The sequence below is a fragment of the Hemiscyllium ocellatum genome, chromosome 35 (assembly GCF_020745735.1).
Source record: "Hemiscyllium ocellatum isolate sHemOce1 chromosome 35, sHemOce1.pat.X.cur, whole genome shotgun sequence".
Lineage (NCBI taxonomy): Eukaryota > Metazoa > Chordata > Chondrichthyes > Orectolobiformes > Hemiscylliidae > Hemiscyllium > Hemiscyllium ocellatum.
The window spans coordinates 31,305,775-31,377,863 of NC_083435.1; the positions used below are offsets into that span (position 1 = coordinate 31,305,775).

General features: G+C 41.9%; 1 protein-coding gene across 4 annotated transcripts; it reads left to right on the forward strand.

The window, feature by feature from the left end:
• The first annotated feature begins 14,346 nt into the window (after nt 1–14,346).
• On the forward strand, nt 14,347–56,615 carry LOC132832754 (E3 ubiquitin-protein ligase RING2-B-like). Of its 4 annotated transcripts, none has more exons than XM_060850880.1 (7): nt 14,347–14,491; nt 22,264–22,451; nt 38,315–38,475; nt 41,392–41,607; nt 46,887–47,177; nt 52,850–53,021; nt 54,722–56,615. In XM_060850880.1, exons 2-7 carry the CDS (start codon nt 22,323–22,325, stop codon nt 54,821–54,823), a joined length of 1,071 nt encoding a protein of 356 aa, XP_060706863.1. In that variant the 5' UTR covers nt 14,347–14,491; nt 22,264–22,322; the 3' UTR covers nt 54,824–56,615. The 4 variants fall into 4 exon arrangements, with proteins under 4 accessions (XP_060706863.1, XP_060706865.1, XP_060706864.1 ...); XM_060850882.1 differs by having other exon boundaries at nt 22,264–22,400; XM_060850881.1 differs by having other exon boundaries at nt 14,347–14,458.
• The last annotated feature ends 15,474 nt before the right edge of the window (nt 56,616–72,089 follow it).

Sequence of the window (72,089 nt, forward strand, 5' to 3'; positions counted from 1 at the left end):
ATGAGATTTGTACAAAAAGCTTTGAAGTAGTGAAGTAACGAAAGCAGATAAGAATTTATTTTGTAAACAAAAAAGTGTTCTTTTTGGAAAGTGAATGCTGATAGCAAGGTCAGCATTTGTTGCCAGTTCCCAATTGTCCTTGAACTGAGTAGCTTGCTCAATCATTTCAGAGGGCGGGTGAGAGACAACCACATTATAATGCGTCTGAAATCACATGAAAGCCAGGCAAGGTAAACTTGGCAGATTTGCTTCCAAGAGGACATTCATAAACCAGATAGGTTTTAATGTCAATAGTTCCATAGTCACAATTACAGAGACTAGCTTTATATGTCAGATTTATCATTTGGATTTAAGTTTCAGCGTTTACTAACATGGGATTTGAATTAATATAGCCAGCATGTTAGCCTAGACTTCAGAGTTCCTAGTTCAGTGACTTACCACCATCATTGTTTATAGGAGCCTGCTGCAGCAGGATTGGAGAAGTCGACCAGTTTCAATAGATCAGATCCTAATGACGAGGATAGTTTCAGAAACAATATGTCTGTGCTCCTCTTGTCCACTCAGCATATCCTATTATTGGCTGCTCTGCCTTCTGACATCCAGGGTCTGGATTTCCCTCTCTGAACTTCTTCACCTCACTCTCTTTTCCTTTTTGACATTTCTGAAATGTTACTTGTTTCATCTAGTTACATTTCATAATCTGTCCTTCTTGACTAAATTTCTCTGGTTATGCTGCTTTCGATGCTTTACACTAGCATGTTCACCATGAAAATGTGCCGCCATTGCCGGGTTGAATGAGACAACCTGTTATAAACTGGAAAGCCCATTGGAGCCAATCTTTACTCAGTTTCATATTTAATGATGGAGTGAAAGCATGCACCTGCTAACTCAACCAGCAATAGTTTCATGAAACGTCTCTCTTTAATAACTCCCTCCACATACATATAATTAAACTCAATTGATATACAATTAATACAACTAGACTCACTGCTGCATGCCAGTGCCAAATATGGCCTTTCATAACTTGGTTTGTTTTGTTCATTCGTTGTATGAAACTGTCACTGGCTGGGTCAGCATTTATTGGCATGGGGAAAGTAGTGGTCAGCTGGGGCAACCATGGATGAGCAAAAGCTGCTCCAGGATGGTTATTGACTTAGTTGTTAATTTATTTGATATCGGTCACACCCAAAGTAACACTAGCATTCAAACTGTCAGAGGCTGCCATTTCCACAAATTGACGCGCCGACTGCTGACATTTGATATACAGGGTACAGAGTGATTACATATTAGAACATTATTATTGGATGTGAAGTGAAAACTCAAAATGCAGAGAAACAATGACAGAAGTAGATGCTTGAGAATAAATGCTGGCATAAACAATGGATTGAATAGCGTATTTCTGTGCTACATATTCCATGGAAATATAAACTACAACTTGAAATTAGCATATCAAATATCTCCAGACATTTCTCGTGGACTCGTGTGGATGGCCTCAGTGTGGACTCAACTCCTGGCTGAGGTGAAGGCTGGAAGGGAACTTTACTCACCAGAACGCAGAAGTTTGAGAGGTGACCTTATAGAGATTTATAAAATCATGAGGGGCACAGATAGGGTTATTGGGAAGTGTCTTTTTCCTAGGATGGTGGATTTCAAGAGTAGTGGGCACATTTTTAAAGGTGAGAGGAGAGAGATTTAAAAAAGACGTGACAGGCAAATGTTTTACACAGAGGGTGGTTCGCGTGTAAAATTACCTTCCTGAGGAAGTGGTGGATGAGGCTATAATTACAACATTTATAAAACATTTGGGTAAATACATAAATAAGAAAGATTTGGAGGATATGGACCAGGATCAGTTTAATTTAGGAATATGTTTGGCATGGACTGGTTGGATCGAAGTGTCTATTTCCATGCTGTGTGACACTATGACTCTAAATTCCTTTTTCTGTATTTTTCAAATTATTGCTGGACTTTTATTTCTTTATTTTTCTCATATTGTATCTAAGAATCTGTACCGTGGTACCTAAGCTGGCATCGTAATTGGCAATTTGAAAACTTTTCACTATACGCACATGCGTACATATGACATTAAAACTAATTCTAATGCGAGGGACCATAGTCAATTAAAAAAACACAAAACAGCAGCACAGGATTGTTTTATTGCCCCTTCCAATACCATTTTGATTGAGTACTTTCTCTCTCTCCCTGACTCTCTTTTACCTTTTGGTGGTCTGCTTTGCCATTAACAGGTTTTGCATGTAAATTAATCATACAAAAAACACCAGTAGTATAACAATGGTGGTTAATTGATGAAAAAAAAATGCCATGGTGAATTGGTGATGGAAAAAAGTTGTGTGTAAGAACACTTCTGAACATAAAAGTACAGAAGAAAAGCAAACTGCTTCATAAAAAAAGGTATTAGAAAAGATTACCAAAAGCTTGATCAAAGAGGTAAGCTTTAAGCAGTGACTGAAAGCTTACTTGATGTGGGGAGGGAATCACAGAGTTTACAGTGTAGAGAAGCCATGGAGGGATTTGAACACAGGGAAGAGAATTATAAATCAAGCATTGGAGAATAAGATAGAAATGTTTTCCCCTGCAGGGTTGATCGCAAAAGAAATGTCTTGCACGCACATCACTGAGTGGAGAAATATTATAACCAGAGAAGTAAAGGGAAATGGAACAGGAGAAGGATCAAATAGAGACACAAACAGATGGGGGAAAAGCCAGAAAGTGAACTCTGCCTCCAGTTTTCTGATGTGGTTTGAGTGAGAGGACCCTGTGAGATGCACAAGTGTAAAGCAGAAGGAGAGTCTTGAGTATCTGAAGAGAAAGCTGTAAGATCAGTGTGCATGGATGGGCACTAGGCCTTGTTCTCTTCCCCTCTGTGAACACTTTTACTTATGAAGGGGTATGCCCCTGAGCACACAATGGGAGTGAGGGACTCGGCACGGAGCCAGTAAATGTTTTGCTTTTGGTCAGTGACCTTTCCCTTTTGGACACTGAATACAGCAGCTGTTGCCTTTTCGGACTTTAGCCTGCATTCGTGGCCTCCTCGCTTTGCCAAAAAAAACCCATCCCGCCCCCCAATCTCTCACCCTCGCTGTCCCCTGGGTGATCAATCAAACTGATCGATCGCCAAGCTACCGCTGGGAGTCTCGTCGCTTCATTAACAAGTGAATAGCCCGAAAGGAGGGGCTTTGAGAGGGAGGCGGAGATGATGAGGAATCTATTCTGCCTGCAAAAAGAAAGAATTTGCTTTTCAGATTAGCTCGGGTCCATTAAACAGTAGGGGGGGTGGTGGCAGAATCAGAAACGGGACTGCGGCTATGGGAAAAGCAAAATAAAAGATTGGGACATTTGCAAACTGAGAAAGAACAGGTCAGAGCCAGGATTCCCATGCATGCCCTGGTTGAAAGTTGGCTGGCAGATATTAAAGGGATAGCGTCACCAAGCAGAACGGTTTCACCGCTGACATGGCTGCTGTGACAAAGGATGCTTTAACTCCTTATAAACAAGACAGAGAGAAAGAGATGCATCATTGAAGGGTGGCTGCTAAGAAATTCTTTGGATTTGATTTTTTTTTCCTTTGTTTGTTTTTGTACTTTTCCTCTTGTCAGACATTCTTCCCTGGACGTCAAGGACTGAGAGTTGGGCAAGTGCTTGACCTGCTCCCATGCTCTCAGGATAAAGGCCTTCAGGATAGGGTGTCGTTGAGCCATCATTGACTATTTGAATGGCAGGCCACAGACATAAGGGGCATAAGAAACAGCAGATAAAGTAGACCACTCAGCCCTTCCGTCCTGCTCTGACGTTCAGTACCACCATAGCTAAATTTTCTTACCTCATCCAAACCTATACTCGAATTGCTTGAAACCTTTTATGACCAAAAGTCTAATCACATCTGGTGTCTTGAATATTCTCAATGGCTGACTGTCCACAACTCTCTGGGGTAAAGAAGTCCAAAGTTTCACAAACTTAGAGAGAAAAAGTTTCTTCCAACTCAGTCATAGAGATGTACAGCATGGAAACAGACCCTTTGGTCCAACTTGTCCATGCCGACCAGATATCCTAAATTAATCTAGTCCTAAATAGTCAACATTTCTTTGGGGATTGTGACCCTGAGTTTTGACTTCCCAGGCTGAGTGGGGATGGGAAGCATCATCTGCCCCATCATGTCCCTTAAGATTTTTTAAATGTCTCAATCATTCTTTTAAACCTCCAGCAAATGCAGGTCTAGTCTACACAATGTTCACTTATCCCATGGAGCAGTCTTGTGAATCTTTGTTGCACTCCCTCTGAGGTAAGCATAGACCTCTTTCCTTTGGTAAGAGACCAAAACCTCACAGAGTACCCCACATGCAGTTTTACTGAGGCCCAGTATAATTGTAGTAAGAATTTTATTTTACCTTTTAATCCAATCCCTTTGAGATAAAAGCTAACATCCCATTTCTTTTCCTGATTGCTTGCAAACACATATACCAGGACATAACATCCCCAGCTCACATATAATGACATAGCCTCATTGATCACTTGAATACCATAACATATCCTCGCTGACATTTAAGACATATGACTTGGAGGTGCAGGTGTTGGACTAGGGTAGACAAAGTTAAAAATCACACAACACCAGGTTATCGTCCAACAGGTTTATTTGGAAGCACTAGCTTTCGGAGCGCTGCTCCTTCATCAGGTGGTTGTGGAGGCTAAGATCATGCAACACAGAATTTATAGCCAAAGGAGTCCAGTGTCATGGAGATGTGATACATTAAGCAATCTTAGATTAAAATTTTCATTTTTTTATTTGGCCTCCTTTGGGTGAACATCCTCCAAGGTGGACTTTGGGACAAGCAACAATGCAGAAGGGCTGAGCAGAAGCTGAAAGCAAAGTTTGGTATCCATGGCGCGCGCGCACACGCATGCACATACACACACCATGCAGACCCTCCCTTACAAATTCTCTCTCACATGCACACGCATGCACCCACTGAACTCACACCAACACGCACCCTCTCACACATATCCCATCACATTCACACACACTCTATCACATGCACTCACACCCACACACACACACATGCACACTCAATCTGCTGCTCCTACATGTGCAGACAGATAAGCTTATGGGGGGAATGTGTTTTTGCAGAACTACATTTTACTTTGCTCAAAAACTGCATGAATCAATGTAAAACTCTGTAAAACTATACTGAGGGTTTGTCAGTCTCACAGCATTGTGACACAGACAGACTTTACACCCATTGTTTAAAACGCTGAGCTATCTTGAGAATGTAATTTAAAATAAATTCAGGGATTTACATATCAAAGAACAGAAACCAGCATATCCCATTATAAAAGATGAAAGTTTTAATCTAAGATTGTTTACTGTATCACATCTCCATGACACTAGACTCCTTTGGCTATAAAACCTGTGAGCATGATCTTAGCCTCCACAACCACCTGATGAAGAAGCAGCGCTCTGAAAGCTAGTGCTTCCAAACAAACCTGTTGGACTATTACCTGGTGTTGTGTGATTTTTAAATTTAGAACATAGTTTGATCAGTGTGGAAATGTCCTGTATTAGTGTTTGCTGTAACTCTCTCAGACAGATATTTCAATCAATGTTCATATACCAGACCATGGCCATACTGGTCACTCATTTGGTATCACCAACTGCTCACATACAGGACTCACTCTCATTTAACCATTCATATACCAGGACATAGAGTCATAGAGATGTGCAGCATGGAAACAGACCCTTCGGTCCAACCTGTCCATGCCGACCAGATATTCCAACCCACTCAGTCCCACCTGCCAGCACCCGGCCCATATCCCTCCAAACCCTTCCTATTCACACTAACTGCTCAATTACCAAGGTAAACCTTGTATATGAGCAGGCAACCATTCATAAATCATGAGATAGCATTACCAGTGGGGCATATTCCAGTATATACCCTCAGCAATCAGTCATGTACCAGCATATGCCCTCACCGACTACTCATTTAGCAGCACATACTGCAACTGACTATTCATAAACTAGGACATAGCCATACCAAATACCCATTTACCAGGGTATACCTTGGCTGACCATTCATGAACTGGGATATGTTCTCACCAACCAGGGCATATCCTCATCAAACATTCATATCAGGGCAGATCTTCACTGATCATTGCTAAACAAGGGCACTGTCACACCAAACTCAAGCATTTCAAATTAAAATCACACTGACCGTTTGCATTTCCAGACAGATCCTCAAAAGCTGTTAATCTACCAAGGCATAATCATACAAAGGTATTCACGTACTGACCACTGATATACCAGGATATATCCTCATTTGCCACTTATATAGTAGGGCATTTCCTCACTGATTATTCATACATCGTGACATAGCCACACCTAACAGTAATAAATCAAAGTGTACCCTTTGCCACCAAAATTCATTATAACTTTACAAGGGATTCCAATTGGTCATTTTGGTTAATCAGACTTTGGAACTCCCTCATTGACTGTTCTGGTGGTTCATCTTCCTTTCCTAGGGCTAGGCTGTCCTGGGTTTGGAAAGTACTTTCCAACTCAGAAACACAACTTTAGCTTTTCACCAACAAAGAGCTTCACTAAGGCAGAACTGCCCCTGTTTCCTGGGCTCTAACCTGGCTTAGTTGCACAAAGAAAGTACTATTAGCAGGTTTCCTTCACCTTTACTTACAGTTGTACTGAATTATCCATGGATTAAGGTTTGTTTTTAGTCCTCATAGCTCTCAGGGCTTTTTCTGAGCTTTAGTACTCCAACACCTATCTGCACCCACTAATTCCAAGAACTTCGCTCTGCATCTGACTGCATAAGTCAATGTAGTTCATCCCTTTTTCAGGACTTCAGCTAACCAGTTATTTTCTGCATTTGTCTGTCACCTACTCCCACAAGCTTTGAACCCAAATCTGCTCCTCAGTGACACCTGAACTGTTTTGTGTGAACTGTGAAAAACCTTGCAACAAGCTGCACCCTTGTACCGAAGGGTGAAATACAGTGAACATCTTTCTTTGTTTTACATGTGACGTGATCATGGCTATCAAGACCAGCATTTGTTGCCCCTTTAAGCCCTGAAGAAGGGCTTATGCCTGAAACATCGATTCTCCTGCTCTTTGGATGCTGCCTGGCCTGCTGCGCTTTTCCGGCAACACATTTTCAGCTCTGAACTCAACCAGGGTCATCCAGGGGTTTCCAACATGAAGATATTGGCAAGACGTTATGTCTGCTGTTCAGGAATGGATGCAGACATAGCCACATTTTTGGGGCAGTGCTTAGAATGCCAGCCAGACAAAAATTGTTGCTAGCAGCTCTCCCACACTTGTGGGAATGGATGGGAGAACCTTGGAATCAGTTACACATTGGCAGTGCTGGTACTTTCATAGGCTCAATGTTCTTAGTCATTGTGGATGCCCACTCAAAGTGGCTGGATGTGCACAGAGTTCATTCACTAGAAATGGAGAGGATGATAGAAAAACCAAGAGCATCTTTTGCAATACACCAACTCCTGGAAATATTGGTCACAGATAACAGCCCATTGTTTATCAACAGGGAATTTGACATTTTCTAAAGTCAAATGACATTCAACATTGAAGAAAGGTTCCATACCAACCATCTTCCGGTGGTCTGCTAGAAGGAGCAGTCCAAACTTTGGAAGCAGGCTTAAAGAAGCCACCTACAGCTTCACTCTATACCAAATTGTCCTGGTTCCTGTTTAATTACAGGACCATACCTCATGCAACTGCAGGGCTCGCTCCAGCAGAATTGCAATTGGGGAGAAGACTCTGCACCAGGTTAAATCTGATCTTCCTGGATCTGGGAGGGGAGAGTGAAATAACATCAGGAACTATAATGCCGTACACAAGACTCTGCTGAGCGAGAGAGACAGCTTATTTCAGGAGACAAAGTTTGAGTTAGGGACTCCGGGAATGGTTCTGCATGGGTAAGAGATATGGATGATGCACAATCAGGTCCAGAGGCATATAAAGTTTGGGTAGGTGTGATGGTCCTGAACAAGCACGTGGACCATATGAAAGCTATAAACTCACAAATGGTGCGGGAGTGAAACATGCCCAGCTCCTTGACTGCCTTCCTGACTGTTTTGGAACCTGTGGGCTCTCCTTGTCCATCAAGCTTTGAAGATACCTCCAAATCTGAGATCGACACTGTGGACGTCAATGCCTCAACACCTTTCACACCTGAAGAAATGAACGAATTCTTTCTGAGATGATCCAGATGCAAGATGTGAGCTACACAGACCCCATATTGGAGGCTGCATTGGAGGAGCCTGACCCAGTGCTAAAACACCCAGGAGGAGCTACAAAGAAAAAGACTGGTCTATGTCCCCCAACTCGGGGAGGGGGTGAGATTTAATGATTGTAATCAGGTCAGCCATGGGAACCAGGCAGCATGAGTTCTGGGTCTTTTAACATGGTCAAATCAGGGAGTCCTGGTTGACAGATAAGAACAGGAGTGTGGGAAAAATAAGCATTACCGCTATCAGGCAATAGTGTGGGGAGGAAATAGAAAAGGGAAAAAAAACAGATTGTCAGACATTCTAAATAAAAAAAAGAAAAAGAACAAGAGTGACAGATATCGGGGGAGCTGGCTCTGAGGGAGTGGGATAACTGTCAATGACTCTCCACATGTCAATTAAGGGTGACTTGGTGATGAGATATCAGCCTCTGTGGAATTATTTCAGCCCAGCCTTATTGTTCTGAGGCAAACTGGTGAATTGTCTTCTTGAATCAGTAGATACCATGTAGGTGTATCTACATGGAGTTAGGGAAAGCAATTCCAGGGTTTTGATTCCGCAAGGGTGAAAGAATGGTGACATCACTTCAAATCAGAATACTGTTCATCCTGGAAGGGAAATTTTATACTCTGCAAAAACAAATTCACCCCATAAGCTTATATGTCTGTGCACGTAGGAGCGACACATTGAGTATGCATGTGAGTGTGAGTGCATGCTCCCATATACTTGCTGCCTTTGTCCTTCTAACTGGTAGAGACCATGCGTTTGGAAGATGTTTTTGGAAGAGACTAGATGAGTTAATGCTGTGTTTCTTGTGGAAGGTATACATTTCTGTCATTGTGTTTGGAGGGAGTGAAGGGTGAAAACAGGCCATTTGGCTCAATAGGTCATACTCCACATGTATTCACCCAACCTATCTGTACACACTACTATTCCTTTTTCCTTATCCAGTGTTCCCTTTAATGATATTTACTTCAGCTACTCTACATTGCACATTATAGACTCCCCCACAAATTGAACCACCTTCTGTACATTTAATTCCTTTCATAATTCTAAAGCTCTCAATCATCTTTGCACTTCAGCCTCCTTCCTGGTTCCCCCAGCCTCCTTTTATGTAAAGAGTCCCAGTCTGTCCATAATTTCCTGATAGGTGCACCCTCTAAGTTCTGGCATCGTGCTTGTAAATTCTTTTTGTGTACCTTCTCCCCCACTATATCCTTTCTGTACCATGTACAACGTGACTGCAAGTGAGGTCAAACCAAGGTTCAAAATACATTTAATATATCCATTCTGCTTTCTAAAATTCCTTTTTTCTGGTTGTAAAGCCCAGAGGTTTATTTGTTTCTTTATGTCTTTATTAATCTGCATCTCTTCTTTCAATGATTTACGTCGCTGCATCTCCAGATCACGCTCCTTCTCCACCCTGTTGATTTTCCAAAGGTTTACTAATCTCCTTTTTCTTTCTGGGCAAAGCTCTGTCACATTAGTCAATCCTTTATCCCCCTTCATGAATTGTAATGTGAAGCTCACACACCAGTGAACAGACAAAAAACTGGCTCCCATGGCACCCTCACCACTTGAGCTCACAAATATCTCCACCCACCCCTGTCGTGAGGTGTCATCCAAGACATCAGTGACCCTTTCAGGAAGCCAGCGAGCCTGCTGTCAATTGGCACAGTACAAAGTGTCTGTTCTTGCAAAAGCACTGGAACTCTGACTGACCCTTCCCCACCCCTCCTGTTCCCTCGAGCTGAGCAGTTCCTGGGAGTGGACTGGAGGTCAGTTTTACACACCCGCTGTCAGTGACCCATGTAAATGGCTGGGGTCTCTCCCCGACAACAGGCCCATCCTGTCTTCCTCTATTGTCCACCCCAGCCCCGACATGAGGGACCATTTAGCTGTCGGACGGCCAGATGACCGTGAAGGTGACCTGATCCCACGCCTCGACCGACGGCCCTTTCATTTGATTCCTCCGATGCCCTCTCGAACTTCAGCTTTTCTGAGTGTCTTCATCGCCCCTGAGACCACTCACTGGAGGTGTGTGTGTGTGTGTGGTTTCTTGGCCTGCAAGTACCTGCAGCATGTCACAGTTGAAACTGAGAACATATGGCATACATTCATATCACACTTTTGTGACTCCAAGATATCCCAAAGCACCTTATATTCAATAATTTTTAAAGCAAAGTCAATATTACAATGTTGGAAATGTAGCAGCTTAATTTGCACACTGCAAAATCCCAGGACAGTAATGCAACCCTGACCAGAATTAGTGATTACTGGCTCCGGAGTAAGTATTGACTCAAAACAGCAGGTAGAGCTTTCCCCTGAAATACCACGCTGGGACCCTTCACCTCCACCTATTGGAGACAGCAGTGCTTTCGTTTAACATTTTATCTGAAAGACAGCATCTGTAACAGTGCAGCACTGAATGTGTCAGCCTAGTTTATGTTCGCAAATCTTGGGAGAAAGATGTGGGCGGCACGGTGGCACAGTGGTTAGCACTGCTGCCTCACAGCGCCAGAGACCCGGGATCAATTCCTGCCTCAGGCGACTGACTGTGTGGAGTTTGCACATTCTCCACATGTCTGTGTGGGTTTCCTTCGGGTGCTCTGGTTTCCTTCCACAGTCCAAAAATGCGCAGGTTAGGTGAATTGGCCATGCTAGATTGCCCGTAGTGTTAGATGAAGGGGTAAATGTATGGGAATGGGTCTGGGTGGGTTGTGCTTCGGCAGGTTGGTATGGACTTGGGCAGAAGCGCCTGTTTCTGCACTGTAAGTAATGTAATCTATGTTCAGCAGTGGTGGGCAGGCCACCAGTCCCAGTTCTTAATCTAAGCTATGTTGACCATGGCTCATTATGACCTCTGCGTCACAAGGTTCCAGATTCAGGATCCACTCAGGTCTTCAGTACAAAATAAAAATGAAGTCATAGAGTTGTAAGGCACGGAAACAGACCCCTCACTCCAACTGAGATATCCTAAATTAATCTAGACCCATTTTCCAGCATTTCGCCCATATCTTTCTAAACCCTTTCTATTCATTTACTCTTTTTAAATGTTCTAATTGTACCAGCGTCCACCACTTCCTCTGGCAGCTTGTTCTATATACACACCACTCTCTGCGTGAAAAAGTTGTCCCTTAGGTCCCTTTAAAATCTTTCCTCTTTCATATTAAACCTATACCCTCTAGTTTTGGACTCCAAAGATCTTGTCTATTTATTCTATCCATGCCCCTCATGATTTTATAAGGTCATCCCTCAGCATCTGACGCTCCAGGGAAAATAGTCGCAGCCTATTCAGCTTCTCCAAATAGCTCAAAACCTCCGACTCAGGCAATATTCTTGTAAATTTTTTAATGAATTCTTTAAAGTTTAACAACATCTTTGATGCAGCAGGGTGATCAGAATTGAATGCAGCATCTGAAAAGTGGTTTAAACAATGTTCTGTACAGCCACAATGTGACATCTCAATTCTATAGTCAATGTACTGACCAATAAAGTCAAGTATGCCAAATGCATTTTTCACTACCCTGACTACATGTGACGTCACCTTCAAGGAACTATGAACCCCTACCCCAAGGTCTCTTTGTTCATCAACACAACCCCAGGATCTTACCATTAAGTGTATAAGTTCTGCCCTGATTTGCCTTACCAAAATGCAATAGCTCACATCTGCCAATCTCATGTGGTCCTGAGACAGTGCTGCCCTGTTGGAGGTGGTGTCTTTGGGATGAAATGTTAAATCAAGGCCCTGTCAGCTTGCAGCATGGTAGCAATAGTACTGTTTTGAACGTGATAGCATGGTACTATTTCGAAGAAGACCAGGAGTGTTATTCCCAATGACCTAGTCAACATTTAGAAAACCATTATACATAGGAGTGTAGCTAGGCTATTCAGCTCATTCATGGCTGATCTGACAATTCTGAACTTCATTTTCCTGCTCTTTCCCTATAGCCCATCATCCCCTTGCTGATTAAAATTCTCTCTATCTCAGTCACGAATATACTTAATGACCAGGCCACTTTTGGAATACTGTGTGCAATTCTGATCTCCCTGCTCAGGTTCAGAAAAGATTTACAAAGATGTTGCCAGTGACAGAGGGCTTGAGCTATAGGGAGAGGCTGTTTTCCACGTAGCGTCAGAGGCTGAGGTTTATAAAATCAGAAGGGGAATGGAATATGGTGATTAGCCAAGGTCTTTTCCCTCGGGTGGGGGAGTCCAGAACTAGAGGGCATAGATTTAAGGTGAGAGGGGAAGGATGTAAAAAGGACCTAAACGGGCAATTTTTCTCGCAGAATGTGGTGTGTGTATGGAATGAGCTGCCTGAGGAAGTGGTGGAGGCTGGTACAATTACAACATTTAAAAAGCATCTGGATGGATACATGAATAGGAAGGGTTTAGAGTGATTTGGGCAAAATACTGGCAAATGGAACTAGATTAATTAGGATATCTAGTTGGCATGGATAAATTGGATTGAATGGTCTGTTTTTCTGCTGCGCAGCTGGATGATTCTATTATGTCTATTGCCCTCAGCAGTAAATAATTTCAGAGATTCACTCACTCCCTTGGCCCTCAACTCTCCCACAAGGGGAAACAACTTCTCTGCATCCACCCTGTCAAGTTCCTAAGAATTTTACATGTTTTAATAAGATCTACTCTCATTCATGCTAAATTCCAATAAGTACCCAATCTGTAGCCCAAGCAATTCACCTCTTCTCATAAAAGTCCCTCCACAACCTGCATCTAGCAAACCTTCTCTGGACTGCTTCCAGTGTCAGTATATATTTCCTTAGATAAGGGGACCACAACTGTTCACAGTATGCCTGTTGTGTCTGACCAGGGGTTTCAGTAACATCTCTCTATTTGATCCTCCATTATCTTTGAAATAAAGAGCAACATCCCATTTGCACTCGTTATTACCTGCTAAACTTGGATGCCAGCTTTTTGTGACCCTTTTGCTAGGATCCCAAATCCCTTTGAGCTGCAGCTTTCTCCAGTCTTTCTCCATTTAAGTAATATTATTTTTTATTCTACCTGCCAGTCTTACGTTTTCCAATATTGAATTACATCTGCCAAGTTTTTTCCCATTCAATTAACTTTCTCTCTCAATCAACTCCACATAAATTAGTCATCTTGTCATTATTCTGTTGCTGTTCATAAGAGGTTGCTGTTTGCAAATTGGCGACCATGTTTTTCCTACATTCCAGCTTTGGCTATACTTCAGAGTTCATTGGCTGCAAAGCACTTTGAGTTGTCCACTGATGCTGAAAAGCATTATATAAATTCTGGTCTTGACAGTCAACAACACAGAGACAGAGAAAAGATGATCAATGTTACCCCAAATTGAGCCACAGTGAAATAACTTAATAGAACATGGTATCCTGTCATCAAGTCACTCTTTACTTATACGTGGAGAGTCCTTGAAACAGATCCAGGTTCCTCAGAGAAAGGTCCCACAGCAAACATAGCTGAAAATGTGTTGCTGGTTAAAGCACAGCAGGTCAGGCAGCATCCAAGGAACAGGAAATTCGACTTTTCGGGCATAAGCCCTTCCTGATGAAGGGCTTATGCCCGAAACGTCGAATTTCCTGTTCCTTGGATGCTGCCTGACCTGCTGTGCTTTAACCAGCAACACATTTTCAGCTGTGATCCCCAGCATCTGCAGACCTCATTTTATACCCACAGCAAACATATCCGACGTTCCTGTTTCTGCTTTTTTCCATCCCCTGCAATAACACTGCATAGAAGTAGTGTTGACTTTTCCCCCAAACATCACACGTGGATTTATGAGCAGTAACTCACCAAAGGAACTATTCTGCAAAAAAAAGACTTTATCTATCACCAGGAAAACACCTATGTGGCCAGGGAACCAGTAACAAGTTGATTCTGTTTATTCTCGATCTCTATATATACACAGATGTGCCTAGACCTGCTCAGTTTCCCCACCCCCCCCCATGGCTTCATATGACGAGCCTCCTCCTTGACCACTTCAGAACGTGGTGAACTGCAACTTTTCAGACGAGGAGACGGAAATGACGTCACGGGGGGGGGCGGGCGGCGGAGCGGAGAGAGGAAGTGACGCACCTACCCCGCACAGGGCTGGTTTGCCGTTGTTGTGAGTGCGCGAGACCGAGAGAAAACAGATCAGACGGATCGGTGAACGGCAAAGGGAGGACTACCCACGAAGGTGAGAGGGGAGCGAACGGAGGAAACGGCGCAGGCGAGTAACAAACGATAAAGCTCTTCACATATCCATACGTGTATAGCCGCACCTTTTTTTTCTCTCTCTCTGTATAACGTATATAAAGATCCGCAAAGGCCTGGGGCCTACTGAGCAGGCCCCACGGTCGGTGAGCGGCTGCTCGAGCGGGATCGCCGGCCTTGGGTCGGTCAGGCCAGTGAGCGTGCGCGGAAGCGCGCGCCACCCCTCTCCCTCCCACTGTCCTCTCCAAACTCCCTCCCTCCCTCAGGTGGGCGGGGCTGTGCTCGCGCGCGCGCTCCGACAGGTGAAGGTGCGACACGCGCGGGGAGTGCTGTAGCCAGTGTGAACGTCACAAGGGGAGAGAGGGTAGGGGGAGGGGCTGGCGAAGGTGAGAGCGGGAGTTCACCTGTGGACTCGGGAGGGGGAAGAGGTGTGGGTGTGCCGCGCGCCGCTGCCCCGCGCCACAGGTAAGGAGGTCGCATTCCCCCCCCCCCCCCACCCCAGGCGCTGATTGCTGCATCCAGAGCAGCAAAGGAAGAGAGACCTCGCAACCTCAGCGTGCGCTTTGGTCAATCGCCGCTTCCCTTCAACGATGACATGCAGGTGCCGGTGTTGGACTGGAGTTATGGTCCGAACAGGGTTATTTGCAACCACAAGCTTTCGGAGGGATAGCTACGAGGGAATGGGAGCAAAAAGAAGGACCCCCCCATCGCTGGCCTTAAAGGAATACCCATGATTAGAAAATATTCTTTCTTTTGCAACTGGAAGCTGTAACCAGGAGTGTAAAAAGAATTCCACTTTTCTGCACAGACTGTACGGACTTGTGCTGTACTTGGTTTTTATAAATAATTGATTAAGCTTCGTTTTAGAAATTAAAAAAAAAGCAGTAATATTGGGATAGCTGCCAAGATGCAGTGGGAATAGGTCACCATCCAAGTATTTCAACCACAATATAATATGGGTCTACCAGTTTCCAGATCCTCTTGTAGCCTTAATGTGAATGTAAATAGTTTCCTTTCATGTTTTGAAAAAGCTTTTGCAATTGGATTGAAGCTCTGATAAGGAATGGCAAAATTCTATATTTTCTGGGCATTACTTGTGTTTATTAACTTATGAATAAAATATGTTTCTGCACTCCAAAAAAATCTAGCATTTCTATAGTGGACTGTCAAATTCCAGTCAGTGATAGACTCTGAAGGACAGTGTAGCCTTTCCTGGTGTGATGCATGAAACACAGCAGCCAGTTTGCGCACAGCAAACTGGTGCCCAAAAGATCATGTCCCAGTGGTTAGTCTACTGTGCTGAAGGTTGGGCGTACAGCCTTCATCCATTTGACGCACATGGCTGAGCAATGAGTGTATGCTAATGAAATTAACGTACCAAGTTAATTAGATTAGATTTCTTACAGTGTGGAAACAGGCCCTTTGGCCCAACAAGTCCACACTGACCCTCCAAAGAATAATCCACCCAGACCCATTTCCCTCTGACTAATGCACCAAACACTACGGGCAATTTAGAATGGCCAATTGACCTGACCTGCACGTTTGGACTGTGGGAAGAAACTGGAGCACCCAGAGGAAACTTGCGCAGACACGTGGAGAATGTGCAAACTCCACATAGTCGCCCAAGGCTGGAATTGAACCAGAGTCCCTGGTGATGTGAGGCAGCAGTGCTAGCCACTCAGCCAACATGCTGCCCAAATTCCCTTGTTTTGAGAGTGAAGGTGGAAACTATTCAGCTTTTCTCCTGCCCAGCATGTCTGCCGAGCCTTGCCACTCGAAAGGAGTCCACTGTGTAGACTCAGTTTGTTTTCTCAGTCAGATTGCTGTCTTGGAGGCAGGGTAACAGCAATAAAATGACTACCCTCACTCTACATGTGGTAGATTTAGCATAGAGAGGAAAATGCTTTTTTCATGGAGTGAAAATAGTTTGTGATTGATCAGGTCTTTGGCTCAATGTGGAAGAATAGCATGTTGTAGTAGTGGTTTATGGGTTTTCAAGAGACGGAGATAAGGCAAACATGAGATTAAAACTGCTTGCATGGATAATAACCAGCAAAACTGGATTGTTTTGTTGCAGCTATTTCTAAGCACTTCTGTGAAGATAAAGTTATTTGCTGAAGGGGTGTGCAGGGTTACTGTGTTATCAAAGGCTAATCTTTACCTTCCAACAGCAAGCAGTAAATTGATATCTTAATACATTAATTTGTATGATGTAAAATGTGCTAGCACATTTGGTAATGATAGCAAAGCATGTATATGTAAGTTCAGGCAGTTGCTCTATGATGGAAATGGATTGAAAGCTGCCTCTTACTACTAAAGTTATAGAAGGAGGTGGAAGGAGATCTGAATGTCTGTTTGGATCCAAGTTGCTCAACAATCCCCGTGCCTAATTTTGATGCTAGAATACAGAACAGGAATAGAAAGCCTTCTGGAGATGAAGGGTTCTGAAGAAGGGTCATTGAACCTGAAATGTTAACTTTGCTTTCTCTCTTTAGATGCTGCGATACCTACTGAGCTTTTCCAGCAGTTTGTTTTTGCTTTAGGAGATGGTTTTGGGATGGGGTGAACTGATAGCTAAGTATTTGATTCAGATAAAGGAGCTTGGAGGTAAATATGATTTCCATTATGACAAACTTCAGGAAGAAACATATAAGAAGGTCAGGTACAGGTTTTTAGATCCATCCAACTTTAGCAGCAAATAGATAAAATGAGCAGCAGCATCAGTGGGTTTAATTTAGTATTAGGACGCTATATTCATCAGCCAGTGCTTCAGTGAGGTACTTGCTGTCATCATCTCTTGTTGATGATAATTAGCTTAAAATGAAGGCTGCAGGTAAATATGTTTTGCAGTTCCTGTGGTCTCCTGTACAAGGATTTCATGCATTTATAATTGTACTTGATCTAGAATCCTTCTGGCAATATTTTCAGAATGCCATGCTGATTGGAAGCATAAGTTTACTTTTTTTTTTGCTGACGTGTTAGCATCATCACAATAATATGTCTTACAAAGTAGAAGTTTCTGAAGAGTTGGATCAGATTTTCCAAACAAGAGACCACTAACTTGGGCAAAAAGACAAGAACTAACTGGTATGGATTGTGTGGCAAAGTTGGCCAGACCTCATGGCTTCTGCAGACTGAGGGGAGGTAAATGACTTCACCTGGCATGAAATAAGGACCTTGTGTGATATAGGTTTGGCCAGTTGATTCTGTATCCTGTCTGAGATCAGCAAACAGCTGAACTTTGCACACTGCTTTAACATTGGCAGTCTTGTTCAGAAGGTCACCCTTGTAGATTATGTAAACATATTACTTGGGTCTTGTGGCAGATGTTTGATTTAAAACAGAGGGTCATGAATCTAGAAAACACAGGCTGAGTACATAATGAATATAAAGCCTTTTCAAAGGAAGATAGATATTGGAATAAGAATATAAAATAAAATTAACTCAAGTATAGAATGCACATTCTGAAATTGTACAAATTGTTAATTAGGCTGCACCTTCAGTATGTCTGCAGATCTGGTTATCTCATTCCAGAACAGAGGTAGTTGCACAAGCAATGGTGAGCATGTTGCCTGGACTGGCAAAATATAGCTAAAAAGAAAGATTGGACAGACTGGGCATCTGTGAAACAGAGAATGGTGAGGAGGTGATCTTATTGATTGAGATACACAAAATTGAGCTGGTCTGGATAGAGCAAACATGAGTCAATTTGCCTTGAAGTGCAGTGACCAGGCAGTGCGGATGTAAAATGATTGGAAAATCTTGAGGAGAGCTGAGGAAAATATCTTTCACCCAGTGGAAGGTAGGGTTCTGAAAAAGATAGTTGAAGCAAAAACCTTAACTTATTTGAATAGTTTTTGGCTATACCTCCTGTAACCTGCAGGTCTATAGATAAGAATAAAAATAACTTTTTCGCCCTAATCTTGAGATTTCTTGGTTTGGTTTTGTGTTTTATATTTTCATTCTCTTTATTAGATGAGATGCAGTCATTAGGGCAGCATGGTGTCAGTGTTAGCACTGCTGTCTTATACTGGCAAGAATTTGGGTTCAATTCCAGCCTTGGGTACTATCTGTGCAAAGTTTACACATTCTCTGCATGTCTCCTTGGGTTTTTGCTGGGTGCTGTGGTTTCCTCCCACAGTCCAAAGATGTGCATGTTAAATGGATTGACCATGTTAAATCATCCCTTAGTGTTCAGGGCTGTACAGACTAGATGGGGTAGCCGTGATAACTGCAGAGTTACAGGGATAGGGTTGGGGGCCTGGGTCAAGGTGGGATGGTCTTCAGAGGATTGTGCAAATTCAACGGGGTGAATGCCTTTTTCTGCACTGTAGGCATTCTATGAAACATTGTCTTCCGTATTTGAGTTGACAGGGAATATGTGTGCTACTAGAAGAAGAATTAAAAGTCTTCAAATATTGTCAATTATGAAGTCTCCAATTCTTTTGGAAGACAGAACATGTCAGGAAAACTTCAATTTCCCAGATGCACAGTGTTGATATTGGTATAAGAGAGCAATTAATCTTTTTACAATAACTGACACGCACTTAAATTTTGAGGTTTTATTTTAAAAATAGTTGCAAGGTATTTGTTACCTGTGTCATGTTTCTGGCTCCGTTAGTGGGAATTCCTTGATGACAGGCTCCTGTTGGCAGCCCCTCTCCCTCTCCCCTTTGTAGCTAGTTGATTCTCCACTCCCACCCACTTTGATATCACCTTTCTTCATTCTACCCACTCCTTTGCAACCAGTTGTTTCTGCTGTTCCCTTCAGCTGCTCACTTCTCCCTCATTCCTCTCCTCCTTTGCAGCCATTCACTATATACCTCTCCCATTGCTACCCAATTACTTCCTGCCTTGCTGTCTATATGTCTACTCCATCCAATGTTCTTGCCCGACAGATTCTCTGCACCTTTCAGCTTGGCCATCTTAGTTCAGTACTGCCGCTCACCACCTCACTGGTTCTCTGCTGACAGGCTGTTTCCATTCCAGGCTTCAGGCTCTCTGCCTTTATTCCTGATAAAGGGCTTTTGCTGGAAACGTCGATTCCGCTGCTCCTTGGATGCTGCCTGAACTGCTGTGCTCTTCCAGCACCACTAATCCAGAATCTGGTTTCCAGCATCTGCAGTCATTGTTTTTACCTTGTTTCCATTCCATACCTGATCAGCAACTGCGGGAGGGAACAAGCTGAAAAGTGGCTCCTTTCAAAATTTCGCAGTTTTGACTTTGTCTGGTTGGTCATGTTCACAATTCATTTTTCCAAGGTCACTTTCACGGGTGACTTTGCCTATTACATCCCTGTGTATTTTGAGCACTGATTTGTGTCAGATAGCTGAAAGATAGCTTTAAGATGGGTAACTTGTTTTTGGCCAGCATGACCAAGTGGCCTTTTTCTATTGTAAAGCCCTGACAGTTCGACATTAAGAATGTACAGAGTTGAGGGTTGTATAAATAAAGACTTGGGTCCTGGATTAAAAAGCGTGCATTGTCATTGGCTAACCTGGTTAAATGGGCTGACATTTGTTACCCATCCCTAATAGTCCTTGAGAAAGTTGTGAGCTGCTTTCTTGTCTGGTGCAGGTAAACCCATAGGCAAGAGAGTTCCAAAATATTGACCCAGTGACACTGCAGGAATGGCAGTACGGTTTCAAGGCAGGATGGTGTAATGCTTGAATGGAAACTGGTGGTGCTCCTGCTGTCCTTGTCCTTAAGGTGGTGGATTTGAAAGAATGAGTACTGAATTGCTGCAGTACCTCTTGGACATGCTGTTCACTGCCAGTTTGTCAGTAGTGGAGGGAGTGAATATCAGAAGCTTGTGGATGGGACTGTTTTGTCCTTAGTAATACCAAACTACTTGAATGTTGATGGTGCAGGAGTTTCAAATGTTGTTGGATCATGAGGTGGTAGCATAGTGATAATGAAACTGGGCGAGTAAACCAGAGCCCCGGGGTAATCTTCTGAGAACATGGTTCTAATCTGACCATAGCAAATGGTAGCATGAAAAGCTAGGCTAATGGGGACCATGTAACCATTGCCGTAAAAAAAAATCTCATTCACTAATTTCCTTGGAAGGAAATCTACTATTCTTGGTCCAGCTGACGTGACTCCAGATCCACAGCCATGTGGTTGACTCATCACTACCCTGTAGGCAATAAATGCTAGCCTCACCAGCAATAATCTTAATAAAAAACAGCATATACTGCAGACCACAATTTCTTTTGCATTGACTCGATGCTGGCAGCTTTATATTAAGCTTTTGTATTCGTTTTTAATGGTTTATCATTTTGGACTCCACATGACTTGCCTCAGCCAGTAAATTGAATTGAATTTATTGTCACATCGAGACACAGTGCAGAGCTTTGCTTTGCGAGCAGTACAGGCAGATCAGAGTTAAACAGCGTAGATAAGTAAATAATAGGCAAACAGCGGCAAAAACAAAAGCACAGGTACAGGCGAATGTTAGGAGTTTGAGAGTCCATTCAGTATTCTAACAACATTAGGATAGAAACTGTTTCGAAACCGGCTGGAGCATGTGTTCAGGCTTCTATACCTTCTCCCCGTTGGTAGAGGTTGTAGAAAAACATTGCCAGGGTGGGATGGATCTTTGATAATACTGGCAGCCTTTCCTTGACAGTGAGAGTGGTAGATGGATTCTATAGATGGGAGGTTGGTCTTTGTGATTGTCCGGGATGAATTCACCACTCTCTGTAACCATCTCTGATCTTGAATGGTACAGATGCCATACCAGGTACATCCAGACAGAATGCTCTCGGTGACACACCTATAAAAGTTGGCAATTGTATTCGCCGTCATGCCAAATTTCCTCAGCTGCCTGAGGAAAGGCCTGTCAGGCCTTTGTAACCAGTGCGTCCACATGAAGAGTCCAAGAAAGCTTGTTGTGGATGACCACTACAGGAGCTTGACACTGCCCACTCATTCCACTTGTGAGCTGTTAATGTGTTAGAGGGGTACGAGTAACATCCCGCTGAAAGTCAATAACGAGTTCCTTTGCAAGGTTGTTGAGAGCGAGGTTGTTCTCAGTGCACCATTTCTCGAGGTCTTCCACCTCCCCTCTGTAGTCTGTTTTGTCACCATCTGAGATTCGACAGACAATGGTGGTGTCATCAGTGAACTTATAAATGGCATTAATTTGGTATTTGGCCATGCAATCATGGGTATACAGTGAGTACAGTAGGGGGATGAGTATGCACCCCTGGGGGGCTCCAGTGTTGTGTTAGTGAGAATCCTAGAATATTATTTAACCCACTGACTGAAATTTTGCTTAAGGTGAGGCCTCAATTTTATTATATAGATGTAGTTTGTTGATCTGTATCTATATGCATCAGTTGCAATCATTCCTTTTCCCTTATCTGCAGACATGATTAGCACAAAAATTAGAGCTGGTAAGAATGAAAAGCATTGATGGAAAAGCTCAGGTCTGGCAGCAGTGGAGAGTGAAACAGAAGTAATGTTTAAAGTGACTCTTCTATATGATTAAACTATTCGCTTGTATGATTTTGAGTATCTGCAGACTTTTGCTTTTAGGGCTGTTGAGATCTTTCTGATCATTTGCTGTACTGATTGATAGCATAAGTAATTGGGAGTCTATTACAATCTTTCAACTAGGGTTTATCTTGACTTGTTCACCTACCCAAAAAGTTGTTTGGTTTTGGAGTGTCTGTCACAAAATGGCTGTTATATCTTTCCATTGTTTCTGTATGGTTATTTTGTAAACAATATTTATTCTGGCTTGGATTAATGCTATGTTTCTGTGCTTTTCTTCTTTCGCAGTCTGGACGTGCGAAGGCTAACACTTGTAAAATAAAACTTTAAAAATTGCTGCAGTTACTATGGCAGCACCGGTGAACACTCAGAATCCTAGTAAAACCTGGGAGCTCAGCCTCTATGAGCTGCATCGGACCCCACAGGTGAGTAAAACAGGGCAGCTCAGCCTCTACGAACTGCAAAGGACCCCGCAGGTACGTGTGAAGCAGAGGGAATATCCCTTTATGTCTATTTTGCATGTCTGCATGAGAGATATACAAATCTATAAAGCAAAAGCCTCTGCAATGTTTTAGTTGCTGTAAAATTCACACTCCTGAATGGCATATGTGCGCACAGCAATAATTTTCCAACAAGGCTTACAGTGCTTCTCAACTCAGTAGTTTTTAAAATTACACAGTTCCTTTTTCTCTTTTTCTTTGAAACTTTGCATCTATTTTTATTAGTTTCTTCTTTCCTGGTTGTCAATGAAGCTCTCTTTTTATTTGGAAAAGAGAGGTCTTTGTAGTCCTCTTCCTCTCGGTGTATAAAAATCCCTGACAAGGGATTTTGACAAACGTCTGCTGATCTGACGCGTGTTGGCATCCAACCCCTCAATTAATAACTTGGTTATGATTGTACAGGGACAGAAGTTTGGTTCCATAGCTGTATGCCTGCCTCTTTAACATGACATCTGTGACTCCCACCTTTTTTTCTAGCAGGTTTGTGTTACCATGATAAAAGGTTTGTCAAGAAAAGGAAAAAGTCTTTTTTGTTAGGGAGTTAAAAGGCTATTTATTATATCGATCTTTACAGTTTAGAATGATGATTTCAATTGAAACATCATTGTGCTCTAAATAAGCCTATTCACCTGGTTATAGCTCCATCATAGTTGCAGATAATTGATTCAAAGAGCAGTTCTATGGTTACAATTAGTGTTTCTCATACAGCTGAGGTGATACATTGTTATGAATAGCTTCTAATACATTTTTCATTATGAATATTGCAGTTGAAAGTTTTTTGTAATTCTGTACATCTGAGATTAAAGTTTTTGATTTTACTGGCAAATTTTAAAAATGTTCCCAAAGGTAGCATTAATTCCTAAAATATGTACATATCTTACAGAATTGTCATTCAAATTAGAAATGTCCTTTTTTCTCATTAAATTTTTACATTTGCTTTTTGATTCCCCTTTGCAATTCTTGTGAGTAGATATACTGAACCTGAGCATGGGTGTTCTTGAAGATGAGTAAAATAAAAATGCAAAGACTATCATTAAATTTCAGATTTAGATTCTTTTTAATGATACACAACAAAACGGATGAGCTTACCTAGGCAAATTTTGTATTCTGCCAGGGAAATTTGATATTTTCCCATGTTTCGTTTAGGAATCCAAATGTTCATCCTGGTGGTGCTCTTCACTTTCTAAGTGGTGCTTTTTTTAAAATTAAAAGTCTGTTAAGTGAAAATGGTTGCCGATGCATGTGCTGCATTAACTCAGCTGAACTCGCATCCTGCCATTTTCCTTCAGATGCTCCATGACTGGAGGTCCATCCTCTGGACTTTGAGGAGTGTTCTTGTTGGTTTCATGTCTGAACTTTAAATAGAAAATATCACACATGCATTGAGGGTCAGTTGGCATGTATATGGAGAAGAGGCAGATGATTTTTGTTTTCAAGCTAATTTGGTCAACTGTCCATTGATTAGTGTCTGATCAATTCTGCCCTTACCTCAAGCTGTTTATTTTTGAGAAACTGTAAGGTTGCATGCTAGTTAAATCTGCTGTGCAATCAATTAAGAAGCATCCAATTGTAACTTGAAAAATTAATACTGTGTGCTGCTATTGGTGGGTGTGCATTAACCGTATGTATATTTGTGGATTTTTGCATCTGCAGCTAATCTGAACACTGCTCAACAATTAATGTCTGAAAGCCTTGCTGCCTACCAAAGGAAAATTTATTTTATGCAAAGGCCAACTGGGTCTTGATGAAGATTACTTCCTACGCGATTGTACAGCACAGAGGGAGACCATTTGGCCCATTAATCCTGAGCTGGTTTTTTGATAAAGCTATCCAATTAGACAGAGTCTGCCTCTTTTTCTCCACTTCCTTTTTAATCTGTCTAGGAGTATGTCAAGTTCCCCTTGAAAGTTGCTATTCAATCTGTTTCCACCAGACAGTGCATTCCAGATTGTACTGGCAGAACCAAAATAAAACTCCCACCTCCTTTGTGTCTCTTCAGCCGAATCTGTAACTGTTGTTGTCTGGTTTCCGAATTTTCTGCTAGTGCAAGCATTTTCTCTTCTTTAAACATATCAAGGCTTGAATGATTCTTGAACTTTTTTTTGCCTCCCTTTAACAATCCCTGCTGCAAGGCTGGGCAAACCTAACCTGTCCAGTTTCACTATATAATTTAAGTCCCTCATCCCTGGACCTATTCTGGCCAATCTTATCTCTGTGCTTTCTATAAAGTCTTGACACCTTTGCTGAGTTGTGGTGTGTTCGATTGGATATGCATTGCCAGCTGATGCCTAACAAGTCATTGCTGAATCTTCAGCAAAACTTCCTGGCTTTTCTTTTCTGAGCTTTTTTTGACTAAGTTGTGCAATTGAAAACCTCCCCACGAGCATTTTTATTCATCAGTGTGAAGGATAGTTTTTCCACTGTACAGCCTTTTTGATAACCTTGTTTTTGATTTATGACAATTTAAATTTACGAAGAGATCAAATTCCTGGCCAAAGCTTGTCTGTTGCATTTTAAGTTGTTGGTTGTAGGAACATGGGTTACACACTCAGAGACATGCTAATTCTTTCACTGAATGGTGTGAAGTCGATTCTAGAGATTCAATGTTTTTTTTCAGGCAGCTGTGTGACATGATCTGGGAAAGTGAAATGGAGGAGTTTTTTGGAGGGGGGGGAGGGTGGGAGAAAAGGGAGCTTCTTGTTAGTTCTGGATCCTGTACATTAGAGCCATGCTCATCTTTGAATGTTCATGGAAATTCTGCTTGCCAGCGATATGCATTGACCAATTTTCCCGAGAAGTGTCATTAAGCAGTTTCATTGCAATGTCCTGGTTGAGAATGTAAATTCACATTAGGGGAAGTTTCAGTGAGCATCTGAGTTAGATGAAAAGAAACTAAATAAAGGGTTAGAATGAGTATGGTAAACACAGATTTAAATGTGAGCACTTCAGATATATTTATCGTAAATTAGTGAACAAGACAGTAGTTGAGGGTGAGGAAATGGCATTACTTCAATAGCAGTAATTCTGCTTTAATTGGGGTAGCGCATATCCCTTATTATAAAATGTTTGGATGAAGTAGAAGTAAAGGATGGACACTTACATTTTTGAAGGATTCTACCACAACGCAAGTAGAAATCTCTTGATAGAGTATATGGCATCAGTTTTCAAAGATTCTGAATGGTAATAATTCAAAAAGATGAGTCCAGATAATGAATTCCATAGAGGGGGAAACTAACCTATTGAGCTCAAAAGTAGAATAGAATAAATGCTGGAGCTCAATGGCAGATAACCAAAACGTCATGACAATTTGGCAAAGCTCTGACTACACTCTTTCAAACATCTTTGAATTAAAGAAGCTGATTCAAAGGACTGGAAAGTTGCCAGTATTACACTTGTGTTTGAGAAAGGAGAAACAAATTATTGGGTAACTATAGATCAGTGTGCCTAACATCAGGAAGGGGTAACTAGAGAGCATGGTGTGGATGAAATCGACTAGAATGAGCCAGTTGTGGGCAGTCAGAATGGATTTGTGAAAGGCCACTCATGCTTAGTAAATGCAGTACCACTTTAAGGATTAACTGCGTGTGAAAGGAAATATTGTGACTTTCATATTTTCAAAGGCATTTGATTGTGATACTGAATCCATGTTGGTTGTGGGGGTTTGGAGTTAGGTGTTGTAAACTGGAAAGGGACATAGGTTCAAGAGAAAAGTAAATGAAAGATTAGAATGAGTATGAAGAAGGGTCTTTGGACCTAAAATGATAATTCTGATTTCTCTCCACAGATTCTGCCAAAGTGTTTCCAGCAACTTTGTTTTTTTTTAGAATGAGTATGTTAGCCTTCAGTGACGCATTGACAAGGACACCCAGGTACCTTCCGTACATCTAGCTTTCTAACTTCTTACTTGTAAGAACTTCTCTGCATATCTTCTTCTGACCAAAGTGGGTAACCTCACATTGCTCCACATTATGTTCCATCTACCATGTTTATCCAATCACTTAGTCCAGACAGATCTCCGTAAAGCCACTTTTCACCTTCCTTGCAACACACATTTTCACCGACCTCTCTATCATCCATGGACTTAGAATTATTTCACTTAGCCCCATGTCCAAGTTATTTAAACTTATTCTGAACTGCTGGGGTCTAAAGAACTGATCCTTGTGTTACCTCACTGAGCATAGCTTGCAAACATGAGAATGACATGTTTATTCCTACTCTGAGTATTAACCGTTCCTTTATTTATGAAGTACATTGCCTCCTAATTGCACTTTAATTTTGCTAAGCTTTCTTCTGTGGGGAACTTATCAAAAGACATTGAAAATCCAAGTGGAAATCGATGTGCACCAACTGTTTATTCATTCTGTTAATAAAATGCTGCTAAACATTCCCAACAGATTTGTCACACATGGGTTTGCATTCACAAATCCACATTAATTTTACTCAATCAGATCATTATTATCCAAATATTATGGATCTGTCATAACCTTTATAATAGGTTCTAGCACATTCTCTACTATTATTGATGTAAGGCTACCAGGTCTGTAGTTCCTATTTTCTCTCTCTCTAAAATAAAATGTAGTAAGATTTGCTATCTTCCAATCTGCAGGAGCATTCTAGAATCTGTAAAACTTTGGAAGATGATCATCAATGCACCCACAATATCCATAGCTACCTGTTCCAACATTTTTGAATGTATAATGCTGAACCCTGGGATTGAAAAACTTCTGATTCCATTCATTTCTCTAATACAACCTTCCTAGGAAATACTAATTTTGTTCAAATTTCCATGCACCCCAGTTCCCGAGAGCTCCAATTTCATGTATCTTCCTTGAAGACAGGTTCAAAGTAATTATTGAACTTCTTTTTAACTTTTTTTCTATTGTCTGTTCTAAATTCTCATGACTCTGCCTGTATTGGACCTATATTTTTTGAGTCAACCGTCTTTTGATGTACTTTTTTTTAGAAGCTTTTTATAGTCCATTTTTGTGATTTGATGCTTGAATTTCGTTATTCACTTATTTTCCATTTCTTCGTATCCCTCTGTATTCTAACAATCATCTAACCCTCAGATTTACTGCTATTTTTGACAACTTCATAGATATGTTTTAATCTGATAAAATTCTTAAACTTTGTTTTTGGACAAGATTGACTTGCTTTTCTTTAAAGGAATGTATAGTATACTGTAAAAATAGAGCAGGAATGATATATTAATTCTTTGGCGACTATCCATTGGCTGTATACCTTCTCAACTTTTAATACATTTTCCCAATCTAGCTCAGCTGGTGTGCCCTCAAACCTTTAATTTCCTTTGTTCAAATTTAACACCTTGGCTTCAGATTGAAATAGCTCACTTTCAAACAAACTATAAAATTCTATGGTATATAGTCACTCATCCATAAAGCTGCTTGAAAGATGTAAAGTAACCTGTTGTCTCATCAGCTCCTTAACGTGCCACTTTAAAAAATTATTCTTTGTAGTGTTTGTGCTCATTTAACCCCCCTATATGCAGATTGAAATCACCATGATTACTTTATGACTTATACTGTGTTTCTCTCATCTCCTGTTGAACACCACACCACCCTTGCTATTTGTTGACTTAAAAACAACTACCATTGTTTGCTGTCTCTTGTTGTTTAACTCCTCCCAAACAGATTCCACAATTTGATTTTATAATCTGAGATCTTCCCATACTAATGTACTGATACTGTTCCTTATTATCATAAGTTCATATGATATAGGAACAGAATTAGGCCGTTTGGCCCATCGAGTCTGCTCTGACATTCAATCCAGGTCGATATGCTCCTTGTCCCCATTATCCTGCCTTCTCTCCATATCCCTTCAATCTATTATCTGTCTACCTTCTTCGTAAGTTTACTCACTGTCCCAGCATCCACTGCATTTTGCAGTAGCCAATTCCACAGATTCACAGCCCTTTGGGAGGTGTGGTTTTTCCTCCAATTGTTTTAAATTTGCTACCCCTTATCCTAAGACTATGGCCTCTCATCCTATCATGCCCCACAAGAGGAAGCATCCTCTCCATGTCTATTTTATTCCCATCTTTTATCATCTTGAATACCTCAATTTGATCTCTTCTCATTCTTCTAAATTCCAGAGAATATTGGCTTAAACTGTTCAATCTGTCTTCAAACAACAAACCCCTCATCTCTGGGGTCAATCTACTGAACCTTCTGTGAAGTGCCTCCAATGCCACTGAATCTTCCCTCAAGGGAACCAAAACTGTTTACAATACCACCAAGTGAGGTCTCACCAATGCCTTGTATGGTTGCAGCAATACTTCCTTACCTTTTTATATTTTATTCCTTTAGCTATGAAAACCAACATTTCATTCGCTTTCTTCATTATCTATGTTACCTGCATGCTAATTTTCTATGACTCATGAGTGAGTACACCTAGCTCTCTGCAATGGAGCACCCCAAAGTCTCTTTCCATTTAAGATAGTAAGTTGCATTCCCATTTTCTCGACCCAAAAGTGTGACCTCACACTTATCCATGTTAAGCTTCATGTACCCACTTTCCTTACCATTTGTAAGATTCTTATTTCCTATTGCAATTTACCATCCCCCCTATTTTTGTCATCTGCAAATTTGGCAATAGAGCCTTCTATCTCTGTATCCAGTGCAGTACCACCTCCTTTTCCTTTCTGTATATCCTTTCTCAGTAACCAGTATTCTCGAATATTCAGTTCCCTACCTGGTCATCCTACAGTTATGTTTCTGTAATGATAGTTAGATCGCACCCATTTGGGGGTGGCACGGTGGAGTAGTGTCTTGCACGGTTGCCTCAGCACCAGGCACCCAGGTTCGATTCTTGTCTTGGGTGACTGTCAGTGTGGAGTTTGCATGTTCACACTGTATCTACGTGGGTTTCCTCCGGTTGTTCCGTTTTCCTCCCACAATTCAAACATGTGCAGGTTAGGTGAATTGGCCATACTGAATTGCCCATAGTGTTAGGTGCATTAGTCAGGAATAAGTTTAGGGTTAGGGAATGGGTTTGTGTGGGTTACTCTTCGGGGAGTCAGTGTGGACTTGTGGGCCAAATGGTGTGTTTCCATATTGTAGGGAATCTTGTCTAATCTAAACTTGAAGCTTTTAAATCATCTCCTTTTGTTATGAATATATTGTGCATTCAGGTAGAGTGTCCCTAACTTTCTTTTTGGAGTGATTCCACATTCAAAGCTTGGCTGATGCTCACCTTTGTTTTGGCTACCATATAATTGCATTTGCAACCTCTCTGCCTCTGTTGCCATCTTTCCTTAAATATAATTTGAGCACTTATTGGCTTCCCATCATCCTAAGAAGCAAATTTAAACTGCCTCTAGTAGTACTGGCAAATCTCCCTGTGATGAAATCAGTTTCTGTCCTGGAGAGCTGTAACCTGTTCACCTTAAGTCCAGCTACCCTGGAGAAATCTAATGATCTCATATACCAGTTCTCCACCACACGTTCAATGAATCATAGTCATAGAGAAGTACAGCATGGAAACAGACCCTTCGGTCCAACCCATCCATGCTGACCAGATATCCCAACCCAATCTAGTCCCATCTGCCAGCACCCAGTCCATATCCCTCCAAATCCTTCCTATTCATATACCCATCAAAATGCCTCTGAAATGTTGCAATTGTACCATCCTCTACCACTTCCTCTGGCAGCTCATTCCATACCTGTACCACCCTTTGTGAAAAAGTTGCCCCTTAGGTCTCTTTTTATATCTTTCCCCTCTCACCCTAAACCTCTGGCCTCTAGTTCTGGACTCCCTGACCCTGGGAAAAGACTTTGCCTACTTATCCTGTCCATGCCCCTCATAATTTGTAAACCTCCTCTATAAGGTCATCCCTCAGCCTCCAACCCTCCAGGGAAAACAGCCCCAGCCTGTTCAGCCTCTCCCTATAGCTCAAATCCTCCAACCCTGGCAACATCCTTGTAAATCTTTTCTGAACCCTTTCAAGTTTCACAACAACTTTCGAATAGGAAGGAGACCAGAGTTGCATGCGATACTCCAACAGTGGCCTAACCAACGTCCTGTACAGCCGCAACATGACCTCCCAACTCTGTACTGAATACTCGGATCAATTCCTATGCTCACTAGCTCTTGGCACTCAGAGTAATTCTGAGATTACTGCTATCGAGGTCCTGTTTCGAATTTCCTCTCAAATTCCCTAAAACCTGGTTTGGGAACTCATTCCGCTTTCACACTAGTCAAAGTACCAGTGCAGGTCATATCCTTTGGCTGCTCATTCTGTTCCTGAAAGGGACCCTGTAGCTGTTTGGTGACATCTGTGACCGAGGGATGTAGCATACCATCCTGGAAACGTTTATTGCTACAGATCTGCCTGCCTGATTGGAATCCTTAATGCTATTGTTGTGCCACTGTTCTTCCTTTTCTCCATAAGACAGGAGCAGAAGTAGGTGTATTAGGTCTATCTGTCATTTAGTGAGATCATGACTGATCTGATTTTCCTCAACTCCACTTTCCTGCCTTTTCCTCCATTACTACTGATGCCCTTACTGATTAATAATGTGTCTTGTCTCAACCTATGATTTGGAGATGCCAGTGTTGGACTGGAGAGTACAAAGTTAAAAATCACACAACACCCAGGTTATAGTCCAACGGGTTTATTTGGAAGCACTAGCTTTTGGAGCGCTGCTCCTTCATCAGGTGGTTGTGGAATATAAGATCGTAAGACACAATTTATAGCAAAAGTTTACAGTGTGATGTAACTGAAATTATATATTGAAAAAGACCTGGATTGCTTAAGTCTCTCATCTTTTAGAATGACCATGTTTGTTTTAGTTCTTTCATATATAATTTGCAAAAACGTTTTTTAAAAGTTACATCTCATGGGAACTTGAACAATTGGTGTCATGTCAGCCCAGATAATGCATTTAATGTGTGATCTGCCCTGTGAGAGAGTGTCTATGCCACAATGGTCAGACTGATTCTAACCTTAAAAAAAAAGCATGCATTTCCAGAATCTTCCATGGATTCATGCAGTTTTTGAGCAAAGTAAAATGTAATTCTGCCAGTACAAATTCACCCCACAATATAAGATGCGTTATATGTGTCTGTGCATGTGTTAAAGGGGGGGTGGTGGGGAGGTGTCAGCGGATGTTATGAGAGTATGTGTGAGAGTGTAAAGGGATTTAAGTCTGTGAGAGTGCGTGTGGGAGTGTATGTGTGAGCATATAAGAGAGGGTCTGCGCAAGTATATGGGTCTGTAGGAGTGTGTGTATCGTGCAGTGGGGTCACTTTTTGTGTCATATGAACCCAAGGTCCTGGTTGAGGCCATCCCCATGGGTATCGAACTTAGATTTGCTACAGTGTGGAGACAGGCCATTTGGCCCAACAAGTCCACATCAACCTTCCAAACAGTAACCCACCCAGACCCATGTTCCTACTTCACCCCGACTAATTGGCTATCAGCCTCTGCTCTGCCACTTTTCGGTGTTGTCTGTCCCGAGTTCGTCTTGAGGGCGGTCACCTGAAGGTCCGAGGTCGGATGTCCTGGACCGTTCAGCTGAGGATGTACTGAGTGATAAGAGGTCAACAACCTGTGATAAAGAATTTCACAGATGCATTACCGTCTGAGAGAAGAAAATTCCTTCTCCTGTATAGCTTTAAATGTGTGACCCCTTATTTTGAGATTGCACTTTCTGGTCCACAAGGGTAAACAATCTTTTTCATATCCACCCTATCAAGTCCCCTAAGAATCTTGTATGTTTCAAAAAGGTCACTGTCATTCTTCTGTATTCTAGTAGATTGTAGCTCAATATACTCTAACCGTCCTTGCCCATACTTGGTATCAGCCCTGTGAGCCTTCTCCGGACTTTCTCCAAAGCCGTTATATTTTTTTCTTTGTGTCCAAACATATTCTCATTGTGGTGCAATTAGTACCTTTATATAGTTTTGGCAACCCCCCCCCCAAAAAAATGTTAACACTCCATTCCCGTTTGAAATAAAGGCCAGTATTCCATTTGCATTCCTTATTAATTGCTGAACTTGTACCGTGAATCAAAAAAATCTGAGGTCTCCCAAATTCCTTTGTTCTATTGCTTGTTGCAGTCTTTCTCCATTTTAATAACATTTACTGCTATATTTTTGCCCGCTCATTTAACATGCCTGTAGCTCTTTTCAGATTCTCTCATCCACACCATTTACCTACCGCCTTATTGTGTATCATCAAACTTGGCTGTAGTGCATTCACTTTCCCCATCAAGTTATCATTATGTATTGTAAGTAATTGTGACCTCAACACTGTGGCACGGCACTTGTTGCAGGTTGCTAGCCTGATAGTGTGCTCCTTCTATGAGTTAGTCAGTCCTCCGTACTCTAAAGCTGAAACACCTGTCGTGCTGCACATTTTCCTCAGGAAACCATTGCTGTCAGCAGATTCCAAAATTCTGGTTTGCAAGCAAGAAAGACTCGGATTCCTGATTTTTGCCTGGTTCCCTCATTTAAGATTCATTGGAGCGTCGATTCTCCTTGTCCTCCGATGCAGACTGACCGGCTGTGCTTTTCCAGCACCACACTCTTTGACTTTGATCTACAGCATCTGCAGTCTTCACTTTCTCCCCCTTCACTTAGATGCCTGATGGTCACTCATTTCCTTTCTGCCTGCGCATTCTTTTCCTGCATTATTGAGCACCTCCCTATATTTGCAATCTATGTAGCTCTTTGCCAGGTAGATACATAGCAATGACAGCAAATGCTACTTGATTTTCAAAATCCAGAGCTCAATCTTGAGCAGCTAGCAATACAGGGAACCTCGATTATCTGAACGAAATAAGTAGGCACTATTTCATTCAGATAATCGATTTATTGGTTAATTGATTAAATGCCTTTCCTCTGGGGCTCGGAGTTTTTAAAGTCTGCTCCCGTTCAGGAGACTGCAGCAGCACTCAGCATGCAAGACTCCGCCCCCAACACCGTTCCCCGCCTACCCGCAGAAGTCCATCCAAATCTGCCCCCGGCCCGCAAATCCGTCCAACCCCATCGCCCCTGCCCCCCCCCCCCCCACCCAAACCTGTTCAACCCCGCCCTGCCTCCAAACTCTGTCTGCTTCTTCCCGCTAAACCCGTCCCTTGTCCAACCACACCCCTGCCCCCAAACCCTGTCCAACCTCACCCCCGCCCTGAAGTCCATCCAACCCTGCCTCTCGCCTTCAAACCCCGTTCAACCCCTCCCCCGCCCCGTCTGCAAACCCCGTCCAACACCACCCCCGCCTCCAAACCCAGTCATTCATTTGGAGGTGGTGCCTGTTTAATCACTGTAATTTCGAATAATTGGTAATCGGATAATTTGAGGTTCCTGTGCATTTTTTTTGGTTTAGGTCACTTGCTGCTTCTTTAATTTTCTGCATGATCCAAGATTTATATTTGTTCAGTTGAGCTGACTTGCCACACCAAAGCTTCAGAAGAAATTGCAATAAATAACTAGACTAATCTATCACTTACTCAGCAATTAGCTCCTTTCCTGTACAGTCTCAGGATTTGGGGTAGGCCATTTGGACTGAGGAAAAATTCCGTCATACAGAAGATGGTGAACCTGTAGAATTCTTTAATGCATAAGGTTGTAGAGGCCAAGTCACTGGGTATACTTAAAGAAATAGATTTATAGATGTTAAAGGCATCAAAGTGTATGGCGAGGGCATGAGCATAGTATTGAGGTAAAAGATCACTAGGATCGTGTCGAATGACAGCGCATGCTTGATCGGTCAAATGGCCTGGTCCTGCTCTTATTTTCTGTTATGAGCCAATTACTGTAAAGGTGGAGGAGGAAAGTTGCAACTCCATCCTCTTGCAACCAAATTTCAGGTTGCAAAAAAAAGGCTCTCAGTGAAGAGGGAAACCTCAAGCACAAAAGGAACCCTCTTTTACCCTCTGCCAAAAACAATTGACCTCAGTTTCTGAAAACCAGTTTTATTCCATTACCTGACTAATACATCAGAACTGCGCTCTCCGAGCTTGCATAGTAATTTTTAAAATTATAAATTATAAAGTTTAATTTCTCTAACTTAAATCATTCCTTTATTGCTAAAGTAAAGGAAACTAGAAATTAACCCTTCTATCTCTGTCAATAGACAATAGGTGCAGGAGTAGGCCACTCTGCCCTTCAAGCCAGCACCACCATTTATTATGATCATGGCTGATCATCCTTAATCAGTATCGTGTTCCTGCCTTATCCCCATAACCCTTGATTTCACTGTCCTTAAGAGCTCTGTCCAACTCTTTCTTGAAAGTATCCAGAGACTTGGCTTCCACAGCCTTTTGGGGCAGAGCATTCCTTACACCCACCACTCTCTTTGGGTGAAGAAGTTTCTCCTCAACTCTGTTCTAAGTGGCCTACCCCTTATTTTTAAACTGTCCTCTGGTTCAGGACTCACCGATCAGTGGAAACATGCTTCCTGCTTCCAGAGTATCCAATCCTTTAATAATCTTATACGCCTCAATCAGGTCCCCTCTCAGCCTTCTAAACTCAAGTGTATACAAGCCCAGTTGCTCCAATCTTTCAGTGTAAGATAGTCCCGCCTTTCCAGGAATTGACCGTGTGAACGTACACTGCACTCCCTCAAATTTGGAGACCAAAACTGCACGCAATACTCCATGTGCGGTCCCACCAGTGCTTTGTACAGCTGCAGGAGGACCTCTTTGCTTCTATTCTTAATTCCTCTTGTTATGAAGGCCAGCATGCTATTAGCTTGCTTCACTGCCTGCTGTACCTGCATGTTTGCTTTCATTGACTGATGTACAAGAGCACCTAGATCTTGTTGTACTGCCCCTTTACCTAACTTGACTCCATTTAGGTCGTAATCTACCTTCCTGCTCTTGCCACCAAGTGGATAACCACACATTTATCCACATTAAACTGCATCTGCCATGCATCCGTCCAATCACCTAGCCTGTCCAGGTCACCCTGTATTCTCCTAACATCCTCCTCACATTTCACCATGCCTCCCAGCTTTGTGTCATCAGCAAATTTGCTAATATTACTTTTAATACATTTGCCATCTTGCTAAGGGATCAACTCTGCTGCCATGAAAAGTGGAGGTGGACAGTAACACCAGGCAGACCTCATTTAGGTGTCAGCTTGGTAAAGCTAGAATATCAAGTGCAGCAGCATTTGATAGAGCAAAGTAATCCCACAGAGCAGATTTAATCTAACAGACCTGCCACATCCAATCATTAATGGCAACGGGCAATTAAATTTCCGAATGGAGGAACGGAGCACCACTGATATTTCTCTTCCCTGTTACCCTGGTGCCCAGGATGTTAGTACAAAAGATGAGGCTGAAAGATTGAAAATACTTTTCTGCCAGAAGTTCCAGTTGAATCTTAGCCTCTCCTGAGGTCCCCAGCATCCGAGTCTGTTCAGTCTGGGTGCTGTCAAGATTGAGCTGGATATGCTCTGCATTCAAAAGGCTAAGGACCCCTGACAACTACTCAGCAGTCATGTTGAAAATTTGTTCTCTTAGCCAAGCTGCTCCTGTACAGCTACACTGGTATGCACACTGAAATAGCCAGTTATGTCCGAACCACAAAAGCAGGTCAAATACAATCCAGCCAATTACCACCTCATCAATCTGCTCTCCACCATCAGCACATTGTTGGAAGGTTTTGTCAACAGAACTCTCATTGGCACTGCATGGAAATAACCAGCTTGTTTATGCTCAGTTTGGGTTACACCAGGGCTACCCAGTTTCTCGCCTAACTGTAGCTTTGGTCCAAAAATTGACTTAGGAATTGAATTCAAGTAGTGAGGTGAAGGAACTGCATTGACGCAAGCAGTGTGAAATCAACGAGCGCTAGAAAGAGATGTCAGTGTGAATCAAGGAGAACAGAGATTACGAGTTAGTTATACCTAGCTATCAGGAGTGATAGTGATAGTTGACAAAGTTGTTGCTTGTTTAAAGCACCTTACATTTAAAAAAAGATCATAGATTAGGTGTAGTCGAAATGTTCTGACAGTGGCAAGAATGCAAAGCTTTAGTTGTGAAGAAAAATTAGCATAACTGAGAATGCGAAGAATGATTTCAAATTGTAAAAATTACAGTTCTGCTATAATACGCATTTCATCTATGCAAATTGGTTATAACATTAATCAATTATGGGTGTTGTTTGGATAATATGAACTTCCTACTGAACAGATATAACGATTTTCTATTAGTGGTCCTCTACAGTGTGATTTTCTTCAGTTTTCCGTAGCACAATTTTCTATAGGACGAGGCCGCAGAGCAGCACAACTGTTACATTTCCGCAGAACGACCTGTATTTCCATTTATCAATGACTGGAGCAAAAGTAAGATTACGGTGAAAACAAAAGGGCGGGTGAGGAGAAGTTCGTGTAGTGGTTCGTATCATGTGCACTTCTATCAGATGTGATGATGGAAGCAAGATAAAACAGGTTTTGGAATGAATGTTGGTAAATATTAAATGAGAATTTAAAAGACAGTGGAAAAAAACTTGCAAAGTTCTTTGGGTACTTCCAATGGTTTCCTTCTCTGCTGTGACATCATTCGATTCTAAGTAATTATTCTAATGTACACTCAATAATTGCTTATTAATGATCCACTGTTTTTATTTAACTTCGCAAATGTATAATCTGTGGCCCACAAATATTCATACGCATGTGAATGTAGGCACTATAAATTATAAACAAAGTGTGGAATGACAATGTGATATGTTAGCATTTTAAAGAAACATGGACTGGAAGTCTTGGTGTGATTCTTTATCTCTCTTGGTAACTCCCACCTGCAGCCCCCTCTCTCTGGCTGTACTTGTGCTCGTGCTGTCTCTGCTCCCTCTGGCACTACTCCATGCACATGCGCTCACTTTGCTGTCCTGCTGGTGTGAACACCCTCCGTGTCCGTGAATCCCCTGTTAACACTCTGTTGCCCACTGGGGCTGGCGTTCTCTGTTTTTGTTTGCTTTCTATTGCCCACCCCTGTACTATTTCCCGTTTTGGCCTTCCTGTGCTTGCTTTGTTGCTGCCCTGCAATGCGAGCTCTCGCTGGCTCTATCCGACCCCTCTGTGGGCCTCCCCAACCTTGCACTTGCCCAGTCTCTTTTCATGCACTGTATCTGGCTCCTCCCTCTTTCTGATATACCCAGCCACACTTTCTGTTTTAGTTTCAGATGAGGTTGTAATTTTGTCGCAAGAGTGCTGGAGTCCTCAATCTCAAACCTCACCACTTACAGTACTTGGCGTTATAAATTCTGAATTGCAAGGTTGGAAATGAAAGCTGAGTGACTGCAAGAATAAGCTGCCACCTTAAAATTAAATTGTATTCTCACTGCAACTTCTGTGGGTCTGGAAGAAATGATTTGGCTTCTGGAGTGTGACCGTTATTGGGCCAGCAATCTTGATTGTGGAACGTTACTAAACTTAACCAAATAAATCTTTTTTTCACTACTGCAGAAACTGGCCATGGAATTGTCAAAAACACAACTGGATTACCCTGTTGCTTCACTTTACAATTGGCTAGTTCGTACTGTGATGTCACGGTGAGACATTGAGGTGACTCAGCAAGTCACTTGAGTTGTGCTAACAGTTGATCTTATTGGCATGCCAGTACCTTTTCAGAGCAGTTAAGGTTAAACAAGAATGAAAAATGCAAATTTAAAAATAACTGATTTCACACTTGGGCAATTATTGCTCAACTTTAACTGATCGGTGGTCTTGACGATACTCCAGACAAAATTACAACCATGCAGATCCAGTTTATAACAATTTACCTGAAACGCCTCTTGTCTCTTTAGTTTGCAGATATGATGGCTGCAGAAGGTTGGCCTATTTCAGTGACTGCTTTTGTCTTTTTCTTTCAGGAGGCAATTATGGATGGGACAGAGATTGCAGTGTCACCTCGGAGCTTGCATAGTGAGCTGATGTGTCCCATCTGTCTGGACATGTTAAAGAACACCATGACAACGAAGGAATGTTTACACCGCTTCTGCTCGGACTGTATTGTCACTGCACTCCGCAGCGGGTAGGGGACCATTGTGCACTGCCAGCTCTGGATATGTTACTTGCGTTTGAAAAATCAGTGCATCTTAAGCAATATTTTCAGAGGCTCAGAAACAAGTTTGCTGACTAATGTGCTAGATATTTCATGAAATGAGGTTTAGTAATGCAGTATGGACTCTGGTTCCATGGACTGGTCACTCCTATAAGTGAGACCTTTAAGGCAGCAAGCTTGATTTATTACTAAATGCAGTTTTAATTGATGTGCTTTCTGTAGCAGCCTTCAGTAGGAGTAACAGCACCATCCAGTGATGGGGATCAGTTATTACAACAATTACTGTTCACAAATGGGGAGAAGAACAGAATGAACAAAGAACTTTTAGTCTCTTATAGTGTAGTAACCTTCACATCCTAAAGCTAGCCCAAAACATTTTCTACTGAAATGCATTGAAAATATTGGCACTGTAATTCAACGGCTATTTTGAGCATTGCAGGTTCTAAATGATAGAAATAACTGAAATGTCCAGTTAACTTGCTTTGATTTTGGCTGGACATTGATGTTTAATTAGAACAGTAGTACTACATTTGATCAGTTAAGGTTATTGTCCCATTACTTTGTTGCGAGCACAGTGAATATATTTCTCCTCAGCTGATCTTAAATCTTTATTTTCTGGTTACTGATTCCAGTGGAAACATTTTTTTTGTTTATTTTGAGTTGAAATTTTTTTCTTAATTATTGTCCTGAACCAAAGATCATCAACTGAACCCAGCCAGTAAGTGAGAGAGTACTTGCCAGTCAAAAGTATTGTAGATGATTCTCATTCAGTTTGATGCCGATGTCAAGTGGTTTTGCATTGTATATCATGATGAAAAATATACTGAGACCATCTCAGCACCACTGTGCTATTGTATCACTTCATTGGTTGTCCTATAATTGAGTGAGATTGTCAATGAGAGGTAAAGCAAGTTTAGGTTGTGGACCTATTTTCACTCCAGTTTAAATTTGACACAATTTATTTTTTTGAATTTGTTTTTTGTTCAATTACGGGACAAGGGCATCGCTGCTAGACCAGTATTTGTTGGCCATCCCTAATTGCCCAGAGGCCAGTTAAGACTTTGAGTCGCATGTAGGCCAGACCAGGTAACGATGGCAATTTACTCAGCGTCCGAGAGCTGTACAGCACGACAATATACCCTTCGGTCCAACTTGTCCATGCCGACTAGATATCCTAAATTAATCTTGTCTCATTTGGCAGTGTGTGACCTCTCTCCCTCTAAACCCTTCCTCTTCATATATCTATCCAGATGCCTTTTAAATGTTGTAATTGTACCAATGTCAATCACTTCTTCTGTCAGCTCATTCCATATGCACAACTCTCTGTGTGAAGAAGTTGCCCCTTAGGCCCCTTTTATACCTTTCCCCTCTAACCCTACACCTATGCCCTCCAGTTCTGGGCTTCTCCACCCAGGGAAAAAAAGTCTTGTCTATTTGCCCTTCCCATACCTCATGATTTTATCAACTTCTATGAGGTCACCCCTCAGCCTCTAACATTCTAGGAAAAACAAGCCGAAGCCTATTCAGCCTTTCCCTATATTAAACCCTCCAATCCTGGCAAAATACTTGTAAATTTTTTTCTGAATCGTTTCACAACTTCTTTCCTGTAGGAGGGAGAGCAGAATTACACACACTATTCCAAAAGTGACCTAACCAATGTCCTGTACAGCTGTAACATGACCTTCCAACTCCTGTACTCAATGCTCTGACCAATAAAGGAAAACATACCAAATGCCGCCTTCACTATCCTATCTGTGACTCCGCCTTGAAGGAACTATGAACCTGTACTCCAAGGTCTCTGTTCAGCAACACTCCCCAGGATGTTACCATTAAGCTAATACTCCTCCCTTGATTTGCCTTTCCAAATGCAGCATCTCGCATTTATCTGAATTAATCTCCACCTGTCACTCAGCCCATTAGCCCATCTGGTTAAGATCCTGTTGTTACTCTGAGGTAACCTCCTTCGCTGACCACTACACCTTCAGTTTTGGTGTCATCTGCAAACTTAGTGACTGTCTCCTAGGGGGTAAACATCCAAATCATTTATATAAATGACGCAAACCAGTGGACCCAGCAGTGATCCTTGTGGCACATCACTGGTCACAGGCCACCAGCCTGAAAAGCAGCCTTCCATCACTATCCTTTGCCTTCAATCTTGAAGCCAGTGCTATCTCCAAATGGCTAGTTGTGAGCAGGGTGAATATATTTCTCCTCAGCTGATCTTAAATCTTTATTTTCTGGTTATTGGTTCCATGTGATTTAACCTTACTAACCAGTCTACCACTTACCTAAAGGACTTCAGTGAACCTGATAGGTTTTTCGATCTGTATTAGGTACTTATTTCTAGGATTTTTTTAATTGGATTCAAATTCCACTATCTGCCATGGTGGGATTCAAGCCTGGATCTTCAAACCTGGGTCTGTGTTTTCAGTCCACTGATAATATCACTAGTCCATTGCTTTCTCCCTATCTGTCTAGTCTGGATTAGAATCCATGTGACAAGCCAGTGCTCAACACCTTGCACTGTTTTGTTTCCTGAAGTCCATGTCTTTAAATGTTCATTATTCCTTTTTTGTTTATCAGCAAGTGACTTCTTACCCTTCCCAAATTTTAGGCTTTCTCTCCATTATGTACTATGCACAAAATGAATGGTTGAACAGGTCTTTAATTTTCAATGTGTATAATTTTGTCTTATTTGTTTCACTACATTCTAGTATTTGCTATGGAACCACCTTAGCCTGAAATCTCTTACTGCAGCTAAATGTTGCCATTCCAGGCTGGCTAACATTACTTGACCTTCACTGAAGAATTTAGACTAGGATGGTGGCTGGTATGTTGAACTGATATCCATCTGTTGAACTGATATTTTTGGCTACTTTTGCGTAGAAACAAAGAATGCCCCACATGTCGAAAGAAGCTGGTGTCTAAACGATCTCTCCGACCAGATCCTAATTTTGATGCGCTGATCTGTAAGATCTATCCGAGCAGGGATGAGTATGAAGCACATCAAGACCGTGTGCTTGCACGATTGAGCAGACTCCATAACCAACAGGCTCTAAGCAGTAGCATTGAGGAAGGGCTGAAAATGCAGGCCATGCACAGGTAAGAGGGACCTCGTCCTTGGATGTTATACAGTGTCTATTTTTCTCTCAGCTTCTTATGTGAACCTTTTCAGTCAGGTTTCCGCTTCTGACACATCACTGAAATACCTTTTGTAATGGTCACAAATTAAGGCTTATATGACTCTGACTGTCCTTACTACACCTTTTTATTCGTGTTTACTTGTAATAAACCTTTTTACATTGGTCGATTGCATCATCCTTTTCCATTGTCCAGTTGGGTGCAGCTGCTCTTGACTGTTCCTGCTCCTTTCCCATTGCAGCCAGAGATCCGAAGGCAAATGATTTACCTTATGTTTCCCTTCTATGAAGGATCTGTCCTCGGGCCTCCTGCTATTTCGATGCTCTAGTTGACAATAAATGGCGGTGCATTGTCAGAATCCACAGAATATACTCTGAGCTGCGTACCATCAGTTCCCTCAGATTTGTCACAGTGTCTGGCATTCAGTGTTGGGTGAACAGAGTTCCTCAAGTTTCTCCACCAATCTGAAATGAGGAATTAAGAGCACTAAAAGGGGTCTTGAGATACTTTCAGCAAACCGGGTTAAGGAAAATCCCAAAGTTGTTTTTTTTTCATTTTGAAGGAGCAAGAGGGTAACTAGAGAAAGGGTCAGCCCCACTCAAGGACGAAAAAGGAAAGTTGTGTGGAGTCAGAAAAATGGGTGAGACTCCTAATTAGTACTTTGCATCAATATTCAAGGAGGAGAGGGACATGAGACATGTTAAAGTTAGGGATAGATCTTTGAGTACTCAAGGTCAAGTCGGCATAAGGAGGGAGGAAGGTTTGGGTATTCTAAAAGGCATTAAGGTAGACAAGTTCCCAGGTCCCGATGGGATCTACCCCAAGTTACTGAGGGAAGCGAGAGAGGAAATAACTGAAGCTTTAACAGATATCTTTGCAGCATCCTTGAACACTGGTGAGGAGCTGGGAGACTGGAGAATTGCTAATGTTGACCCTTTGTTTAAGGAGGGTAGCAGGGATACTCCTGGTAATTATCGACTGGTGAGCCTGATGTCAGTGGTAGGGAAGCTACTGGAGAAGATACTGCAGATGGCACTAAGATTGGTGGAGTAACCAATAGTGAAGGGACTTTCAAAGAATAGAGCAGAATATAGATTGGAGAGGTGGGCAGGTTGCAGGAATCCTGATTTAGGTCTCCAAAATCATGAGAGGTATAGACAGGGTGGATAGTAATATGCAGATGGTAATGGGGGCCTGGAATGCATTACAAATGGAGGTGGTAGAGGCAGGAACGATAATGTCATTTAAGATGTATCTAGACAGATACATGAATGGGCAGGGAGCAAAGGGATACAAATCCTTAGAAAATAGGCGGCAGGTTGAGGTAGAGGATCTGAATCTGCATCACTTGGAGGGTTGAAGGGCCTGTTCCTGTGCTGTAATTTTCTTTGTTCTTTGTAAGTTAAATATTGAGTAAATAAAATGCAGTTGCCACTTATTCCACCTTCTCGCTTCTAGTCTTATCCCCATCCTTGGCCACTGTCTGGCTGATTGTGACTGTGGTGGCAAAATCCATATTCCATCCACCTCCATAATGTCATCTGTGAGAGCACTGTCAGCTTATTGTTTCTGATATCCTTATGCTTTTTATAATCTGAGGTTGCCTCTTTCAACTGGGTGGGCTTTGGCATTCCAGAAATTTCAGTGCGTTCAAAACTGAAGCCTGTGATGTAACTCTCTGCATGTTCTGCTCATGTATTACTGCATGCCTGCTGATCTACATTTAATTTTCATTCTTACATAATGCCAGATTTAAAATTCTCAACCCTGTGGTTAAATCCATTCACTACTTCAAAACTTCATATATTTGCAACCTCTTCTGGCTCTTTAGGGCTCCTGGATTTCTGTGCTCCAAATGTAAGCTTTTTGCACATCCGATGCTTCCATTATCTGTCCAGTAATGTTCATGGAACACAAGGAGGGCACAAATTTTCAACTGCTTGTGCCTTTGAACTTCCTTTTTTAACCACTCCAAAAATTGATTACTTTGATCAAATTTTCTAGCAGTTTTTAATGTGGTTCAGTCTCTCAAATTCTATGATTACACTTTGTGGTGAAGGATGTTTTGTGTTAAGTGATATATAAATTCAAGCTGTTGTTGTGAGGGTAGAAGAAGGGCCCTGCATTCTTAGGTGAAAGAAAAAAGCCAAGAGTCGATCTGATTGACGATGACAAATAGTAGCCAGTTTTGAAGTTGGTGGGAAGGGTTAAAACCAGACTTATAAAGACATGAAAGACATAGGTGAAATTGGAAAATTTAGAAGGTTCACTGTTTAATAGATATTAAATAATGGGTGGGAGAAAAAAATCTGAAAGAAATCCATTCATAACTTCTGCATCACATTGTGTATTACAAGTCAGTATTCTGAGAGAGATTAAGTTTATTAGAAGGTATCAGCAAATTTGACTGTTTGTCATTGAGTGTAAAGATTTGAAAGTTAAAATATGTATATTTTTCTGTTAAGTCTTTGAAATTGCATCTTGGGGTAATTGTTTAAGAAGATTGCTTTCATGTTTCTGTCTGTTACCTGAATAGAAGTTTTAATCATTATTTTAAAGATGTTTTATTAAGACGTTGTCAGTCTTACATCTGTGGTCAGCAAAGTTCTGGAAAGAATTTGGAGGGATAGGATTTATGACTATTTGGCAAAGCATAGTGTGATTTAGGGTGTAGGTTTGCTAGCTGGGCTGTAGGATTGAGATCCAGATGTTTCATTACCTGGCTAGGTAACATCATCAGTGGCGACCTCCAAGTGAAATGAAGCAAAGTTGTTGTCTCCTGCTTTCTATTTATATGTTTGTTCTGGGATTTGTGGTGATGTCATTTCCTGTTCGTTTTCTGAGGGGTTGTTAGATGGTATCTAGATCTGTGTGTTTGTTTATGGCGTTGTGGTTGGAGTGCCAGGCCTCTAGGAATTCTCTGGCATGTCTTTGCTTAGCCTGTCCCAGGATAGATATGTTGTCCCAGTTGAAATGGTGGTTTTTCCCCTCCATGTGTAGGGCTATGAGGGAGAGAGGGTCTTGTCTTTTTGTGGCTAGCTGGTGTTTGTGTATCCTGGTGGCTCACTTTATTCCTGTTTGTTCTACGTAGTGTTTGTGGCAGTCCTTGCATGGAATTTTGTAGACGTTGGTTTTGTCCATGGGTTGTACTGGGTCTTTTAAGTTTGTTAGTTTTTGTTTGAGTGTTGGTGGGTTTGTGTGCTACTAGGATTCCGAGGGTTCTTAGTAGTCTGGCTGTGTTTGGTCTGCTTGTCGGTGGTTTGTTCTTGAGGAATCTGCAGACTGTATTTTTTGAGTATCCATTCTTGAATATATTGTATAGGTGGTTCTCCTCTGTTTTCCGAAGTTCGTCTGTGCTGCAGTGTGAGGTGGCTCGTTGGATTAGTGTGATCAAAGACAGTCAACATGGCTTTGTGTGGGGCAGGTCATGCCTCACAAATCTTAAGCTATTTGGGGAGGTGACGAGGCAGGTCGGCGAAGGTCGAGCAGTGGATGTGGTGTATGTGGACTTTAGCAAGGCATTTGATAAGGTTCCCCATGGTAGGCTCCTTCATAAAGTCAGGCAGTATGGGATACAGCGAGATTTGGCAATCTGGTTTCAGAATTGGCTGGCTGACACAAGGTAGAAAGTGGTTTTAGATGGAAAGTATTCTGCCTAGAACTGTGTTGAGTGGCGTCCCGCAGAGGTCTGTTGTTGGGCCTCTGCTCTTATTAATTTTTATAAATGACTTGGATGAGGAAGTTGAAGGGTGGGTTAGTAAATTTGTAGATACCACAAAGGTTGGAGGTGTCGTCGATAGCATAGAGGGCTACTGCAGGCTGCAGCATGACTTAGACAGGATGCAGAGCTGGGCTGAGAAATGGCAGATGGAGTTCAACCTGGGTAAATGTTAAATGATGCATTTTGGAAGGTTGAATTTGAATGCTGAATATAAGATTAAAGACAGGATTCTTGGCAGAGTGGAGGAACCGAGGGATCTGGGTGTGCAAGTACATAGATCCCTCAAAGTTGCCACCCAAGTGGATAGGGTTGTTAAGAAAGCTTATGGTGTTTTGGCTTTCATTAATAGAGGTATCGAGTTTAAGAGCCGCGAGGTTTTGCTGCAGCTCTACAAGTCCCTGGTGAGACCGCACTTGGAGTATGTGTCCAGTTCTGGTCGCCCTACTATAGGAAAGATACAGAGGCTTTGAAGAGGGTGCAAAGACGGTTTACCAGGATGCTGCCTGGACTGGAGGGCTTACCTGATGATGAAAGGTTGAATAAGCTTGGACTTTTCTCTCTGGAGAGAAGTACGAAGAGAGGAGACCTGATTGAGGTATACAAGATAATGAGTGGAATAGATAGAGTGAATAGCCAGAGACATTTCCCCAGGGCAGGATTGACTGGTACGAGGAGTCATAATTTGAAGGTATTAGGAAGAAGGTACAAAGGAGATGTCAGAGATAGGTTTTTTTTATGCAGAGAGTTGTGAATGCATGGAATGTTTTGCCAGCTGTGGTGGAAGCAGAGTCACTGGGGACATTTAAGTGACTGCTGGACATGCACATGGATAGCAGTGAGTTGAGCTGTGCGTAGGTTAAGTTACTATATTTTACTTAAGGATTAACCTCGGCACATCATTGTGGACGAAAGGGCCTGTTCTGTTTTCAGTTGATTAAAGCAAGGAAATTTGAGGCATTAAATGTGTGCTAATACCTCCCATTTAGTTTTGCATGCATAGTATTGTTGGAGGGCATAATGTAGGACCTCAGTGAAAATGATTTGCAACTTACTGTTAACTTTGCCAACGTTTTTGAAGACCGGTGACCTTTGCTAACCGTCAACATAGTCAAGGGGATAGGCTCACTTGCAGATTTCTAGTCAGCCAGGTTGGTGAAATTATCATATTCTGTTCCTTTGTTTGTATGCTATCCAGCATTAATTATTGGCTAGTGATCTTTGTGGACCTGAGAGGCTCCAGAAATCAACTCCGTGTCTCTACTGTCTTAGCTGAGATAAGATAAGCAAATATATTGACAAACCTTGAACCTTTGTGGCATCCTGCTCACTCAATTCTGTACTGTATAGGTCAATAGGTGGGCAGAAACTGTGGGACCTAAGATAGTTTTGATGCTTCATTGTTGGATTTTAAAACATTGTTCTTGTGGGTACTAGATGACTGCAATCAAGCTCTGTAGATACATGTATTTTTAAGTATGCTGATTTTCTGCCACCGCACTGCTAAATTCTCTCTTTGTAGAGCTCAGCGAGTAAGGAAGGCGCAGCATGAATCAGACAATACCACTTTCAGTGGTGGTGAGGACAACTGTGACAGCCGCTCTCATGTCAGCAATGTGTCTACGCACAGCAATCAGGAGGCTGGTCCAAGCCGCAAACGCTCTAAAGCTTCAGATGACTCCTGTCCCGATCTGGATAACTCAAGGGAAGGGGCAGGAAGTCCAGATGTAGGTGTGGACTCCTGCAGTGAAATCGAACTGGTGTTCCGACCTCACCCAGTGCTTGTGGAAAAAGATGAATATTCCCAAACAAGGTATGGGCAGTGGCATGTACAGATAAGATTCCAGTGCAAAGTATTGGATTTCTTGTGTTGAAATGACCGTTTCTGTTCTGGCTCAGTGCGGCACGGTGGTTAGCACTGCTGCCTCTCAGCGCCAGGGATCTGGGTTCAATTCCAGTCTCTGGCAACTATCTGTGTGGAGTTTGAACATTCTCCCTGTGTCTTGCATGGAAGTTGCCCATAGTGTTAGATGCATTCGTCAGGGATAAATATAGGGTTGGGGAATGGGTGTGGGTGTGCTACTCTTCGGAGAGTTGGTACGGACTTGTTGGGCCGAAGGGCCTGTTTCCATCCTGTCTAATCTAATCTTTATGGGCAGCACGGTGGCTCAGTGGTTAGCACTGCTGCCTCTGTGTCAGGGACCCAGGTTCAATCCCTGCCTTGGGTGACTGTGCAGACACCACACAGACATTCTCTGTGTCAGCGTGGGTTTCCAACCGGTACTCCGGTTTCCTCCCACAATTCAAAGATATGAAGCTTAGGTGATTTTGGCCATGCTAAATTGCCCGTCATGTTAGGTGTATTAGCCAGGAGTAAATATGGGGAATGGATCTGGGTGATTACTCTTTTGAAGAGTGGGTGTGGACTTGTTGGGCCAAAGGGCCTGTTTCCATACTGTAGGGAATCTAATCGATCCCCCAGTTGCTCCTGCTGTTTCTGAATAGGCTATGTTCTAATCAGTCAAATATGATTCTGCATGCTTCTCTTGATTGTAGGCAGAACTACTATGCAAAGTTTTTGAATTTTTTATGCCATTAAGGAGGATGAACGAGCGTGAATGCCATTTTAGTAGGTGTAATTTTGCTGTAAGAAAAGTAACAGAGAGAGAGAGAATGAAGCACATGGTGCCTTTCACAGTCAATGAATTACTATCACTTTTAGGAAGCAGATGTGCAAAGTATGTTGTGCAGAGCAAAGTTCTACTGTAATGAAATAAATGCCCAATCAATCGAGTAAAACCAAGGTACAGCAAATATTGGAGGTTGGAAATAAAAACAGCGGTTTGGAAGAACTCAGCTGGTCTGGCAGCATAAGGGGGGAGAGAAGCAAAGTTAATGTTTCATGCCCTGGCAATCCATTTTGGTGTAAGCAAACTGTGGGCCCATGGAAGTGTTGAATAAGACACCAGACGTGACTTTATTTCTTGATTTCTCAGGGCTGATCCATCTGTTTAATGGAAAATGACATAACAAGCTGCAAAGTTGGTAATGAGAGCTGTTACTCCATAAGTCATTGGAGTAGAAGTATGCCATTCAGCCCACTACATCTCCTCCATTCAATGAGATTATTGGTGATCTGATAATCCTATGGACCACTTTCCTTCCCTTTTCCTGTAATCCTTGGTTCCGTTGCTGATTTTTAAAAAAATCTTCCTATCTCAGCCTGGAACATTCTTAATAACCCAGCTTCAACTACCCTCTGAGTGAAGAAATTCCTCCTCACCTCTTTTATTAAATGTGTGTGACCCCTTAGTCTGAAATTGTGCTTTCTTCATCTTGACACACTCAAGGGGAAGCAACCTTTCCATTTCTACCTTGTCAAGCTGCTGTAGAATCTTGAATGCTTTGGTAATTTTTCTGCTGTTCTTCTAAGTTTAAATACAGTCACAACCTACTGAACCTCTCCTGATGATAAAATTTCTCCGTACCTGGGGTTAACTTGGTGAAAGTTCTCCAGATTGCCTCTAGTGCCAATTTCCCTTTAGTTAAGTGGGGGGCAGAACTGTTCACAGTATTCTAGGTGTGGTCTGACTCGTGCCTTGTATAATTTTAACAAGGCTTCTCTCGTAATATTCCATTCACTTTGAAATAAAGGCCAATGTTCCACCTGCCTTCCCGATTACCTACTGATCTTGTATGCGAGTTTTTTGTAACTTAAGCAAGTGGAACCCCAAATCCCTTGTGCTTCAGTTTTTCTCCATTTAGATTAATCTCCTTTTTTTCTGGCCAAAGTGCGTAAGCTCAAATTTTCCCAATTTATATTCCATTTGCTAAGATTTTTCTACTCACTTAATTTATATATGTCACTCTGCCTACTGTTATTCTCACGGCTTGCCTCCCCACTTGTATTTATTTCACAAACTCAGCGACAGTGCATTCACTTGCAGCATCCTTGTGCTTAATATATTTTGTAAAAACTTGTGGCTTTAGCAGTGATTATTTCAAGTTAACCCCAGGTACGGAGAAATTTTATCAGGAGAGGTTCAGTAGGTTGTGACTGTATTTAAACTTAGAAGAACAGCAGAAAAATTACTAAAGCATTCAAGATTCTACGGCAGCTTGACAAGGTAGAAATGGAAAGGTTGCTTCCCCTTGAGTGTGTCAAGATGAAGAAAGCGCAATTTCAGACTAAGGGGTCACACACATTTAATAAAAGAGGTGAGGAGGAATTTCTTCACTCAGAGAGGGTAGTTGAACTTTTATTGCATGTTACCATTCTGAAAATGTCCCTCTTATCCCATCTCTGCCTTCTATTAGTTAGCCAGTTCTCTGTATTCATCTGTTCTTAATGCTGTGCTATTACATTCCATGTGATAGCGTGTAACATTTTTTTTGTCTCCTTCCTTTGGGTTGTGTAGTTTACTTTACAAAATAATCTCAGGAGTGCCAAGGTATAGACTATGATAGTTTGTTGAGCTAATGTTGAGCAAGTCTACCCCAGAAAAGATTTTAGGATAGAAGTCTTAATGAGGATTCATCAAATATTTATATGTTGTAAATCACGTAGTACATTACGTAAATTCTAAAATGGCTTGTTTTACACCAACACCTTGTTTTTTGCACATTTCAAAAGCGTCAAGGCTCCTGTTACCTCTGGTCTGACCATTCAGTTTTCAGCCGATGTTTCATTCCCATTCTTGACTAAATCCCATCACTTTGTCTTTCTCAGTGTGATGGGGCGTCATCCTCACATTCTATTTCCAAGTAGGGCCTCATTTAACGTTAGTTCAGCCACATTTTTTTCACAGAAATGGTCTATCTGCTGCATCAGCATCTGAGGGTGTTTATGCTATTTAAGTAATTTTCTTTTTAACCTGACTACTTTCTTGAATATGAAAAAATGAATCTTTAAAAGAGTATTTCTTATGAAATTAACTAGAACATTCTTCCCCATTCTAATCCAGTTCCATTTTCATGTGGATTCTCAGGTTAACATGTCGTACCCACATTGCCCTCTAACATTATCATGCAGTCCACTGTTTCTGTGCCAAACAGCAAACACCAAACTGCACTAATCCTGGTTACTTACAAGTAGTCCATAGCCTGGTACACCCTAGCATTTTAAATACTCATCCAAATACTTACATTTTGTAAGAGTACCTTCTCCCACCACCCAACCCCCTAGGCAGCATGTTCCATATTTCTGCAACCCTTGAGATTAAAAAGATTTTCCTCACATCCCCTTTTAAACCACTTGCTACTCACCTTAAACTTAAATCCTGTATTCTTCGATACATCTGTCATGGGGAAAAGATTCTCACAGTCTACCCAGTCTGTGCCTCTCAAAATTTGTATTCCTCAATCCGAACCCCCTTCAACCATCTCTGCTTTAGGGCAAACAAAATCTGCCTCTCCAGTCTTCTCATTAGAGATTTTCCATCTCAGGCAACATTCTGGTGAGTCTCCTCCGCACCCACTCCCAGTGCAGTCATGACCTTCCAATAGTGTGGCAACCAGAATTGCACACTGTGTATTCTGTGTGGCAAAGTAATGTTTTGTAAAGTTGTAACAAAGACTCTGTGTCTGACCTCTGTATTCTGTGCCCCGACTGAAGGCAAGAATCCCTTCTTCATCTCTCTCGCTACCTGTGCTGACATCTCCAGGTATCTAGATTTGTTCACCAAGGTCCCTTTGTTCCTGAGTACTCCCTTGGGACGTAGATCTGTTAGGTATTTACATCGCTTTTTAGACCTCCCGAAATGTATGATCTCGCACTTACCAAGATTAAATTCCATATGCGATTGCTGCGCCCAATTTAACAGCTAATCAGTATCAGACTCTAGTCTGAGAGCATTCTTCTCAGTCAGCAATACCATCAATTTTGCATTATCTGCAAACTTAAGTATTCCTTTTGCACTCACATCCAAGTCATTAATGTACATAAACAGAATGGGTCCCAGCACGAATCCCTATGATACACTGATGGTTTCCAAACAAATCCTCCACTGTCATTCTTTGCCTCCTATTTAGAAGCCAATTTTGGATCCAGTTTACTCTTTCCTTTTGGACCAGCCTTCCATTTGAAACCTTGTCAAAAGGCCTTACTGAAGTTCTTCTAAACCACATTTAACTGCATTGAAAGAACAACTTTGACTCCATTCCATTTTTAATAAGAGGTTATGTCAGCAATTTTCAAATTCTGTGGAACTTTTCCAAAACCCAAGGCTTCTTGAAAGATTACTACCATTTCTGTAGCTACTTCCTTTAGTATCCTAGATTGCATCCAGGGGGCTTGTAGCTTTCAGTCTTTAGTTTTCCTATTACCTTTTCTACGTTGATATGAATTGTTTTTATTTCCTCCTGCTCTTTTGACCTTTGTTTATTTAGTATTTTGGAATACTATTCATGTCTTCTACAATGAAAACTGATGTGTAATAGTTGAATAATTGCAATTTCCTGGTTCCTTACTATTTCCCTTGTACATTCTGTAAGGGGTGGATGTTACCTTGGATGTTAACTCACATCTGCTTCATTAGCCACTGACTGATCCAAAATAGCCCAATCCTGTTGCACCCATGGACGCTGTCTTAAATAAACAGATGAATTCTTCCTTCTGACTGTCTGCCAATTTGACTTTCCCAATCTAATGTTACCAGTGATTAATGCGTTGACATTTTTACAGGTCTTCCTTTAATCTCATGAAGTATACATTGTTCCGTTCAATAGCTATTGATAGTCGTCGTCTTCTTCTCCTCCACCCCCGCGCCCCACCACCACCATCAAGATCATCTTTCTCTGGTTATCTCTTACCGCCATCTTTATGGGTTCTACAACTCCAAGCTGGACCTGAATTTATTCTCAAACATTTTCTACAGGTATTGCTTGCTCTGGTTCACTTTAGTGTCTGACAGCCCCTCATACTGCAGCAGCAGATCACCAGTCCTGCCGTCACGACAATTTGTGATTTAATGACTGTAGATTCCATAGTTTTTACACTTTTTAATTCACCCAGAGAGCTGTGAGCCTCTTGAATTCTCTGTTGTAGAAAGTGGTTGAGCCCAAAACATTGAATCTTTTCAAGAAAGAATTAGATATATTTGGGGGCAAAAGGGTGTGGGACAAAAGTGTAAATTAGGTATTGAATGAGATGATCTGATTGAATGGTGGAGCAGGGTTCAGTGGCCTACTCCTCTCTTTTCTATGTTTCTAGGCAAAAACTGCCCCCATGTCATTGAACTCTGACCATTAGATCCACTGTTTTGTAGATGTCAGTTTTGGTGATTTTGTTTGAGGATTATCAACAATATATGTGAGAAATGTGAACATTCTCAGAATATCTCTTCGTTACTTTGTCTTGTATCAGATAAGAAATAGTTCTGCTCATCTTCATCTTTGAAGAACATACCTTGAGTTTTATTGTTTCATTTTTCTTTTTTTCCCCTTTCCTACCTAATTCTGCAACCGTGATGTGCCCTGTTGGTTCAGATATGTGAAGACTACTGCAAATGCCACTGTGGACCATTTGTCTAAATACCTTGCATTAAGGATTGCTTTGGAGGAACAGCAGAAGAGCCTTGGGAATAATGCTGTTAGTCTCGAGGAAGTCAGTGAGAAGCAGTACACAATCTACATCACCACCTCAGGGGGCCAGTTCACGGTAGGTCCATAAGATCCACATTTTGACCCAATGTATGCATCTGAATTGAAAGGTTCTTTTGTCTTCTGTTTCTGATCCTCTTATGTTCCACTTGTCTCACCTTACGTGTCTTTCAGACCTATTTCATTGCTGGACTTGCAAAATGGAGTGTCCGGCTCTAACTTGTTCTTCCCCTGATCAATGACACTGTTTTCTCACCACCTAACCTCATCTGTCCCTCTTGTTATGCAGGCTTTAAAGTCTGGTTTGGCTTCACCTCTAGTTTATCTTGTCTTCACATTTTCATGCTTTGGGCTTTGGCCTTGGCCTTTGAGGTTTTCCAAAACAAACTAAGGAAAAGCTGGATTTGCCACGATGAAGTGTCTTCTGCACATGTAGGAATGAGAGAAGTCACCGTTCCTGCATTGTTGTCAGCACCAACTCATTATGGAAACAGGATATTTATTGTTGAAATGCCCATGCCTGTGGTAAGACGCAGCACCCTAAGTAGGGACATGACAACACGATGCACAGCTGTCCTGCTCTCCTAATTGATTTTTCTCTTCTTTTTCTGCTTCCCTTCCTCTCCCTCTCTTCCCCCCCCCCCCCCCCCCCTCCCCTTTTCCAAAAGGTGCTGATTGATGGTCTTTAGTCTATCTCACTGGTCATTCTCCATTTATGAGCAGACATGTTGAACTCAAATGGTGACTCACACGCTCAGCCTCAAAGTCCCAACCCCAACTTTCTTTCTTTCATCTGATATGATCCTCTGAGATCTGTTCCTGACAAAGTTGCCTCTTACCCATACCTGATTATAGTCTGTAATAACTGTCTCTAAGCTGGTTGGGAATTACCTCCCTAAGTGCCTGTGCTTGTCCACCCCCTTTTTTAAAAAAAATATATTCTTTAAAACCTGCACTTTGTCATATGTTATCATATTCAAGATTTGTGAGAAGATTTGTAGCTCGGGTGCTTGTTGTTGTGGCTCTGTTCACCGAGCTGGGAATTTGTGTTGCAGACGTTTCGTCCCCTGTCTAGGTGATATCCTCAGTGCTTGGGAGCCTCCTGTGAAGTGCTTCTGTGATGTTTCCTCCAGCATTTATAGTGGTTTGTCTCTGCGGCTTCCAATTGTTAGTTCCAGCTGTTCGCTGCAGTGGCCGGTATAAGGGTCCAGTCGACGCAGCAGGAACTGACAACCGGAAGTGGCAGAGACAAACCACTATAAATGCCGGAGGAAACAACACAGAAGTGCTTCACAGGAGGCTCTTAAGCGCTGAGGATGTCACCTAGACAGGGGACGAAACATCTGCAGCACAAATTCCCAGCTCAGCGAACAGAACCACAACATGTTATCATATTTTCTTGTGTTAAATACTTTTTGTTTATGCTCCGTCAAAGGGCTTTGAATTATTTTGTTGTGTTTAAGATATTAAATAAAAACATGTTGCTGTTTCGGAAACAACCGACCTTGACCAGAGATCAGAAGTGAACTGAAATATCTCTGGCTCTCGGTAGAAATTTGACGCAGTCAGTTCTTCTACCTTGGATCACTATCCTGAGAAGTTGTATCACCCCAGGTGAGATCAGCTAATCCAGAATGTAACAGAGCTCTGAACTGTTTTGCTGCAGTAGGTAGCCTGTTTAACCAATATTTTTCTGTTCTTCGGGGAACTTTCTTGATGGGACATCTCTATTTAATTTTGTCTTTGAATTTTCTGCAGACGTTGAATGGATCATTGACACTGGAATTGGTAAATGAGAAATATTGGAAGGTCAGCAAGCCTCTTGAGCTATACTATGCACCCACCAAGGAGCAGAAGTAGTGAAGGAAGGAAGAGGACCAGAAGAAAACTGCTATCTGCTTGCTTGCTCCTTCCATATATTTGCCACAGTAAGACTGCAACAGCTTTTTTGGCATTGGAGATTATGGAAGGGACTGTGCTGAATCCCAGAAGAGAAGAACTGGCTTGAAATTTTGAATGCAGGGCCAATGAGAGGACATTCTCTTGCAGTCTGGGTCGGGGTATAGAATAAATCTGAACTGTTACATACCATTACTCCTGTGTCCTCTAGTGCTGGGTGCGAATGTGTATTTTGAACTCAGGATCACATTTTGAGGTTTGACCTTATTTCTTCTGTGATCATTTGGCCATCTAGCTAATGAGTAGGTGTTCATGGAGCCCTGTGATTCTTGTGCAGGTTCCTTTTCCTTGAGAACTGCTGATACTTTACGTGTATATGGCTAACCAAACCCATTAACTGAAACTGAACATTGAGGATGCACAGTACTGATAGTGCATACCCTTCTCCTAGTTGCAGCTAGTGAGGAGTTAGTGGACAAATGAGAAGTAGATGAGTTTAACCATTTTAAAATTTACAGCCCTGAAAACCATTTTTGTGTCAGATTTGATTTTTTTTGGATGTACTGTTTCTCATTTTTCTATTGTTCCTTTTGTGTGTTTATAACATGCATGGCTGTGTAATATTCACCATTATTATGCATCAAAATCCATAGCTCTGTTTATTGCTGATCTGCCTTATTTTGGTTTATCCTTCTAGGTTTTATTTACATCAGTCTTTGGCAAAAGAACTCTTGAAAGTCTTGTGCTTAATTTATAAGATGCTCAACATTTTCAGCTAATCTTAAATTCCTCCTCTTCCTCCTCCCACTCACCATTTTGTTTGCTGAGCAGTTGATTTCCTTTCAGCTGTTTCACTGAGAATAACCCTAAACTTTCTGGGTTTAAATAAAGTGCCTGTGCCAGTTGGCCTATGCTTTTGATCCCCCTTACATGCCTGGCTTAATGTTTTTGTTTTGTCTCTTTCTTATTTGACTCTGTATTTGAAGAGTGTGTTAGTGAGCAGAAAGTTAGCTGTGTTATGTGTGTTTTTGAGATTGGTTTGCACCACTTTTTGTAATATTGCTCAATTGACCTCTGACACCATTGAGGTAATGTACCCATTTCATGCCTGTTGATCTTCCATTCCAAAGCAATCCTAGTAATAATTTTCTGTGTCTGTCACTTTGTATTGGATTTGAGGGAGGAGCGGGGAAGGGGTAACTTTTAAGGGTTAATACTGCTGTGCGCTTTCTTACTGTATCACACGACTTTCATATCGTGTGATTAGAAGATGTTTGAATATCCAGAGAATAAAATTTATTGGGTGAGTTTTCTTTTAATAGAAAAATACATGCATTTGAAAGATTCATTCTGCAGCTTTTTAAAAAATTTCTCTGCTTTCTGAAGCCATTGACGTTTTTTTCAATACTTCGCTTTGGCTGTTTGCACCAGCGATGCTGTTGAGCTGAGCCTCTTCCAATACGGCTCAAATGCTAGGTGTAGAAAATAGTGATCAAGTGCAGTATCCTGCGATAATTGTTCTTCTTCCTAACCCTAGACCATCATTTTCAACTGCAACTCATCACTGTGTTTTTGACATAGTTTTGCTAAATTAGGAGAGAACAAAGATTGTCTGGCTTTAATACTGAATAAACCTTCTGCTGATTTTGGGCTTTATTGTGATACCACTCTGCTCCATGCTAGTTGTTCCCACTGCTTGAAATACTCATACTGCATATAGTATTTTATACACTCTGATCTGTATTAATAGGTTTTGATGAAATGAAATATCATAAATCGATTAAAGTTGAAATTTTGAGAGAAATTAAACAGTGGACCATATATTGAATAGTTCAGAGGGAAAATAATCATGTCAGATATAGGTTCTGCCCAGGAAAACTGCTGAAAATTATGATCCTATTTTCCTCAAGCTGTTTGGAGTGAATAAATCCTGTTTGACCAGTAAAATGAGCAATTTGCCTGATTGGCTGCTATTCAGGATGAAAACAATTCACATCCGGTTCTGTTGTTAAGTGAAAGTAAATATTTATTGTAACATTTAACTTTCACGTAAGTAGGGAAAATAATTTCTGAACTTCTGTGCAACTCAAGCTAAACTCCTCCAGACACCCCCAAGTACTTGCATTCTTAGTCGAGCTTGAGAGACAAAATACAGGTATTTTGACACACTGCATGAATAAAGAATACACAGAGTAAGCGGATTCTGAAGGTTGAAAATTTGGATTTGGAAGCTTTTTTTTGGAAAAGCAAATCACAGAAGGACCTATAAACATAATGGTAAGGTCCTGGGAGTGTTACTGAACAAACTGACCTTGGAACGCAGGTTCATAATTACTTGAAAATATAGATGCAGGTAGACAGGATAGTGAAGAAGGCATTGACCTGCTTGCCTTTATTGGTTAGTGCATTAAGCATTGGAGTTGGGAGGTCATGTGGCTGAACAGAACATTGATTAGGCCACTTTTGGAATACTGTGTTCAGTCTTGGTTTTCCTGGTATAGGGAGAATGTTGTGAAACTTGTAAGGGTTCAAAAAGATTTGCAAGGATGTTGCCAGGTTGGAAAGGCTTGAGCAATGGAGAGAGGTTGAATGGGATGGGGCTATCTTCCATGGAGCATTGGAGGCTGAGGGATGATCTTGAAGCTTATAAAATGACAAGGGGCATAGATATGGTGAATAACCAGAGTCTTTTTCCCTGGGCTGGGGGAGTCCAAAATTAGAGTGCACAGATTTAAGATGAGAAGGGAAAGATTTAAAAGGGACCTGAGGGGCAACTTTTTCTTTCAGAAGGTGGTGCTTGTATGGATTGAGCTGCCAGAGGCAGTGGTGGAGGTTGGATAATTACAATATTTTTTAAAAGGCATCTGGATGGGTATAAGAATAGGAAGGGTTTAGAGGGATATTGGCCGAATGCTGGCAATAGGCCTAGATTAATTTAGAATACTTGGTAGTCATGGACGAGTTGGACTGAAGGATATGTTTCCATTCTGTACATCTCTATGACTATGTAAGTTTAATTATCTCATTCTTGATTTTAGTACAAATGTCTGAGGGCGATAGCTTTTCTTCAAGTTGATAGTTGTGTGGACCTAGAACTCAAGATTCTTTATCTTAGCTTTCTTGGTTTTCTGTCTCCTCTCACAGAAGGAGTAGGGTTGAGATGGATGCTATCAGCTTGAAGACGGTGATCCTGTCATCAGGCAGAATTTCCTTAACTCAAGACTTTTGATGTCACGGTCTCAGATTTAGCGGTTCACCTTCTAAGAACAAAAATGCTAACGTTTTGCTTCCTGTTTGAAATGCTCTAATGCAGCATTTTTGTCCATCCTTTCATCTTTGCCTATGACTTTAAAAGCTCGTTGTTATAGGAAGAGATTTACCAGGATCTGCTGAGAATAGAGGGTTTAAGTTGTAAGGAGAAGTTAGGCTGGGACTCTCTTCACTGGAGCGTAGGAGGTTGAGAGGTGATCTTAGAGGTTTGTAAAATAATGGTCATAGCTAAGATGAATTACTTGTATCTTTTCCCTAGGGTGGCAGATTTCAAAACTAGGAGCATATGTTCTAAGGTGGGAGGAGAAAGATTAAAGAAAAGACATGAGACAATTTTTTTTGCACAGTGAATGGTTTGTGCGTGGAGTGAACTTCCAGAGGAAGTGCTTGCTGCAGGTACAGTTACAACATTTAAAAGATGTTTAGATAAGTACATGAATAAGGAATATTTGGAGCATAGGGGCCAAGCATAGGCTGGTAGGACTAGTTTAGTTTGGGATTATGGTTGGCATGGATTTTTTGGACTGGAGGGTCTGTTTCCATGCTGTATCACTGTGATTGTATGACTATTATTCTACTCAGTGTTGTGAGCCTTTGGAATTCTGTACCACAGTGGGAAGTGGAAACTCAGTTCTTGAGCATGTTTAATTACCAGCGGTATGCAGCTATGCTCATTCGCAGTTTTCCTGGTTCTGCTAGACCTCTGCGGTCTGTGAGCGGCAACAACTTCTGGAATCTGATGTCAATGGGTGTGTACACTGATCAGCTGCACGGCTGTGCAGCTTAGATGGAACTTTGGGGATTATGGGGATGGAATGGGCAAAAGTCATTTGAAGGGTACAATCAGTCGTAAAATAAAATGGCAAGGTAGTTTTGTTGGACTAATAACCTCCTGCTCCTATTTTCAAAAGGTTAATACCAAGGAAGTGTTGCACTGTTGGAGGGTCAGTACTAAGGTCAGAGGGTAGGTACTGAGGGAGCACTGCATGGTTGTAGGGTCATTTACTGAGGGTACACGAGTGTAGAAAGGTTCATTATTAAGCGGGTTTGTAGAGGGAACATTAGTGTACAGGATTGTGGGGATGGAGTGGATAAAAATCATTGAAGTATTCAATCTGATGTGATTGTACAGAATCATCAGGCAATCTTGATGCACTGAATGGCCTACTCCTGTTCCTATCGTCCTAAATCTGAGGGTCAGAACTGTGGCAGGGAATTCCATGCTGTCAGAGAATCGGTGCTGTAATGAGCTACGTTGTCTCAAGAGAACCACCTATAAATTTTGTTCTCTCCAATTTATATTGCCTTTCTTCATTGTTCCTTTTGAAATGTATCAGTTCACATTTCTTTGTGCTCTGTATCATCTCTTCAACATGGAATAATGGAGGTCTGGCCTTTGACTCAAGGAGGCTGCGAGAACTGAATATTGTTCAGACCTCATTTGCTTCAGTCAATTTTCTGTACAGCAATTCAGGAAGTTTTGATTGGCCTTTGAGAGGCTACTGGATCTTTGCGAGAATGATTCCAGGGCTTGATGGGATGTTGAATGAACATGTCTTATGTTGCCTGTGGTTTAAAATGTTAATGTTTCTGTATCTAAATTATTTTATTTCCTGTGGTGGAGAAACTACTATGGAAATAATTGTTGAAATGCGGAGCAGCAATGATCTAATTTAAGCACATAGTATGCTCATTGGCCTTTGATGCTTTTCTGTCACTGTGATGTATCTCAAACTACTTTAAATTTACTTCATTTTTCCTCATAATTAGCAGTGCACCTGAAGCTATTTATGTGATTGGTTAATTTGCAACGTCTTAAGTTTTTTTTCTGACCCCCGACTCAACAACAACAACACTCAGGTCTCACTTGCAAGCTGAATTCATTCTAATTAGGTTGGTTTGATGGTGACAAATCAGAATGGAGCCGTTTACGCAATCAAAAAATGCTGGTTTAATAGTATCAGTATAGAGAACAGACAGATAATTATTAACAATGTATGGAGCAGCTCCCTGACAGAGAAGTTTTAAGTGCAGGATGCAACACACCAACTGAAATGAACAGTGTCAGGATAGAACAAAGTTCCCAGGCTAAAAGGGACAGTATGACATGACATGACATTGACTGAGAACACAGGAATTATATGGTCCAGATAGTTTGAGAAGAAACCCTTTCTTGGGGAAGAAGTTCCTGCAAATCTTTCCGCTGACAACTGGATTGAAGCAGCAATAATCAGACTAATATTATTCATCCTGTGTGGAGAGGTCTCTTGGTCAGTCATCAAAGTTGGAAGTGAAGTGCTTGGATTGTTACTGGGACACTCACTCTTGGTCAGTAGTTTGTGGAGTTTCTGGGTGGCATGGTGGCTCAATGATTTGCACCTCTGCTAACAGGGTCAAGGGACTGGAGTATGCATTGATAAGAACATAGTGACAGGCGAAAGCCATTCAGTCCTTCCAACACAGAGTCAGAGATGTACAGCATGGAAACAGACCCTTCGGTCCAGGCCGACCAGCTATCCCAACCCAAAATCTAGTCTCGCCTGCCCCTCAATTAGGCATAACTTAGCCGGGCCACACCTCCACTTTCCCATTCCACTGATGTAATGAAAATCTATTACTCTGAAGTCTGAGGGCTCTTTCAACCTTTGGCATCCATGGTTTTCTGAAGAGTTGTGAGTTTTCGATTCCCACTATCCTTTGAGTGAAAAGTTGTTTCTTGATGTAAGTCTTGCTCTCATTTTAAGATTCTGTCCACTACTATTATTCACATACTTCACCCAGTGAAATAGTTCCTCTCTCTCCTGCATGCTGAATCATTTTAAGGCCCTGATAAGCTCACCCAGCCTTCCAAACCAGGTTTGTTGGCTCAGAAGAACAATTTGTTAAAGGGTCTTTCAGAATGACAGAATCCCTATAGGATGGAAGTAGGTCATTCAGCTATTACCAGCACTTTGAAGAGCATCCTACCCAGACCAACCTGTAATCATGCATTTCCCATGGCTAATCCACCCCACCTGCATATCTTTGAATTGTGGGAAGAAAGCGGACCAGCAGCAGCAACACCCCCCCCCCCCCCCCCCCCACCATAAATGGAGAGAATGTGCAAACTCTACACAGTCACCCAAGATTGGAATTGAAGCCAAGTCTCTGACAATGAGGCAGCACTTTTAACCACTGTAATTCAGTAGATGGAAGTCTAGGACTAAATTCCTGGATTGTGCAAACTATGATCTCTCTCTCGGTTGCTCTTAATTGATTTGTTTATTAGATAATTTAATAATTATTGTAACTGGATATTTCACCACAGTCTTTAATTGCTGTCTGAATTTTGACTGAGTCACACCATAAATAAATGTATTTGTGCAGCAACTTAAACTCTGGAGCATGGATCCAACCTGGTGAAAGGTGTATAAAGAATATCTGTAATAATTCAGAGTTGCTCCTGTAATGATAAATAATAAATATATAACATATGTCAACCACAGGAGTATGAAGCTGCCAGATATGCAGAAAAGTAAAATTATGGACTTCCTCCTATTCTCCATCTCTGGATCACTGTCGTTTTCACTCCTGTTCTGTCCTCTTAGACCCTTACGAACTTGACTGGTTGTTATAATGTGTCTGACTGTCAGGACGTTGAACAATAAAATGAAAGCAAATGGAGGCAACGGAGTTAAAAGCGTATCGAACCAATCAAATCCTATCCATCCAGGTTCGGTGAAATAACTTTGTTTTGTACGGCAGAACCATGGCACATTGTTGATCACTTCGGTAGGTTGGAGTGTAAAGTAGAAGGGAACATTTTTTAAACAGAGCAGCACGCCAGTTGTTGCGAGAACCACAAATACAGTTTTCTTAGTGCAATATTTTGTTTTCATCTTCTGACAACAAATGGCCACAAATCGATCAAAAGTAAAATTGACAGTGAACCAGACAGAACAGTCTGTGGCTGCACGTCCCAGGACAGCACGAATACTGCAGATGGGGGTGATGTTCAAGAAAAACATTATTGGGAAATAATAGCCATTGATATAGCGTAGTATGACTTCAGTGACAATGACCATTAAATCTGCTGCTGCCATGGCAACCAGATAGCACGTGGTGCATACCGAAAGCCCACTCTTTCCCCGAGACAGGATCAGAATTGTAATTAAGTTAACTGCAAAACAAAAGACCAGGGAAAAGAGGATGGAAAATCAAAATTAAACTTGATATATTTCCAGTCTAATGTAAAGTTTCATAAAATGTAAGTCCTTTCATCAACAGTTTTCAGATACCCACTTTCAGGTTGAAAAAGGCTGGAACGGAGGATGGGACATCCAGCCAATCCGAGGATAAGTGTTGATGATATAAGTATTCGTATGAGGTGGATTTAATGTTGTTAGCTACAGTTTCTCAGTTCATAGGAAACTCTAAAGGTGAAGGTTAGTCAGATGAGGGGACAACTGCTTTTTCTCCAGAGGATCAAGATTGTTCCCACCTCCCACCTCTGACAGGGAATACTTGTGGGCACAGAGATGGACTCAAGTGTGTATACTTCAATGCAAGGAGTATCAGCAATAAGGTGGGTGAACTTAAGGCGTGGATCGGTACTTGGGACTACGATGTTGTGGCCATCACGGAAACATGGGTAGAAGAGGGACAGGAATGGTTATTGGAGGTTCCTGGTTACAGATGTTTCAGTAAGATTAGGAGGCTGGTTTTAAAAAAAAGGAGGGGGTGGTGTTGCTAATTAGAAATGGTATAACGGCTGCAGAAAGGCAGTTTGAGGGCGATCTGCCTTTGGAGGTAGTATGGGCTGAGGTCAGAAATAGGAAAGGAGCCGTCACCTTGTTGGGTGTTTACTGTAGGCCCCCCAATAGCAGCAGAGATGTGGAGAAACAGATTGGGAAACAGATTTTGGAAAGGTGCAGCAGCCACAGGGTAGTAGTCATGGGCGATTTCAACTTCCCAAATATTGATTGGAGGCTCTTTAGATCAAGTAGATTGGATGGGGCGGTGTTTGTGCAGTGTGTCCAGGAAGCTTTTCTAACTCAGTGTGTAGATTGTCTGACCAGAGAGAAGGCCACATTGGATTTGGTACTTGGTAACGAACCGGGACAAGTGATGGGCTTGTTAGTGGGTGAGCATTTTGGTGATGGTGACCACAATTCTGTGACTTTCACCTTGGTTATGGAGAGAGATAGGTGCATGCAACAGGGCAGGTTTTACAATTGGGGGAAGGGTAAATACGATGCTGCAAGACAGGACCTGAGGAGCATAAATTAGGAGCATAAGCTGTCAGGGAAGGATGTCGTTGAAATGTGGAACTTTTTCAAGGAACAGATACGACGTGTCCTTGATATGTATGTACCTGTCAGGCAGGAAAGAGATGGTCGTGTGAGGGAACCTTGGTTGACGAGGGAGGTTGAATGTCTTGTAAGGAGGAAGAAGGAGGCTTACATAAGGTTGAGGAAACAAGGTTCAGACAGAGTGTTGGAGATTACAGGATAGCCAGGAGGGAGCTGAAGAAAGGGATTGGGAGAGTTAAGAGGGCATGAAAAATCTTTGGTGGGTAGGATCTAGGATAACCCAAGGCCTTTTATGCGTATGTGAGAAACATGAGAATGACGAGAACGAGGGTAGGTCCGATCAAGGCCAGTAGTGAGACACTGTATTGAGTCGGAAGAGATAGGAGAGGTCTTCAATAAGTACTATTCTTCAGTATTTACAAATGACAGGGACCGTATTGTTGAAGAGGAGAGTATGAAACAGACTGGTAAGCTGGAGGAGATACTTGTTAGGAAGGAGGATGTGTTGGGCATTTTGAAAAACTTGAGGGGAGACAAGTCCCCCAGGTCTGACGGGATATATTCTAGGATTATGTGGGAAGCAGGAGAGAAAATTGCAGAACCGTTGGCAATAATCTTTTCGTCTTCACTGTAAATGAGGGTGGTGCCAGGGGACTGGAGAGTGGCGAATGTTGTGCCCCTGTTCAAAAAAGGGAATAGGGATAACCCCTGGAATTACAGGCCAGTTAGTCTTTCTTCGGTGGTAGGCAAAGTAATGGAAAGGGTACTGAGGGATAGGATTGGAGTAGCTGGAAAGACACTGCTTGATTAGGGACAGCCAGCATGGATTTGTGAGGGGTAGGTCTTGCCTTACAAGTCTTTTAAATTCTTTGAGGAGGTGACCAAGCATGTGGATGAGGGTAGAGCAGTGGATGTAGTGTACATGGATTTTAGTAAGGCATTTGATAAGGTTCCCCATGGTAGGCTTATGCAGAAAGTCAGGAGGCATGGGATAGTGGGAAGTTTGGCCAGTTGGATAGAGAACTGGCTAACCAGTCGAAGTCAGAGAATGATGGTAGATGGTAAATATTCAGCCTGGAGCCCAATTACAAGTGGAGTTCCATAGGGATCAGTTCTGGGTCCTCTACTGTTTGTAATTTTTATTATTGACTTGGAAGAGGGAGTCGAAGGATGGGTCAGTAAATTTGCAGACGATACGAAGATTGGTGGAGTTGTGGATAGTGAGGAGGGCTGTTGTTAGCTACAAACGGACTTAGGTATGATGCAGAGCTGGGCTGAGGAGTGGCAGATGGAGTTCAACCCTGTCAAATGTGAGGTTGTCCATTTTGGAAGGACAAATAAGAATGCGGAATACAGGGTTAATGGTAGGGCTCTTAGTAAGGTGGAGGAGCAAAGGGATCTTGGGGTCTATATTCATAGATCTTTGAAAGTTGCCACTCAGGTGGATAGAGCTTGTAAGAAGGCCCATGATGTATTAGCGTTCATTAGCAGAGGGATTGAATTCAAGAGTCGTGAGGTGATGTTGCAGCTGTATAGGACATTGGTAAGGCCACATTTGGAGTACTGTGTGCAGTTCTGGTCACCTCATTTTATGAAAGAAGTGGAAACTTTGGAGAGGGTGTAGAGGAGATTTACCAGGATGTTGCCTGGAATGGAGAATAGGTCGTATCAGGATAGGTTGAGAGTACTAGGCCTCTTCTCATTGGAACGGCGAAGGATGAGGGGTGACTTAGAGGTTTATAAGATAATCAGAGGAATAGATAGAGTAGATAGTCAGAGACTTTTTCCCCGGGTACAATAGAGTGTTACCAGGGGACATAAATTTAAGAGGAAGGGTGGAAGGTATAGGGGGGATGTCAGGGGTAGGTTCTTTACCCAGAGAGTGGTGGGGGCATGGAATGCGCTGCCTGTGGGAGTGGCAGAGTCAGAATCATTGGTGACCTTTTAAGCGGCAATTGGATAGGTACATGGATAGGTGCTTAAGCTAGGACAAATGTTCGGCACAACATCATGGGCCAAATGGCCTGTTCTGTGCTGTATTGTTCTATGTTCTATGTTCCTCCCACATTCACTCCCTATCAGTCAAGCTCCTCCTGCTCTGAAGCTGTTTTCTCTCTGGGATTAGAACACCTGTATCCACAACTGATCATCAGACTTCTCATATTCACCTACCCAATGCTGCAGTCTGCACTTGCCTGCATAGAAATCTTAGACACAGAGAGATTTATAGCATAGAAACCCCCTACGATCCAACTTGTCTATCTAGATTAATCCAGTCCCATTTGCTAGCATTTGGCCCATATCCTTCTAAACACTTCCTGTTCATGTACCCATCTAGAAGCCTTTTAACCTGTTGTAATCGTACTCTCTACCACTTCCTCTGGCTGCTCATTCCACCATCTACATGAAAAAAGTTGCCCTTAGGTTCTATTTACATCTTTTCCCTCCCACCTTAAATTTATGCCCTCTAGTTTTGGACTCTGGGGCAAAGACCCACTTTTTCACATCAAGGACAGGGAAAATAATCAAGGACAGAAGTGGCGTTGTGATGATTTATGATTGCCCAGGGTGTGGGTGAATAACACTTGTTACAGGTGTCCAGTTCATAAAACAATCTTGTACAACCACCCTATGTTCCCTTTTCCCCTTTTGCAAAGACCATTCCCTCCGTGACTACCTGGTCAGGTTCATGCCCCCCTACAACCCACCCTCCCATCCTGGCACCTTCCCCTGCCACTGCAGGAATTGCAAAACCTGCACCAACACCACCTCCCTCACCTCCATCCAAGGCCCTAAAGGAGCCTTCCACATTCATCAATGTTTTACCTGCACATCCACCAATATCATTTATTGTATCCCTTGCTCCCAATGCGGTCTCCTCTACATTGGGGAGACTGGGCGCCTCCTAGCAGAGCGTTTTAGGGAACATCTCTGGGACACCTGCACCAATCAACCACACTGCCCTGTGGCCCAACATTTCAGCTCCCCCTCCCACTCTGCCGAGGACATGGAGGTCCTGGGCCTCCTTCACCGCCGTTCCCTCACCACCAGACGCTTGGCGGAAGAACGTCTCATCTTCCGCCTTGGAACACTTCAACCCCAGGGCATCAATGTGGACTTCAACAGTTCAACAGTTTCCTCATTTCCTCTTCGCCCACCTCACCCCAGTTCCAAACTTCCAGCTCAGCACTGTCCCCATGACTTGTCCTACCTGCCTATCTTCTTTTCCACCTATCCACTTCACCCTCGCCCCCCGACCTATCACTTTCATCCCCTCCCCCACTCATCTATTGTACTTTATACTACTTTCTTCCCATTTCCACCCTACTCTCATTTATCTCTCCACCCTCAGGCACTCTGCCTGTATTCCGATGAAGGGCTTTTGCTGCTCCTCAGATGCAGCCTGAACTGCTGTGCTTTTCCGGCACCACTCTAATCTAGGATCTGGTTTCCAGCATCTGCAGTCATTATTTTTACCTGTGTTCCCTACTGTCAAGCCAATTTTTTTTTTACCCAATTGGCTAGTTTTACTTGGATTCTCTATGATTTACTTTCCTAACCAGTCTATCATGCGGTACCTTGTCGAAGGCCTTACTAAAGTCTATTTCGACAATGCCTTTTAATCTGCCCTCATAATATCTTTGTCAATTAATCTCTGTACCTTCACCCAATATCTCAAATTTTTCCCTTTTTGTTATCCTGCTCCCACTTCCCAATTTCAATACTATTCACCCCTTCCTTCAGTTATGAATGTGATTCATAATCCACTCAGGATGTGAATTCCTTTTCTCCTTCCACAGATGCTGCTGGACCTGATGGATATTTGCAGCAGAACCTGAAGACCCTGTTTGGCCCATCGAGTCTGCACCTATTCTCTCAAGAGCATCCCACCCAGAATCACTCTTCCCAATCTGCATAACCCCTTAATTACTGTGATTTATCCACCTAACCTACATCCCTGGACCCTATGGGCAATTTAGCATGGCCAATCCATCTAACCTACATTATAGTTGGACTGTGGGGCAAAATGAAAGTCATCAGTGGAAATATGTGCAGACTTGCAAACTCCACACTGATAGTCACCTAAGGCTTGGTCTCTAGCCACTGAGCCACACTTTCTGCTTTTATTTTCTTTTGGTTTCTTGTCCATAGCACTTATCACAGTCTATGTGAAACAACTTTCATTATTATCCACTTCTAAGTGTTTTGAAAAAAAAATTGAGCCCCCTCCTCTAAGATAAAATAATACAAAAAAACATAGAATGCTGAAAAGAATACAGAAACAGAAACAATGTTAGCATTTGAACTTGACAATCTTTTAACAGAACTGGACACAATTAGCGATAAATGGAATTGTAGCAACAGTAGTGTTGTAAGAAAATGCAATAGGAGCGGAGAATATGAATCTGTGTCCGGTCACAGATTTGTAATGATGAAAGAAATAATAGCATGTAGATGCAGGGGAGGTATATATGCCTATAGCAGAGTAATTGAAATGAGGGACTCATGGAAAATCCGATTAAGATGAGCAAAGTTTGCAATAGTTCTGAATTGCATTCCCAGCAATGCAAATTAGTTGACCCAGTCAACATTTGTGGATCATCCTAACCTCCAGTACTAACCCACAACACTCCCACTTCCAATGGCTCTGTGCAAGTCACTGTCCATCACCTGAGTTTAGACCAATGAGCATAATTGTGTGTCAAACATAGAACAGATGGTTGCTCAAAGATGTAACGTGTAACATATGAGATGTAGTGAGAACATATTCCAAAAGGGAATGTCCAGTGCATATTACCCCACTGAATTCTTTGAATGAGTATATGAGCATGAAGATATCTGTGCAAAGAGTGCAAGTATAAGCAGGTTACAGAGGCCCTGGAGAAATGCATCTTTTTCTTCACATGAGATTTATCAGAGTTGCAAAATGGTAACTATCAGCAGCAGAATGTTGAGGTATGAAACCCTGAAGTTTCTAAGAACGATCAGGATGAATATGGAGAATGTATTTCCACTTTTGGGTATAAGATAGCCTATAGTCAATTCAACAAGGTAAACTCAATTATACAAAGGCTAAATTGTGGATTTTGCAGCAAATTTGAGTATCTGAGATGGCTAGCATAAATGTATTTAAGAAGACACTGCATACATGAGAAAGAAGGGGATAAGATAAATGCTGATAAATTTATTTTCATTCAGAAGCAGATAATGCCCATAATATAAGCCATTCGCACTTTGCATTGGGTCTGGTTCTGAGGAATTGCAGTAAATTTGTTCATTCATCTTTGGCATGTGAGATCAACACAAACAACGTTAACTGAGCAAGCGACTTGCATACATTCTATTAAGTAAAACTAAATCACTGTGCAATTTTCCAATCATCATCAGATGTAACATTACCAATGAATGAGCAAAATCAGACAGCAGCATACTCACAAATGTATGCAATACAAATCCTTATGTTTGCTTACCAGGAACACCAACAACAGCCAGGATCACATAATATATTTTCACAATACTGTCAATTGGAAGGTGCATTTTCTGTTCGAAGTGACCTGTCCTGTTGTGTTGCAAGCATTCTCCCTGACTTGAATTTTAAGGTAATAGATTTTTCACAGCCTTCAATTTATATGCTATGGGCCCTCCACTGGGACAATCATTAGATTGTTTTTTGAAAGTTGCACAAACACATTATGACTGCCAAGGTAAGTCCCTTTGGTGAATGAATGCAGTTCGCACTGAAATAGATTGGGAACTCTCTTTTCCCCCTGCCCCCCACTCCCCCAACCACAAACATACACACCCCAACCCTCAAATAAAAGAGTTCTGACTGCATTAATGAATGCAAGAATGAACGGAGTAAATGGGCGAATAAATGAATTAATTAATTGATGAAATTTGAACTCTATTCATGCAACAATGGTATTAATGCTGATAGGACAATTACATTATTCTCAAGATTTCACATCATTTTAATGTTACCACTTCCCCTTCCTCTGATAATTCTTTATTTAAGTTCTAAATGTTCTTTGAAGAATGTTCTACTGCATTCTGGATTGCTATTGCACTCTTCAACCATGGCCAAAGTAATGCAGATGAAGTAGCTTGACTTAGAGGAGAAAGAAAGGAAGAGAAGGTTCTTAGCGGATCAAAGAGAAAGAGAGAGGGGAGAGAAAGAAAGAGAGAAGGAAGAGAAAGAGAGAGACAGTTTGAACTTCAGATGTAGAAAATTAGGAAAGTCAAGTTAACAGGATGGAGATGAAGGGAAAAGGTAGGGATGTGTACAAATATGTTAAAATGCTGCCACATTTTGATGAGAAAGATGTCAAAGCCTTTTGCATTTCATTTGAAAAATTTACTAGGCAGATGGAGTGGCCAGAGCACTTGTGGACAACGCTAGTTCACACTAAGCTGGTGAGCAGACCTTGTGAGGTGTATGCAGCACCATCAGATGAGGGGTCGGAGATTTTGCAGATGTTGACCAGGCTATTCTGAGTGTTTGTGAATTGGTGCCAGAAGCATATGACAGCAAGTCAGAAATATAAAGAAGGAACCAGGCCAGAGTTCATTGAGTGAGAAAGAATTAAACATAGATGGGTGAGGTGAGCCTATCAAAATTACTGTGATGATGCTGCTTCTTTAACAAGATGATACTGTCCTTGACACTTCTTTTATTCAGCGAGATTGTGAAAGCATGATTCTGAAATGTCTTGCTTGGATAGGTTTTAGGGGCAAGTTGTAGCTAACAGATATTGCCTCTGGTGAAAGGCTATTATGTTTTATTAAAAAAAAATACTTGTACAATGATGCGGGAAAGATCAGTTCTCCCAGCTCTTCTCTGGTTTGGTTTGGTTTTAGCCATCTGGCTGTTGACTGAAAGCCTCAGTTTAGTTTGAGGCAGCTGATCCAAGAAACAGCTACATGGATGAAAGTGTTCCATGCTGTATCTCTCTGCCATCTCTATCTCCTGTAGGACCTTGTGTTTTCTGGGGGTGAAATAAGTGAACTTGGGGGTTTTGCAAAAGGTGGTTAAGGCCAAGCTGCTGGAATTAGCAGACAAGCTGGAGCTGGAGTTGCCTCTTTCCGTGAGGAAGGGAGCGATAAATACAGCAATAGCTCAGTGTTGAAATTTGCCTGGAACACCATCAAAATCTTTAGAGATGGCTAACATTCAATTGAAAATGGAGCAGCTAGAGGCAAAAGACGAGGAAAGGGCAACACAAATGAGGAAGTTTGATTTATGATTTGAAGCAGAAGAGAGAGAAAAGGAGAAAGAGAGCTTAAACTTCAGAGATTAACACTTAGACAGGAAAGTCTGCTTAAAAGGATGGAGATGAAGACTGGAGGTAAGCTTAGTAAGAGATAGAGTGAGGGTGAGAAACTGTTTAAATATATACAAGCATTTATGAAAACGAATTTGATGAGAAGATTGTAGAAGCCTTTTCCATCGCATTTGAAAAGGTGGCTAAACAAATGCAGTGGCCAGTGATCATGTGGGTTTTGTAGATGCAAACAGAACTTGTAGGTAGAGCTAGTGAGGTATTCACATCACGGTCAGAGAAGGTAACCTGGAGTGTATGAGGTGAAAAAAACCATCTTAAGTGCCTATGAGCTTGTACCAGAAGGTGACAGACGATGTTTCAGGAAGGGACCCTGGACAAACCCACTTTGAGTTTGAAAGGATCAAACAAAGTTATTTTGCTACTTGGTTAAGAGCATCCAAAAGAGAACAAATCTATGACACCTTTAGAGAGACTATTATTTTGGAGAAGTTCAAACATTCGCTTCCTAAAGTAATGAGAACTCAGGCGCAAAGAGTTAAAATGGCAAGATCAGCAGCTGAAATGGCTGATGACTATGATTTGTGAGTGGCACGGTGGCACAGTGGTTAGCACAGTTGCCTCACAGCACCAGAGACCCGGGTTCAATTCCCGCCTCAGGCAACTCTCTGTATGGAGTTTGCACATTCTCCCCGTGTCTGCATGGGTTTCCTCCGGGTGCTCCGGTTTCCTCTCACAGTCCAAAAAATGTGCAGGTTAGGTGAATTGGTCATGCTAAATTGCCTGTAGTGTTAGGTGCAGGGGTCAATGTAGGGGAATGGGTCTGGGTGGGTGCGCTTTGGCGGGTTGGTGTGGACTTGTTGGGCTTGTACTGGGAACTCACGGTGAGACGAGGAGCATTCAGTTATATAAAGAACAGTCCAAGTGTCCAGTGAAGAGTGGAAAAGTCATGGTAGGAGTATTGGACAAACATTTGGTTCCAGAAAAGCAATTTGTCCTTGCTAATGATATAGCTAGTTCACAGGTTGGAGTGCTGCCTACTGTGATTGAAAAGGCGGTGGAAAACTGAGGCAACTGAACCATTGCAGGATACATATCCTGGTATTTTTCTGAACTGTGTGGTAGCAAGATCAGAAAGTCATCAGTTGAAACAGGAAAGATCAAAGAGTACAGTTAAGAAAGTTGAAGTAGAATTAGCAGACACCCTGTTTGATCAGATGGTTGACACAAACAAGGAATAGATAGATGAGACAGCAGACATCTATAGTTCAGATAAATCAACTGAGTTACAGCAAAAGGACAAAAATTTAAAACAATTGTATCAAAAGGCACAGACAGAAAATAGAATCCAAATGTATCCCTGAATGCTATTATCTTAAAAAATGA

Excerpts from the sequence above, each read along its gene's own strand:
- LOC132832754 (XM_060850880.1), top strand. The coding sequence starts at position 22,323 with ATGGCAGCACCGGTGAACACTCAGAATCCTAGTAAAACCTGGGAGCTC. Across the intron at positions 47,178-52,849 it reads GATGAATATTCCCAAACAAG|ATATGTGAAGACTACTGCAA; the intron begins GTATGGGCAGTG and ends CTGTTGGTTCAG. Across the intron at positions 53,022-54,721 it reads CCTCAGGGGGCCAGTTCACG|ACGTTGAATGGATCATTGAC; the intron begins GTAGGTCCATAA and ends AATTTTCTGCAG.